The 60948-nt window shown below is 35.0% G+C and overlaps 4 pseudogenes; all 4 read left to right on the forward strand.

The window, feature by feature from the left end:
• Window positions 1–7186: 7186 nt before the first annotated feature.
• Window positions 7187–8533, forward strand: LOC143655035 (ornithine decarboxylase pseudogene; annotated as a pseudogene).
• Window positions 8534–33362: 24829 nt separating this feature from the next.
• LOC143655392 (olfactory receptor 4F15-like) lies at window positions 33363–34322 on the forward strand (annotated as a pseudogene).
• Window positions 34323–48235: 13913 nt separating this feature from the next.
• On the forward strand, window positions 48236–49174 carry LOC143655036 (olfactory receptor 4K3-like; annotated as a pseudogene).
• Window positions 49175–59491: 10317 nt separating this feature from the next.
• LOC143655393 (olfactory receptor 4F15-like) lies at window positions 59492–60731 on the forward strand (annotated as a pseudogene).
• The last annotated feature ends 217 nt before the right edge of the window (window positions 60732–60948 follow it).

Here is a 60948-nt window from a genome sequence, read left to right on the forward strand (position 1 = left end):
GAGAATAATAATTCTGAATACATATTTCTTTGTTAATGCTCAAAGATTACCAAATAAAATGATTATTATGATTACTAGCATTTCTTAAAAACACTATGTCCCTGCATCTTGCTACACATTTTACCTAGATTATATACATTTTTAAAAATAATTTAGAATTATTGATAATTGTTCCCATTTTTGCTTAAGAAAATGCATGATTTTTCCACTCTAACCATAGCTTAGCTTGAGAGAATACTAAGAATATTTGAATGATCTATTTTTAGAAAAATTAAAATGAATGAATCTAACCATAATGCTATCACCTTGGTACTCCACAAACTTATTTCCTTTAATTCACATTTTCAAGACTTGACCACTTATTTAAAGGTACAGTTACCTTTGAAAATATTTCATTCAAGACAGAGGCAGAAGTTTGTAATCCTTTTCTCTCTCTTAGTGATAAAGATTTTTTAATTGTAGTTTTATTTTACATAAAACAATGAGAAAAGGGAGCCATGTGAATGGAGAGGGATGCTTTGCTTCAATGAAAAAAACTGTGCTCATGAGAAGAAAGCCAAAAAGAAACTGTCAAGATAAACAGCATGATAATATTCTCCATATATTTTCTGCAGGGCTCAGATAGGCTGCATGGCTGTGGATTATATACCTAACAAATTTTCTGCTTTTAATGAAGCCATCACCTCATACCAATAAAACAACAACATAAATACATTTATTTTCATATGTATATAATATTTGAGTATTTTCAGAAGGAAATGCATCCATTTGGTATTAGTGGAGTGATTAGCCAAAGCTGTTTATTTCAACATTATAAGATCTTTTAAAATTAAATTGCCTTTGCAATATTGCATACTCTATTCTCTTTGATGATGCATGTCATTTTCTGAATAAAATTTTATTCATGAATTGTATTTGCCAAGATTCTCCAAAGTAAAAGTTGAGGTTATGCATTTATGCACATAAATATTAAGAGATTTATTTTAGGAATTGACTCAGGGAGCCATCGGGGTTGGCAAATCTAAATTCTGAAAGGTTGAGAGTGCTGATAAGGTTGAGAACTCTGATGAGGTTGGAACTCTAGATGAATTCCTTAGGAGAAAATGACTAACAGATGTAGAGATAGAAATTCTTTCTGATTGCTGAGGTGATCAGTTCTCCAGCTAAGGCCTTCAACTAATTGGATGAGCCATCTTTCATTGCAGAAGGCAATCTCCCTTGTCATTATAGATTAATCAGCCATAGATGCAATCAACTGACTAAGAATTTAAATCCTCAAAATACCCTCACAGTAACAAACAGGCCAGAGCTTACTTAGCCAAACACGTGGACACCACAATTTAGCTAAGTTGACATATGAAATTAATAATCATATGAATCTTTTAAGATCCTAATTTCTAGTCCTCATGAATAGAAGAAAATAATTATTTCTTGTGACTTCATCCCTATACTGAATCCTAAACATTTAATTATGACAAATTAATTTTTATCTCTATACCAATAAATTAAAAGGCTCACAGTTACAACATAACTAATGTAACACTATGTTTAAATATTCATAGATTTTATTTTTAATTTTTAAAATACAAAAAACAATAAAAGCAAACTATATCAATATTTTGCAAAATACTATTTCCCCACAGCAGATTAATAGAGAAACATCTTTCCCACCTATCTACAGATGTTCATGTGGGCATATGGCATATGTTCATGTGTCCCATATGCCACATTAGTGATCCGGATATCCATCTCATGAAAATTAACCTAAAGAATGTCAAAGAAAGAGAATAATAAGATGAAAAATTAATCAAATAAAAACTTATTATTGAAAGGCTCAACTAAACCAAAGCTGGTTCTCCCAAAAGTCTAATAAAATTGACATCACATGTGAATGATGTGGTATTCACATTAATATTCCTTGAGGCATATCTGCAATGAATTTAGCCACCATGTATTCATAAATTATTTGAACCTTGCATATTAATTCTTTGCACATTTCTCAAAGAATTTGATATAAAAACACCCCCTCTTGATTGAAAACTTACACAACTGGTTAACTGGCACTAGGAAACTACAAAAAGTACTGCCCATCTAGTTTCTAAGCATTTAACTCATCAGTAATTCAGTATAATTCACTTCAAAATAAACCATGATTCAAAACCAATCACAATGCGAAGTAAGAAATATTTTGAACTGAATGCAAATAAAAATATAATATATAGATTATATGAAAGTTTCAGCTACAACCATGCTATAGGAAGGGCATTATAAATGCATTTTTTATAAAAGAAAAGCTGCCTATTAGTGATCCGGATAACCATCTCATGAAAATTAACCTAAAGAATGTTAAAGAAAGAGAATAATAAGATGAAAAATTAATCAAATAAAAACTTATTATTGAAAGGCTCAACTAAACCAAAGCTGGTTCTCCCAAAAGTCTAATAAAATTGATTATACCTAAGCAAAACTGATCAAAAAAAATAAAGAAAAACATAAATACCTAATGTCAGCAGTGAAAAATGAAGCATCTCTATAGATACTACAGTCTTTAATATGATTATAAAAGTTATTCTATTCAATTTTATACCAAAAATTTTACAAGTTGCATGAAATTGTAAAATTCCTAAAAAAAACTAGTTGCCAAAAAAAGAAAATATTAATGGTACTATATATATTAAAGAAGTTGCACCCAGAATTAAAAGATAATCTGTTCCATTCAGTGTGTTTTAGCTCAAAACCTTTTACTCCACTTTCTGATGTTGGAGCTGGGACTTTGCAAGCCACATTTCGATTTCCCATCTGGTTCCAGTTTACACTCTGATAATAGGGCTCCTATAGGGAAACTGCAAGGTTCAAGAAAGAAGGGACACTCCTTACTGTCTACTTCTTGTGGACTTTCTGTGTGATTTGCTGTGCCTCTGAGCATCACCACAGTCACCCATATGACAACAGATGAATTCAAGGTTGTATTTCTGCCAACAGTTGAAAGACTAGCTTAATTGTGGCCCCTTAAGATAACAGCACCAACAAACTGGTACCTTATCTTCAAAATCCTGGATCCTGGATCTATGATGACCATCTTCTGATTCAGAGAAAAAAGCAGTGGCCAAGACTCACTCCCACCATAGAAGTCTGAGTTTCAGCTTTACAGTGTTCTTCCTCTAAATTACTAAGTTTCATTATTTCCAACCAATTCCCTTATATTCCCAAGCCCTAAATGTGGTACTGCTTCCTACAGTTGTTACCTCTGTGATAATTTAAGAGTTCTTTTTAAAATGTTTAAGTACCTAGTTAGAAACTTTATAGCTTTTAGCTCTTCATTCTGTCAATACATCCTGTCTTTTCATTTAATTAGTGCAGTTTCTCATTGCCTAGAATGCTGACTAACACAATTCAACACAAAGAAGTATAGGCTTAAGTGGCTGCAGTAGTGAATATTCTAAAATATTTAAGAAAGTGAAAAGAAATATTTTAAATAAACTGCTTTTCTGAAAAGATTTTTTCACTAAAATAGCATTTAAAAATCAGATTATCAGAAATATTAGTTAGCATCAAACTTTGTTAATAATTCAAAGGATACAGACACATGTAAGACTCAGGAGAAGCATGGAGAATTCTGGGACTATCAACTCACTTCCCAAGTGTGATCTAAGGGTTCATTGTAGACCAAATATAACAGAAGGAGATTAAAATGATGTTTATATGGCATTTTTTATGGAAATTTATCATGACCATTTCTTTGCTAAGGGCTCACAGTTGCAAAATAACTAATGTAACACTATGTTTAAATAATCACAGTTTTTATTTTTATACTTTTGAAGTTAATACTGCAATTAACATTATAGTACTTACATCTTATAAGAATATTGTGCTGGTTTGAAACTGTTATGTACCCCAGAAAAGCCATGCTTTTTAATTCTAATCTTGTGAATGCAGATTTATTGTGGGAAAGATATTTTGATTAGGTTGTATTGACTGGCAAATCCAAGTTGCTGGACTTCAGCTGTAAGTATAGCTACATATTTTAAAAGCAGCCCATTAAGGAGAACAGCTGACAGCTTCCATTTCAGACCTGTCCCATGCAAGGGCAGAAGTAGGGCGGATGAGAGGCATAGTAACCCCACAGGCAATGGAGACAGTTCACTGAAGTGTACCTATTTCCCAAGAAGCAGGAGTGGGGGCAGGGGTGGGAGGGGAGGTGATGGGATGGGAGGCTTGGCCCCATGCAGCTAATAGCTGTTATTTAGAGAATTCAGATCACAGGGGCTGGGAAAGTAGCAACATTTTCATATAGCGTTCCCTCAGCCTCTTTCTCAACCACACCTTGGCAATAGTAGGGTCAGCTGAGAAGTAAAGGCATAGTACCCCCTTATTACTCTGGGGAGCAGTGTGTTGAAGAGAGTCATCTGCAGGGAAGGACAGGAAAAGCGCAGAATCAAAAGACTTCACAGAAAAGACTGGCATCCTGCTGGGTCTTATCCCCAGGGAGCCTTGGTACTGATCTGTATCCATTTTGTGAATCCTTAATCTGTCTTTTCTGGGAAAAAATGACTGGGGTAGGTCCTCTCTGGGGGGACTCTCCTTCTAGAATCAGCCATCTAGGTAAAAATAGTTTGAGATAATGAAAGAAGTGCAAAAACATATGGAGACAAATAAAAACAAACAGTACACATCAACTCCTCCTGAGGAGGAAGAGGTAAGAGAAAGATTTTTTCCATGAGAGGGGTGAAATAACTACACACATAAGACACTTTCAAAAATAATTCCATATATACATGGCAAGAATCAGATAAATTAGAACTGAAAAAATATCTGATCTGTTAATATCTGATCAGTTAAGCACAAGCTATGCTAGAGCTCTAGAATAAGTTGAAACAAATGCCAAAGAGGAATTATAGCACAAAGCAGTCAGTAAGAAAACACTAGGCAAGAGAGAGAAAATGACCTCTAAAATAAGCTAATCAAGAAAATCAGATGTCAGTCACTAACAAGGAACCACTTGTCAAACTAAGAAACATGTAGATATAGCCCAATCAAAGGAAGAAGCTAAAAATTCAAACAATAAGAATTGAAACCAATTAAAGATGTACAAACAAATCTAAGTCAATTCAAAAGAAGAAGAAAAATGTGGCAGAAGCAATGAATGACACAGCAGCAGATTTGAAGAGGCAGAAGAAAGGATCATTGAACTAGGAGAGAAGACATCTGAAATCTCACACACAAAAGAACAAGAGAAAAGAATGGACATTTTTGAGCAAGTTCACAGGGAATTGAATGACAACACAAAGTGCATAAATTTGTGTGTCATGGGTGTCCCAGAAGGAGTAGAGAGGGGAAATGAGGCAGGAAGAATAACTGAGGAAGTAATAGCTGAAAATTTCCCAACTCTTAGGAAAAACATCAAATTACAGGTTCAAGAAATACAATGTACCCCAGAGTAGATCCAAACAGACCTACTTCAAGTCACTTATTAATCATCTTCTTAAATGTCAAAGACAAAGTGAGAATTCTGAAAACAGCAAGAGTAAGGCAATCCATCACATATAAGGAAAGCTCAATAAGACTAAATGCAGATTTTTCAGCAGAAACCATGGAGGCCAGAAAGTGGTGGTATGATATATTTAAAATGATGAAAGAGAAAAACTTCTAGCAAAGAATTCTATAGGCAGAAGAACAGTCCTTCAAAAATAAGGATGAGTTTAAAATATTCACAGATACACAGAACCTGAAAGAGTTTGTGAGCAAGACCCCTGCTCTATAAGCAATCTTACAGTGAGTGCTTCAGGCTGATAGGTAAAGTGAGGAGTGAAGTCTAAAGAAGTGTAGAAATTAAAATGATCAGTAATGACAGCTTAAAGAATAAAAAGAGAAGGAAAAAATCACTACATATAAAATCCAAACAACAAAATGATTGAAGAAAGTACTGACTTTACCACAATAACTTTAAACACTAATGGATTAAATTCCCTAATCAGAAGACATAGACTGGCAGAATGGATAAAATAAAACAAAACAAACAAACAAAAAAACATGGTGCTGTGGAACTGGAGCCATGCTCACTGCTGCCACCGATTCCCAAGCTGGGATAGTTGCCACCACTGCACTGTATCTGCCACTACCTGACAGGTGGACTTGGTAAGGAACTGGTCACAGCTCTCTTTTTCTCCTGCTGACCTTGGAAATAACCATGGATAAAAGTGAGCTTGTATGGAAAGGTAAACTTGCAAAGTAGTCCAAGCAGTTTTGATTTTGATTAAAGTTGACAGGATTACCAAGTGTTTAATTTTTTTTTTTAAATTCAACACTGTCATTATGGAGTTTTGTAATTTAACTGAACTCTTATTGGATAGAAAATAGACATGAATTATGTGTAACCTTTTGGAAAGTTTAATCTGATAGTAAAATAGTCACTGAAATACAATTCTGTTGTAAAGTTGGGCAAAAGTTACAAAGATTATATGTTGTGAATGTTGGGACTTTAAGTGAGATACCTATTATTTGGCATTTGAGTTAAATAGTAATTCACAGTAGTTCTGCCTGTTGTTCAGGGTTATAAACACTTGACTAATTTAGGCTGTTGTCACTCAAAAGGCCATGACTGCTGATGTCCACAGTGTCTTCCTGAGGAAACTCAAAGCCTTAAATTGACTTTTCTTTTTTGTAGCAGAAACTGGGTTATGACACCACAAATGTCCAGTGCCCATTTACTCACATAAGTAAACACCCTTTCCAACAGCAATGTGTTACCAATTTTCAGCTTGTGTTTCAGTAGTGAATCTGTTTTCTTTGTATATATATACATATATACACGTATATATAAAGAAAGCTATGTACCTTAAGAATGGTCTATGTGCTCACTTATTAATATCTTTAAGAATATTCTGGAGGTCAGGTCTCTCCAGCCACAGCCGCTGGCCGCCCCTCTGCCTGTATTTCCTGCTCCAGCTCCCACAGGTAGTCCCCATCTGGAGACAGTGAGGGGGCAGCAGGGGTAGAACAGGCTGCAGCACCTCCTCAGGATGGTCCACAGTACACATCCACTGGCAAAACGTTTTCACTGCTGCACCAAAGGCACAAGTCTTACAACTCAGAGGGATTTGGAATTCTGGAGAATTCACTTCATGAAAAGCTGGAAATAATTTCTTAACATTCCATCTCTTAATTTTCATAAGAATGTCATAAAACCATGAATAACTTCAGTAATGAAGAGTTTGCCTGCCATATCCCTGATGAAGGTTTTACTGCCAAATACATTCTCAATAAAAAAGAATAATAAAGCATATTCTCCAGATGATAAAGATGCTTTCTATGGTGCAGACCTTGGAGACATTCTCAAGAAACATCTAAGGTGGTTAAAAACTCTTCCTTCATGCAATGCATGAAATCAAATGCTGTGACAGTAGAGCCATAGTGAAAACCTTGGCTGCCATCAGGACAGAATTTGATGGTTCTGGAAAGGTTGAAATGCAGTTGGTTAAGAACTTTGGGAGTTCCTCTGAAGAGGGTAATCTGTGCAAACCCTTGTAAATAAGTGTCCAAAATTAAATATGAGGCCAATAATGAAGTTGAGATTATGACATTGGACAGCAAGATCAAGTTAATGAAAGTGGCCAGGGCACATCCAAAGGTGAGGTTGGTTTTAGGGATTGCCAATGATAACTCCAAAACAGTCTTTTGCCTTAGTTTTAAATTTTGAGCCACATGCAAAAGCAGCAGGTGTCCTTTGGATTGGGTTAAAGAGCTAAATATTGATGTCACTTCCATGTGGGAAGCAGCTGTACTGATCCTGAAACTTTCATGCAGGCAATCTCAAATGACCTCTGTGTCTTTGACATGCGAGTTGAGGTTTGTTTCAGCATGTATCTGCTTGATATTAATAGTGTCTTTCTTGAATCTGACAATGAGAAAATTTATTTGAAGAGATCACCAGTGGAATCAATCCAGCATTAGACAAACATTTTCTGTCAGACTGTGGAGTGAAAATCATAGCTGACCCAGGCACATATTATATTGCATCAGTGTTCATTCTTGCAGTTAAAATCATTGCCAAGAAAACTTGTATTAAAGAGCAAGCTCCAATAATGAAGATGAATGGAGTCAACAAACCTTTATGTATGATGTTAATGATGGAGTATGTGGGTCATTTAGCTGTATCCTTTATGATCATGGACACTTAACTCCATTTCTGCAAAAGAGAGCCAAACCAGATGAGAATTATTCATCCAGTATTTGAGGACCAACATGCAATGGTCTTGATTGAATCATGGAGCACTATGACCTGCTGGAAACGCTGTTTAAAAGTATGCATGCTTACACTGTGGCTACTGCTTCTACTTTCAGCAGGTTCCAGAGATGGACAATCTACTAGGTGATATCTGAGTCGATATGGTAACTCATGCAAAACATCAAGAACCATGATTTTCCATGTGAAGTAGAGGAATAGGATATAAGCACCCTGCCTGTGTCTTGTGTTTGGAAATATCAAATGAAATGTCCCCTGAGGACTTGTGCTTCAGCTACTATTAATGTGTAAATACTATTTCTGTAGCTGTTAACTGTGAGGTTAGCTTGACTTAAAGGATTTGGAGGGACCATTTGACTTAATTGCTACTAGTTTTGGAAAATGTCTTTGAACGAATAGGGTTGGCACAGATGCCACAATCTGGGAGAATAGGAGATGGGATCACACTTACCTGTGTTCCTAAGGCAGCTACTTGATTATTTGTTTTATGTGTATTTTTATTCACCTTCAGACATGCTAATAAAGGGTGCCCTTCAGCTGCTGAGCAAGCATTTGTATCTTGTATAATGGCAGAATGAGCCAAAACCTCTGTATGATGACTTGTTAAAAACTGAGGGTCTTGGGCCAGTCACAGTGACTCAGCAGGCAGAGTTCTGGCCTGCTATGCCAGAGACCTGGGTTTGATTCCCAGTGCCTACCCATGCAGAAAACAAAACAAAACAAAACAAAAAACTAAGGATCATGAAACAGATATATATATTCAGCAGAGAGTAGATTGTCTTTCACTTGAGGTGAGCTCAAATCTTTTATACTCCTCATAGCTTGGGAATTTAACATTTAACTTAACATTCTTTCCCACTATCCCTTAGAATGTTGACTTTGGTTTTCTCTTCCTTCTCTTGAATTCAGTCTTTCTGGCTTCTTTTACTTTTCAAACTCTATCTTTGTGTTTTGTTCACTGTTTAATACTGTTTGAAAGGGATGGGGCCTGAGGGGCATGAGAAGTCAGTGAGCCCCTGCGGGAGCAGGCTTTGCTGCAAAGGGTGGCAAAGAGCTGCCTGTGTTTAACTCTGTTTTTCTCCAGTTCTCAGCAAGATTGTTGCTCTTTAGTCATGCCAAGATCTGAATAAAAAAAGTAATTTTAAATAGCCATGATTTTTCCCTGTAATGCAGCCAGCCCTGATAATGCTTGTAGTTAACTTGTCACCAGATCTACCAAATGTGCTCATCCAGCAAAATTCTCAGACACGTCCATGTTTAAACAAAACCCTATAATGCAGGGACATTCCATGAACATGGCACTGGAGAGAGGCAGGAGTAACCAAGACTATTAGTCTCACAGTATCATCCTTCTACCTTTTAACATCTCCATGTAGTTAAAGAGTCCATCTATTTGTCCAACTGCTGAAATGAGAAAAGAAAAATTCATGCACTGATTTAAAACAAACCAAAAAAAGAAGAAACAATAAAAAAACGTCCTTTCTAGCTGAAGAAATAAGTGCAGTTAATAATTGGTACTTGACAAATGCAGTAGTGAATGTGGAACTGAGCCTGTCTGTATATATAGTAGCTCTTTCTTTCTTTTTCCTTACCAGCATTCTGCCTAGTATTTGCTTTTGTGATGGTTATATTGACTGACAATATACTTGTGTTTGTGAAAATAGTATTGGACAAAAAAGAGAAATCTTGTGTTATTGATGTACCTAGACATATGCATGCCTTTTAAATAGTCATAGTTTTACCTTAAATAGAATAATCAGGAAAATTATAAAAATTCACACATAAAATGGAAAACTTTTATCAGTTAAAAAAAGCCATGATTCAACTATTTGTTTTCTTGAAAAGACTCACTGTAGACTGAAGTCCAAAAAACTTGAAAGTGAAAATTTGGCAAAAGATATTCCATGCAAACAACAATGAAAAGAGCTGGGGTAGCTATACTACTAACACACAAAATAGACTTTAAATGTAAAACAATTATATGATACAAAGAAGGATAATCATAAATATTTATGCATCTAGCCAGCATGCCCCAAATACATGAGGCAAATTTTGGCAACACTGAAGGGAGAAAAAATCATCTCTATAATAATTGTTGTAGAGTTCAATGCATCACATTTAGCAATGGGCAGAATATCTGAGCAGAGAATCAATAAGGAAACAACATCTTGATTAGTAGAACAAATGAACTAGACCTAGAACAATGTTACAGAACATTAAATCCCACAACAGTAGGATATCCATTTAGTCAAATGCTCATGGATCATCCTCCAGGACAAAGCACATATTGGGTCACAAGTCGGGTCTCAAATTTTAAAAGAATGAAAGTATACAAAGCACTTCCTCTGATAAAAATGTAATGAAGCTGGAAATGAATAACAGGCAGACAACTAGAAAATTCACAAATATGTGGAGGGTAAACAACATACTCTCAAATAACCAGTGGTTGAGAGTCAAAATTACAAGAGAACTCAGTACGTATCTCAAGACAAATGAAAATGAGGACAAAACATCTCAAAACCAATGGCAAGCAGCAAAAGCTGTGCTGTAAGAGAAATTTATTTCCATAAACAACTATATTAAAACAGAAGAAATAGGTAAAATAGAAGAATTAGGAGCACACCAGGAGAAGCTAGAATAACAGCAGCAAACTAATGCTGAAGTAAACAGAAAGAATGAAGAAACAAATATTATAGCAGAAATAAATGAAAATAAGAACAAAAGAAGAAGAAGAAGAAAGAGGAGCAGGAGAAAGAGGAGGAGGAGGAGGAAGAGGAGGAGGAGAAGAAGAAGGATAAGAAGAGAGAACCAACAAACCAAAAGTTGGATCTTTCTGAAAATCAGTAAAAGTGAGGGGCTCTTAGCTAGATGGACAAAGGAAAAAAGAGAGAGGATTCAAATAATTAAGTTCAAAAATGAAAGGGGATATATTACTCTGACCTTACAGAAATAAAAGAGAGCATAAGAGGATACTATAAGCAATTGCATACCAACAAACTAGACAATTTAGATGAAATGGACAACTTCCTAGAAGAACATGAAAAACCTACACTGACTCTAGAAGAAATAAATGACCTCAACAGATCAATCACAAGTAAAGGGCTTGACTCAGTAATCAAAAACTTTCCAAGAAAGAAAAGTTCTGGACAGATGGTTTCATAGTTGAATTCTACCAAGCATTACAAGAAGAATTAGTGCAAATCTTGCACAAACTCTCACAAAAAATTGAAGAGGAGGGAAGGCTACCTAACTTATTCTATGACGGCAGAATCACCCTTAAATCAAAGCTGGACAAAGATACTACAAGAAGAAAATATTACAAACCAATATCTCTTCTTAATATAGATGAGTGAAAATCCTCAACAAAATACTCACAAATTGAATGCAATAGCACATTAAAAGAATTATACACCATGGTTAAGTGTGTTTTATCCCAGGTATGCAAGGATGGTTCAACAGAAGAAAATTAATTAATGCAGCACACCATATTAGCAAATAAAGTGGGAAAAACTACATGATCACCTTGATTGAAACAGAAAGGCATTTGAGGAAATCTAACACCCTTTCTTGACGAAAACAGTTTAAAATATAGTAATAGATGGAAACGTCCACAAGATAATAAGGGTAAAAGTAAAAAACTCACAGCCAATATAATGCTCAATGAGGAAAGAATAAAAGTATTCTCTCTAAGATCTGCAACAAGACAAGAATTCCAACTGTCACCATTGTTATTCAACATTGTGCTGGAAATTCTAGTTAGAGAACTGAGGTAAGCAAAAGAAATAAAAGGCATCCAAATTGGAAAGGAAAAAGTAAAAATTTCATTATTTGTGAATAACAAAATCCTATATGCAGAAAGTCCTGAAAAACCTACAACAAAGCTGCTAGAGCTAATAAATGAGTTCAGCAATGTGATGGGATACAATATCTTCATTGAAAAGTCATCAGTGTTTCCATACACTACAGTAAGGAAATATCTGAAGAGGAAATGAAGAAAAAAAATCCATTTGTAATACTAACCAAGAGTATCAAATATCTAAACAATGTAAACAGCATTTGTGCTCAACAGGTTAGATATGTATCCTATAACCTCATGTCTAGGCAAGTCTATATCTTCATAATAGCATTGAACAGCCTATATTGCCTGTTTCATTTCTATTTTCCCCCAAATTGTAAGTTTGTTGAGTGCAGAAATTGTTGGAGAGTAGAGATGAATCCAAAAGTAGTGTTAAAAGCAAATAGGGGAAAGCTTCAGAAAGATGGCAGAATAGGATAAGACAAGTTCACCCCTACTCCAAGGAATAACTAGAGAAGGGTAGGGAAGGCAACTGGGAAGGTGATTCCAGGGTGTAAGTGGACTGGGAGGGACTTCTACAACTCACAGGGAAGCCTTTTGAAAAAGCTAAAGAATTGAGACACAGAAAACCAGAGGCCATCCAGCTAGTGCAAACAGCCTGAAGCACCGTTTTAGAAAGGGAAGCTTGGAGACCTTAGGAGTGCACAGACAGGGAGACAGGGACAACAAAGTAAGCCAAGCCAAGTTCCTTGAACGCACTACCCTCACGCTCCCTGCTCCCACCCCATGACCTACAACTGCTCACACCCTACACATATGAACCCTATCACCCACACCCACCACTGCATTCCAAGTGCCAACGCCCCCACCCCCATCCCACTACCCCACACATCCCAGCCCCACACTGGCATGCACTCCAGCTCCAGCCCAAACCACCATGCAAGTGCAAGTGCACAGTCTTACCCTTCCCCTCCCAAGACCCACCCACCCACACTTAGCTCCTCAAGCACCACCTAGCCCTTCCTGCCCCCTGCAGGTGGTCACCAGCTTATCAAGGCTACAGGTGTTCACTTTCATACCCAGGCTATATCTGCCCCCAGAGCATATAGTCACACAAACCTGCCCTGCTCCCCCTGAGCTCTGTGCATGTGTCTGTCAGATTACAGCCCTCCAAGATCCACACATGTACACACATGCACTCCTGCCACACCCCCCAGCTCTGGGCAACACTGACCTGAGCATCTGGGCCACACCTACCCCAGCCCACACAGGCTCAACCTCAGCATGCTGCAAATCTTCCCAACCACCACACACCACACATCTGTGTGCCAACATCTTGACCCCTGTACTCCAACCCCCTGCCCCACACTTGTGCACACCCTTGTCCCACCCCCTGGCTCAAGAACCCTGCTCTTACAACTCGAAGGTGCTCACATGTGCAGCTGTGTTACATAGCCCCTGTTCTCCACACATATGAACCCATGCCCCAACTTCCTGCACCTGCACACTCGCTCCAGGGTCCCATCCACCCAATGCCATCCACTCTTAACCCAGTCCTGCAACCCCTGCGACCTGTGCCCAGCCCCTCACACTCACACATCTGTATCCTGGGTGTATGCTGTACCCCTTCCACTCACCTGTGCCCTGCCATCCCTGTGTTCGACTTCTGTGTCACCTATGCTACACCCTGATAACCATGACCCTCATGCTCCATGTGCCCACCATCATCTTTCCTGCTCACCAGTCACTGTGCATCTGTACAGCCCCCCATCTGACTCCCACTGTGCCCTACATCTGTCTCCCCCATGCTACACCCTGTTCCTGTACTTCAAGGCCTACTTGAGTTGCACCCTGCCCCCATGGCCCCCCACACCACACATCCACAACCCCACACCATGCACCCCAAGCTCATAAGCACCAGCTTAGCATCTTTGATCCATGCATATATCTGCATTGCAAGCCACCACAGCACTGTTGTGCCCACCCCATGCCCCACAGCCTGCTCAACACCCATCATGTAAATACAAAGCTTTAGACTACTGAAGGAAATCAACTTAAAAATAAGCCTATCAAGCTATTTACATGCCTCAAAGGCAACAGAAGATCACTAAACATATCAAGATGAAGACAGATACAGCCCAGCTTAAAGACCAAACTGAAACATCAGAAGAGACACAGACTTTGGAACAACTAATCAAAGGTGTTCATATAACTCTATTAAATAAAATCAATGGGATGGCTAATGAGATAAAGAAGATCAAGAAGACACTAGAACAGTATAAAGAAAAATTTGAAAGAATGAATAGAAAAATAGCAGATATCAGAGAGATTAAAAATGCTCTAGACAAAACAAAAAATATACCAGAGACACACAGCAGATTTGAAGAGGCAGAAGAAAGAATAAGTGAACTAGATGACAGGACAACTGATAAAACACAAAAGAGCAAATGACAAAAAAGGATGGAAAAATTTGAGTTGGATGTCAGAGAAATATTGAACAAAACAAAGCACACAAATATAATAACCATCAGTGTCCCAAAGGAGAAGAGAAGAGTAAAGGTCTAGGAAGACTATTTGAGGTTATAATAAGGGAAAGCTTCCCAACCCTCCTAAATGAATTAAATATGCAAATCAAAGAAGCCCAAGGAACTCTAATTAGATTAAATCCAAATAGACTTTCTGCAAGACATATACTAAACAGTCTGTCAAATGTTGAAGAGAAACAGAAAATTCTGAAAGTGGTAAGAGAAAAACAACCCACTACATACAGGGTAAACCAAATAAGACTGAGTTTGGACTATTCAACTGGCACTATGGAGGTGAGAAGGTAATGGGGTGATATATTTAAGATCCTGTAAGAGAAAGACTTCCCGCCAAGAATTCTTTCCCCAGTCAAATTGTTCTTCAAAACTGAGGGAGAGATTAAAATTTTCACAAATAAGTTCTGAAAGAATTTGTCAACAAAAGACCAGTCCTACAAGAAATACTAAAGAGAGTGCTGCTGGCTGAAAAAAAAAAAAAACAGGAGAAGGAGTTCTGGAGGAAGGCACAGAGTGGAACAGTACCAGTAAGGGTCACTTGAAGTATAAAAAAAGAAAGAGGGAAAAGAATATATAGACCTGACAAATAAAATCCAAAGCATAAGATGGTAGATTCAATAAATGACCTTACAGTAATACTTTGAATGTTAATAGACTAAATCCACAGATTAAAAGGTACATACTGGCAGAATGGATTAAAAAATATGATCCATCTATATTTTGCTTAAAAGAAACTCATCTTAGTTCTAAGGATACAAATATATGGAAAGTGAAAGGATGGAAAAAGGCGTTCCATGTAAGCTGTAACCAAAAGAAAGCAGGATTAACTATAATAATGTCAGACAAAATGGATTTTAAATGTAAAGATTCAATTTGCTAGTATTCCATTGAGAATTTTTGCATCTATGTTCATTAGGGAGATATGCCTGTAGTTGTCTTTTCTTGTAGTATCCTTACCCAGATTTGGTATTAGAGTGATGTTAGCTTCACAAAATGAGTTAGGTAGTTTTCCTTTTTCCTCAGTTTTTTCACTCTTAAATGCCTTTATTCATTTTAATATTTTGCTCTGAATTCTGCTTTTCTGATATTGAATTTTAAGCTTTTCTATTGTATAATATAACATATATTCAAAACAAAGAAAGAAAAAACAGTAGTTTTGAAAGTACACTTCAACAGGTAGTCAGCAGACAGGTCAGAGAGTTTGTCATGGGCTACCATATCATCATCTTAGATTTTTCCTTATAGCTGCTCCAGAACATAGAAGGCTAGAAGGAATAAATATTTTTTCTTTATCATCACAATCAACTTTTTATTCTTTTGTGTAAAAAACAACATACATACAAAAATTAATAAATTTCAAAGCACAGCACAGCAATTAGTTGTTCAACAGAATTCAGAGTTTGGTTTGGGTTACAATTCCACACTTTTAAGTTTTTCTTCTGGCTGCTCGAAGATACTGGAGACTAAAAGAAATATCAATGTAATGACTCAGCAGTCATATCCATTTCTTAAACCTTACCTTCACTGTAAAAGTCCACCATCACCTTTGATCTTTCTAAATACTTTTTAGGGTATTTGGGGTATGGCCATCCTAACTTTTTCATGTTGGAAGGGGCTGCCAATAATATAGGGTAGGGAGTTGGAACTAGTTGATGTTCTGGAAAGACTGGGGCCTCTGAAATTCAGGGCTTATCTGGTCTAGGGACCTATACGAGGTTGTAGATTTCTGGACAGCTACCCTAGTGCATGAAACATTTGTAAAAACTTATATATTGCCCTAGGTGTTCTTTAGGATTGGCTGGAATGATTTTGGTTGGAGGTTGGCAAGTTATGATAGATGACAATGTTTAACTGAACCTTGCATAAGAGTAACCTCCAGAGTAGCCTCTTAACTCTGTTTGAACTCTCTCTGCCACTGATACTTTATTAGTTACAATACTTTTTCCCCCTTTGATCAGGGTGGAACTGTTGATCCCTCAGTGCCAGGGCTGAACTTATCTCTAGTATTCATCTCCCATGCCATCAGAGAGACTATCATCCCTGGATGTCATGCCCCACATAGCGGGGAGGGCAATTATTTCGCTTGCAGAGTTGGGTGTAGAGAAAGTAAAGCCACATCTGAGCAACAAAAGAGATCCTCCAGAAGTAACTCTTATGCATACCTATAGGTAGACTTAACTTCTTCACTATGTACACAAGCTTCAAAAGAGTAAACCTCAATATCAAGGGCTTGGTCTCTAATGTTTGACATTGTTTCAGGGGTTTCCCCGGTGGTAAAGTTTAATAGTTCCATATTTTTTCTCCCATCCCTCAAGGGACTTTGCCAATATTTATATTCTTGGATGTGTCCAGACATTATATTAAGCCATACAGGTTTTAAGACCCTCATTCTTATTCTGGGCTCCCTGCGTTTTTATTGTTCAAATGAGCTATCCAGACAGGTTGAGTTAGATTGTGTGCTACACAAAATTTCAGTTCTGAAAAAAATAAACCTTTAGTCTGAAAGAGTAGGTGCAGTACTAAAATATAGGTAATGTCTTCCTTACCCCAGTGTTCTGAATTATCTTAATCCTGACCTGATTGGCTTCCTTCTTATCTTTAAATGCCTGGTTATACATATATAAAACAACCTCTCAAAAAATCCAGAAATAATAATGACCACTCCACACTCATTGTATCTACTATATGAGCTTACAATATTGCCCCTGTTTCCTTATAAGCATTTTCTAAAGGAGACCATACAATAATTGTTCTTTTATTTCTGGTAAGTTTTGCCTTAACAAAAATCCCACAGGTTCATTCACATTATTGCATGCCTCATGACTTCATTCCTTTCTGTAGTAACATAATATTCAATCATATGTATACACCATCATTTGCCAAATTAATTCTCAGTCAGTGCATTCTTCAGACAACTGCATTAATTAGGCATCATATATAAAGCTCACAGTCTACAGAAAATCGACACTCTCAATTTTAGGTAATTTCATTATTCCCAAGAGAAGGATAACTAATAACACACCCTTGCCAAATAGGAACTCTAAACTTCCCTTAACTCTTGTCCCTCCCTGCATTATTTATCCCTGGTGGTGTTGTGGTACTGCTGATGTTTTCCTGTTAAACATAACCCATAACATGCAATAGCAGCTTTCCCCCATGCCTTGAACTTAAACACTCTTTGTATTTGAATACCTTTGAAGTAGTACTTGCAAGAACATATTTATATTTCCAGTGTTAATCAGTGGGACACATAAGTATATAAAAACTTTTTTCAATCATGTTCAAGTTCAATATGATAATATTATTCATGGATACACTAGAGAACTTCCTTCACTTCCATCTACTCCCTTACATTTGAGCTCAACCTGATTAACTAATTGTTCACCCATCTGTAGCTTCTATGTATCTCTAAATCCCATATATTCTGTATTATAAGCCTCTGATTTTACCTTTACCATGGTAATAAAAGAGGAGTCATAAAACATCTATCCTTTTGTGTCTGACTTATTTAATTCTATATTATGGACCCTGTTTTCTTATAATCATCTCCTTAAAGAGACCATAAAATAATTGCTCTCAAGGCTCATCACTCTTGTAATGTGTGTTAGGATGTCATTTCATCTTACTGCTGCATAATAGTCCATTGCATGTATATACCAAAAAGTGCTATTCGTAGGTCATAAGGCAATTTGATATTTAATTTCCTAAGGAGCTGCCAAACTGTCTTCCATAGCAGTTCTACCATTATACATTCCCCCCAGTAGCACATAAGTGTCCCAACTTCTTCATTTCGTCTCTAACATTTGTGGTTTCCTCTTTGTTTAATAGAAGATATTCTTACAGGTTTAAGGTGGTATCTCATTGTTGTCTTGGTCTGCATTTCCTTTATAGTTAATGAAAATGAACATTTCTTTATGAGCTTTTATAAAATTATTATTATATAGGCAGGTACCACAAATTGAACCCAGGTCTCCAGCATGGCAGGTGAGAACTCTGCCTGCTGAGCCATGGTGGCCCACCTCCTTCATATGTTTTTGAGCCATCTGTATTTGCTCTTCAGAAAAATGCCTATTCATATCATTATCCCATTTTATAATTGGGTCGTTTGTTCTTTTGTTGTTGAGTTGTATAATTTCTTTATGTATCTGGGATATATTTATGTCCCCAATGTGATTTCCAAATATTTTCTCCCATCTCTTCATCTTTTTAATAAAGTCTTTTGAGGTGCAAAAGCATTTGATTTTGAGGAGCTCTCATTTATCTATTTTTTTCCTTTTGCTGCTTGTGCTTTGAGTAGAAAAATTAGAAGCTGCCTCCTATTACTAGGCCTTGAAGACGTTTCCCTACATTTTTCTTCTAGAAGCTTTATGGTGCTAGTTCTTAAATTTAGGTGTTTGATCCATGTTTAATTAATTTTTTTGTATAGAGTGTAAGATATGGGTCCTCTTTTATTCTTTTGGCTATTGATATCCAGTTCTCCCATGCCCATTTACTGAAAAGACTATTTGGTCCCAGTTCAGTGGATTTGGAGGTCCTGGCAAAAATCAGTTCACCAGAAATTTGGTTGTCTGTTTCTGCTTTCTCAATTCAATTTCATTGGTCAATACTTCTATCTTTGTGCCAGTACTATGCTGTTTTGACCACTGTGACTTTATAGTAACTTTTAAAGTCAGGAAGTGTTAATCCTCCCATTTTGTTCTTTTTTAGAATGTTATTCAGGGTCTCTTTTCTTTCCAAACAAATTTGGTAACTAGCTTTCCCAAGTCTTCAAAGTAGGTTTTTGAACTTTTGATTGGTTCTATGCTGAATCTGTAGATGAATTTGGGTAGAATTGGCATCTTAACTATATTTAACCTTCCTATCCATGAGGAGGGCATGTCTTTTCATCTATTTAGACCTCTTTTGATTTCTTTTAGCAATCTTATGCAGTTTTCTGTGTACAAGTCCTTTACATCCCTATTTAAGTTCATTCCTAGGTACTTGGTTCTTTTAGTTGTTATTTTGAATAGATTTTTTTTCATTAACTGACTCCTCAGTTAGGTTATTACATGTGTATAGAAATGTAACTGATTTTTGTGCATTAATTTTATATCCTTCCACCTTGGTGTCCCATAAGGAGAAGAGAAGTGCAGATAGCTAGGAACATTAGTTGAAGACATATGGGGAAAACTTCCCAACTCTTATAAAGGATATAAATATGCAAATCAAAGAACTCCAAATACAAGAAATCCAAATAGGCCTTCCCTAAGACACATACTAATCTGTCTGTCAAACATTGAAGAGTAGCAGAAAATCCTAAAGTGAAAAGAGAAAAACAATCTACTTCATACAAGGGTTACTACATAAGACTGAGTTTAGACTACTCAACTGGCACTATGGAAGGGAGGAGGCAGTAGTATGATATATTTAAGATCTTGAAAGAGAAAGACTTCCAGCCAAGAACTCTGTTCCCAGCCAAATTGTCCCTCAAAACTGAGGGAGAGATTAAAATTTCCTCAAATTTTTGGAAGAGTTTGAGCAAGATTGGTGTTAGTTCTTTTTGTAATGTTTTATAAAGTTCCCCTGTGAAACCTTCTGACCCTGAGCTTTTATTTGTAGGAAGATTTTTGATGAGTGATTGAATCTCTTTACTTGTTATTGGTTTGTTGAAATCTATTTCTTCTCAAATCAATGTAGCTTGTTCATTTGTTTTAAGGAATTTGTCAATTTCATCTAAGTTGTCTAGTATGTTGGCATGTAGCTGTTCACAGTAACCTCTTGTGATTTGTTTTTCTTTCTTCAGGATCTGTGGTAACAACCACTTTTTCCTTTATAATTTTGTTTATTTACATCCTCACACTTTCTCTTTGTCAGTTTAGGTACCAATCCATCAATTTTATTGATTTTCTTGAAGAACCAATTTTTCATTTCATTGATTCTATTTATTTTTGTTCTCCAATTCATTGATTTCTGCTTTAATCTTTGTTATTTCTTGTCTTTTATTTGTATAGGTGTTAGTTAGTTGTTTTTTTGCAAGTTCTTCTAGGTGAACAGTTAACTCCTCGATTTTTCCTCTTTCCTTTTTTTAAATATAGGCATTTAGGGCATAAACTTCCATCTCAGCACAGCTTTTGCCACATCCCATAAGTTCTGGTGCTTTGAATTATCATTTTCATTCACCTTCAGAAATTCAATTATTTTCTAGTAATTTCTTCTTTGATCCAATGATTGTTTAAAAGTGCATTATTTAATTTCCATACATTTCTGGTTCTATGACTTTGTTGACTTCCAGTTTCATTCCATTATCATGAGAGAATAATGATTTGAGTGATTTCATTTTTTTAATTTATAAAGACCTGTTTTGTTCCCTAGAATATAATCTATCATAAAGAATGTTCCATGAGCCCTAGAGAAAAATGTATATCCTAATATTTTAGGGCATAACAATCTACATATGTCTGTTAAGCCTAATTAAATTATCAAATTGTTAAGTTCTCTATTTCCTTATTGATCCTCTGTCTGGTTGTTCTATCTATAGAGGAGAATGGTGTATTGAAGTCTCCCACTATTATATCATATTATCTATTGATAGACTACATGCATCTTTATACATTTAAAAACATTGAAATTACTCAAAGAGCTTTCTCTGATCACAATGTAATGGAGCTATAGTATTATACATTAAAAAAATGCCTTTACAGTAAAAACTTTGAATGTTAATGGCCCAAACTTACCAATTAAAAGATACAGATTGGCAGAAAAGATTAATAAATATAAGCCTGGCTATATGCTGCTTACAAGAGAACCATCTTAGATGTAAGGATGCAAATAGCTTGAAAGTGAAAAGATGGAATAAGATGTAATCAAAAGAAAGCAGGAGTAGCAATAATAATATCAGACAAAATAGAGATTAAATGCAAAGATGATGATGGGAGACAAAGAAACACATTATATATTAACGAAAGGGAAAATTCACCAAGAAGAAATAACAATCATAACTGATTATGTTCCCAACCAGGAAGCTCCAAAGTACATGAGATAAACATTAGGAAAAACAGAATGGAGAAATAGATGTATCATCAATAATAGTTGGAGACTTTAATACACCACTCTTCTCTAGAGATAGACTAACTGGACAATGGATTAATAAGGAAATAGGAAAGTTAAAGAATTTGATAACTGAATTAGACCTAACAGACATATATGGATTTTTACAGCTCAAAACACAAGGATATACATTCTCCTCTAGTGCTTATGGAACATTCTCTGGGATAGATTATATGCTGGAGCACAAGTGGGTCTTTATAAATTTAAAAACATTGAAATTATTAAAAGCCCTTTCTCTGATTCTAATGTAATGGAGCTAGAAATCAATAACACCAAAGAATAAGAGCTTACACAAATATAGGTCAATTAAATAACTTACTCTTAAACAACCAGTGGGTCAAAGAAGAAATTGTTAGGGAAATTGGTAGCTATCTTGAGATGAATGAAAATGATAATACAACATATCAGACCTTCTGGGTTGCAGCAAAGGCTATGCTGAGAGAGAAATTTACTGCCCTAAATATCTGTATTGAAGAAGAAGAAAATGCAAAAATTGAGGACTTAACTGCTCACCTGGAGAAACCTGAGAAAGAACAGAAAAGTAACTCCAAAGCAAATAGAAGAAGATAAATAACAATGATTAAAGCAGAGTTAAATGAATGGGAGAGCAAAAGAACAAGAGAAAGAATTGATGAAATCAAAATCTGGTTCTTTGAGAAAACCAATAAAATAGATGGTTTTCCACTAGGCTACCAATTGATGGTAGCCGCTAGCAAGGTTGCAAAGGAAAAAGAGAGAAGATCCAAATTTTAGAAATCAGAAATGAGAGGGGGTCATTATCAGAGACATTGAAGAAATAAAAAAATCATAAAAGGATACTATGAACAATTATATGCCAAAAATCTAGACAACTTACATGAAATGGACAAATTCCTGGAAACATGCGAAACTACACAGAATCAAGAAGAAATAGAAGATTTCAACAAACAAATCACAAGTAAAGAGGCTCAATCAGTCACCAAAAATCTTCCTACAAAGAAAATCCCAGAGCCAGATGGTTTCACAGGGGAATTTAACAAACATTCCAAAAAAGAACTAACAGCAATCTTGTTCAAAGTTTTCAAAAAAATTGAGGGAAATGGAACACTACCTAACTCATTTTATGGAGCTGACATCATTTTAATGCCAAAATCGGATAATGATGTTATAAGAAAGGAAAACTACAGGCCAATCTCCCTAATGAACATAGATGCAAAAATCCTCAACAAAAGACTAGCAAATTGAATCCAAGGACACACCCATAACTAAAGTTAGTTCAACACAAGAAAATCAATTAATGTAATATAACACATTGACAAATTGAAAGGAAAAAAAATCACATGATCAATTTGATTAATACTGAAAAAAGCATTCAACAAAATTCAACATCTTTTTCTGATAAAAGCACGTCAAAGGTAAGAATCAAAGGTAACCTCATCAATATGATAAAGGGCATATATATAGCAAACTGATATCCAGCATCATATTCAGTAGAAAGAAACTGAAAGCTTTCCCCCTAAAATCAAGAACTAGTCAAGGATATCCTCTGTCACCACTATTATTTAACATTGTACTATAAGTTTTAGTACAATAGAGATGGCTAAAAAGCACATGAAGATATGTCATTTTCATTAGCTTTAAGGGAAATGCAAACAAGGAAATAATGAGGTGCTACCTCACACCTATAAGAATGGCTGCTCTAAAACAAGCAATAAATTACAAATATGGGAGAATATGTGGGGAAATTGGACACTTATGCACTGCTGGTGGGAATGTATAATGGTACAGCCACTATGGAAAACAGTCTTGCATTTCCTCAGAAAACTAAACATCGAGTTGCCTTATGACATGGCAATACCACTCTTTGGCATACCCTCTGAAGAGTGGAAAACAGTGAGACAAATAGACATTTGCACATCAATGTTTATAACAGCATTATTCACAATCACCAAAAGAGGGAAACAATCCAAATGTCCATCAACAGACGAGTGGATTAACAACATGTGGTATATACATATGATGGAATATTATGCAGCAGTAAGATGAAATAACATCCTGAAGCACATGTTAAGATAGATGAGCCTTGAGAACATAATGATGAGGGAGATAAGCCAGACACAAAAGGATAGATACTGTATGATTCCATTTTATGACCATAGTAAAGGTAAAATCAGAGGCTTATAATATAGAAGATGGGGGCCCTAGAAATAAAAGGAATCTAGTGATGAACAGTTAGCTGATGGGAAATTCAAATGTAAGGGAGTAGACAGAAGAGAAGGCAGGCCACTAATGGGTCTATAAGTAACATTGCCATACTGAAGGTGAACCATGATTGAAAGGCATCATATGGACCCATGTGTCCCACTGATTTACTCTACAAATATAAATAAGTTCTTGCAAGAACTACTTCAAAGGTATGAATCTTGTGCAAAGAGTGTATAAGTTTGAGATGTAGGAGGAAAACTACTATTGCATGCTATGGGCTATGTGTAACAGGAAAACATCAACAGAACCACAGCAACACCAGGGGTAAATATTGGGGGGAGGGACAAGAGTTAAGGGAAGGTTTAGATTTTCTATTTGGTGAGGGTGTGTTTATCGGTTATTTTTCTCTTGGGAACAATGAAATTATCTAAAATTGAGACTGTTGATGAACTGTTGACTTTTGACATTATACATGATGCTAATTAATGGAGGTGGCTGAAGGATGTGAGAAGTAGATTGGTGAATGATAGTATATACATCTATTGAATATGGTGCTGGTACAAAAAGGTACGAAATTTTGAGGCATGCAGCATTGCGAATGAACTTGTGGGACATTTGATGAGGTAAAATAAGTCAGAAACAAATGAGAAATTTTTGTATGGTCTCATTTAGAAAATACTTATAAGAAAATAGAGGCCTAGATTGTAGACTGTTATAGCAGTTACTTAGTCCAGAGTGATAATTATCATTTCTGGATTTTGAGAGGCTGTTTTATTTTTGTATAACCTGGTTTTTAAAGATAAGAGGGAATCCAATCAGGTTGGGATTAAAGTAATTCAGAACACAGGGGTAAGGAAGACCTGTCTACATTTTAGAAGCTCATGTACTCTCTAAGACCAAATAAAGAAAGGTTTATTTTGTCCAGATCCTAAATTTTCTGTAGCACATAATCAAATTCAAACTGTCTAGATTAATCATTTAAACAATCCAAACACAGGGAAACTAGAATAAGAATGAGGGCCTTATTCATGTATAGCTTAATGTGATGCCTGGATATGTCCCAGAGTATGTTAAGCAGATAATCAAAAAGTATTGGCAAAGCCCCTTGAGAGATGGGAAAAAAATATGGAACTTTTAAATTTTACCCCTAGGGAAACCCCTGATACTGTGTCAAACTTTAGTGACACCCAAATCAATAGGCCAAGCTCTTGATCCTGAGGCTTGCTCTTGTAAAGTTTATGTATATAATGGAGAAGCTTGGCTTACCTATAAGCATGCTTAAGAGTCACTTCTGGAGGAGCTCTTCTATTGCTCAGATGTGAACTCTCTCTCTCTCTCTAAGTCCAACTCTGCAAGTGAAATCTTTGTCCTCCCCCCTACACGGGACATGGCATCCAGGGGTGAAAGTCTCCCAGGTAGTGTGGGAGATGATTCCCCGGGATGAGTCTGACCCTGGCATGCTGGGATTAACAATGCCATCCTGACCAATAGGGGGGAAAGAAATGTAACAAATAAGGTATCAGGGGTTGAGAGAGATTAAATAGAGTTGAGAGGCTACTCTGGTCATCACCCATATGCAAGCTTCAGTTAGACATTGCTATATACCATAACTTGCAAACCCCCAACTAAACCCATTCCAGCCAATCCTAAAGAACACATAGGGCATTATAAAACATTCTACAGAGGTTCCATGCATTAGGGTAGCTTTCCAGAAACCTACAACCACCAGATGGATTCTTGGACAAGTTCTGAAATGCAGAGAAATCAGCCTCTCCTGGACATCAACCAGCTCTGTCTCCCTATCCAATATTATTCACAGCCCCTTCCAACATGAAAAAGTTACAATGGGCATATCCCAAATACTTCTAAAGAGTGGGAGAAAAATTAAAAGTGACGGTGGAGCTCTACAGAAAAGGTTGGATTTAAGGAATGAGTATGATTGCCGAAACATTATATTGATATTTCTATTAGTCTTTGGTATCTTAGAGAAGCTAGACGTAAAAACCGAACATTGTGGAATTGTAGCCCATACTAATCTCTGAAATCTAATCTACAGCAAATTGCTGTGATATGCTTTGAAATTTATTGTTTTTTGTATATATGTTATTTTTCACACATGAAAAACATTTATTCTAGCCTCCTGTGTTTTGGAGTAGCTAGAAGGAGAAATCTGAAAGAGTGGACTGGTAACCCAAAATAAACTCTGAAATCTGTTCTGTACCTACTTGTTGAAGCATTTGAAAATCATTGCTTTTTCTTTCTTTCCTTCGTATATATGTTATATTTAACAAAAAAAGACATTTAAAAGTGGGGGGAAAATAAACAGGTATTAACAAGGAAAAATGGTCTCTGTCCTGTGAAAATCCAAATATGCCAGATCAATGAATCATCATATGAAAGCTTCAAATGAAATGAAGTCTGCTCTATCAGAGAAAGGGAATATTTAGCCAGACCGAACTACTCAGACATCCCTTTTAAGAGAGATCTTGCATTAAAAATTGTCGTTAGTTGACAGTTTCCTGATGTTTTAACTTCAGTTTCCAGTTCAGTATCCACACCAAAGTTTCACTTCCCAGGGTGCTCCCAGCTTATTATTGACATGTGTAAGGGTACCAGAACCAGGCCATTCCTGCCCAATGTGGGATTCCTCCAGTGGGTAATCTTTGTTCTGGGATTCCCTATTAACCTAGTTGAGTCTTCCTTAGAGCTGCAGTGCGCTCTGGGGCCACTCTGGCCAAGTCTCCTTTTCCTTCGTTCTTTCTCTCCTTTGACTGGGGCATATTGGCACCTCATTCTGAAGGTTTTCGCTTTCTACTTCTGCTCCATTTCCCTTTTCCCTTCACCAAAGAAATATCATATAATTTACACATGACTGCTGCATTGCAGAGCATTTAAATTTCACTAATACATGTTTTTGCATCACAAATATATTTTAAAAGGATTTGTGATTAAAATATGAGAGGTACAAGATTTTTAAAGATTCTCACCCAAAATTGAGTGACCATGCATCAATCAAGTTTGCCTCCAGCATCAAATCACTTCCCTCCCTCCTTTACAATGATATGGTAAAGAAATTTGTATAAGTACGGGCTATTATTTTTTGTAGAAGTCAACTATAAATATACTAGTAATATATGAATCCATGCTTTAATATTTCTAAACTGCTAGCCAAAGGAAAGCTATAATGTCTCCTTCTGACTTTAGGTAACAAATTATGTAAATACATGTTCACAACAAAGGTCCTGTGAATGGAGTTTGTTTTACCAAGACAGGAAGAAGAAAAAGTAATCAATAGGAATGAGAACTATTTGCATCTTTAGCGCTGAACACAATATTTGGCATGCATACATGTTTACATAAACATGCACACAAGCACAGTAAGTATAAAATAATTATTTTGAATGACTGAATGACACATCTATATTCCCTCTCCACTCTATGAATTAAACCTGACTGGGAACAATAAATACTTATGGATTTATTTTTACAAATAAGACATCATCTTTCTTTCATACACTGCTTAAACATTATTTTCTTCACTTTTCTTTTCTAAACATGGCATACTTTGTACATTGCATACATTTTCATTATTCTTGCACCCATTATATGCTCATTATTACATAATCCACTTTTTCTTACTCTTCATACAAGGAGTTTGCCAATATATCTGTTATTAAAATGCCTTGTCATTCTGGTCATAATGTACTGAAATCCCAGAAGCTAACACCCCCAGGAAACACATCCATCTTAATTAAGTAACTTCTGTTTCCTTTAAACCAGAACTGAATCATTCTTCACACTGAAGGAACTCCAAGCTAGAGTTGTACACATGGAATTCAAAGCAATCCTGCAATAATACTCAGGATAAGTCATTCTGCTTATTCAGTAGTTTCTGGAAGCTGAAAATACCACATTAGTATATTTAACTCATGAACATAATCGATCTTTTTACAAAAAAAAAAAACTATTGTCTCTCATGTTCCATATGTAATTATCGGTATTAAAACCCAAAGTGAAATTTCTGAATCCACATTTACACTTCTTGGAGGTATTATAATTTGTTAAACTATCAGCTCATTTTAAATATTCTAAGTGAATTAGCAGTTATTTGCTTCCTACTTGTAGTCAGTTTTGAACACAATATTGATGATAAATGGATATCATCAGTGGTTCCTTTATCTATAAATAATTCAATGAATACTTAAAATTCTTAAATTGGATAAAATATTGTCACAGCTACAAAATTAGCTATCATCATACTGAATTGCTCAAGTCCCCTATTACCCTTTTCTGCAAGACACATGGCCCTTGGGGAATCTAACATGCTTCAAAGAGCTAGTGTCTATAGAAAGTCAATAATAGAGTTGATATTGGTCAATAATACCCAGTCCTGCTAATTGGTTTCATTCATTATGTGGGAACTATTTATAGCTCTTAGTTTTGAACACTGATGGAGAATCTAAAAAGAAATCTGTCTTCCTGTGTGTACTGGTTTCAAAGGAAGTATACCCCTTAATAAAAGCCATGTTTTAATATAAATCCCAGTTCATAAAGGTAGAATAATCTCTATTCAATACTGTATGTTTGAAACTGTAATGAGATCATCTCCCTGGATGATGTGATTTAGTTAAGAATGGTTGTTAAACTGGATTAGGGGATGACATGTCTCCACCCATTTGAGTGGGTCTTGATTAGTTTCTGAAGTCCTATAAAAGAGGAAATATTTTGGAGAATGGGAGATTCAGAGAGATTCAGAGAGAGCAGAGAATGCTGAAGCACCACAAAGCAGAGAGTCCACCAGCCAGTGACCTTTGGAGATGAAGAAGGAAAATGCCTCCCAGGGAGCTTCATGAAACTGGAAGCCAGGAGAGAAAGCTAGCAGATGACACTGTATTTGCCATATGTACTTCCAGCTGAGAGAGAAGCCCTGCCTGTGTTTGCCATGTTCCTTCTCACTTGAGAGAGAAACCCTGAACTTCATCGGCCTTCTTGAACCAAGGTATCTTTCCCTGGATGCCTTTGATTGGACATTTCTATAGACTTGTTGTAATTGTGACGTTATCTTGGCCTTAGAACTGTGAACTAGCAACTCATTAAATTCCCCTTTTTAAAAGCCATTCCGTTTCTGGTATATTGCATTTCAGCAGCTAGCAAACTAGAACACTGTGTATCTCAGTCCTTGAAATAGCTGCAGATGAATTTGAGCCTGAGTAGATAAGTAGGAAACCCATTTTTTTAGTTCTGTATTGTTGCATAATTATCTATTGCTTTTTTTTGCTCCTCCTATTCTATTTCTCTTTCTGCATTCCTCTCACTTTAGTTAACTTTCTTTATTTGAATGATTTTCATGTATGTTTTTTATATATTTGTGATCTTATTTACCTAGATTTTTTATACTTTACCAAGCATAAATATTGATGCTTCATGAAATAATATTATTTCCTTTGGTCTATTCTTTGTGTGTGTGTTTGTGTGTGTGTGTGTGTGCATGCATGCATATGTGTATGCCTGGAATTAGCTACAAAAAGAGTTTGATACTGAAAATATTCACCATTGCCTAAAAATAATTAATCTGTGTGCATACCTCAATATCTGACAATGGAATAAATATTAAGACATTTGTAGAATTCTAATGCCATATTTAGAAATCCCCTTTAAAACTTACCAAAGACAGTTCATCTAATGCTTGCCTTTTGCCTTTAGTTAAAATCATCTTATTTTCAAGCAAACATAATATGACAGGAAGCACAGAATAGTGAGAAAAACACAATCTCCAGAGTTATCTACATTTGCCTTTAGATCCCAGTTTTACCACTTGCTAGCTAGCTCAGAAAATTTACAAGACCTCTTTCTGCTTCTGCTTTTTCACATGTAGAATGGGGATCCTAGTGATAACTACTTCCTAGGTATGATCCTGATGTGAGAATCAGATGAAATAGTGTCTGTTAGGAGCCCATGAGATAAACAGGTACATGGAATTCCACAGCAAATGCTAGTTCTTTTTATTCTCTTCCCAAAGATAGTAAACAGATCTTTCTGAAATTTGCAAGACTTGAAATCTTGAATTTGGCTACATGTTTGGATCACAGAGTGTAAAAACTTTTAGAGAAAAGTGGGGATATGGTACCTCCTCCATTTGTTTTGGCCTGGCCTCAAGGGTGCTGAAGAGAATGCCATTGTCTGCAAGCAAGCATCTAGCCTCCTACCTCTGTATCTTGTTTCTCTCTTCCCCATTTTGGTCAAGCAGTTTTTCTCAGTGCCCTGATGCTGAGTTTTGGCTCATGCCAGGAGTAGGGAGATGTACACCTCTGGGAGTCAAGCTCCATGTGAGGAGGGAGGGCAGTGAGTTCACCAAAAGTTTTTTTTTCCTTGGGTGCAGGGTCCAGGAATCAAACCCAGGTCTCCTGCATGGCAGGTGAGAATTCTACCACTGAGCTACCCTTACACTGACCCTACCTCTGTATCTTAACTTCTGCATAATTCAATATTATTTCACCACTTAGCACCAATTATTTTTTCTATAAATTAAACTATTTTTGAGGTCCAGCAACATAACTTGTTAATTAGTGCTTTAATCATCTTTTATACTGGATTTTTACTAAATAAAAGATATTATTAGTAATGGCTTGGCCACTACTTTTAATATAAGAAATTGACTTTGATAAAAAAGACTTGGCTGAACAAATAGGATAAAAATCTTGAACATCAGGTGGTCCAGCCCTACTGTCAAGAAATATATGTTTGATAAACTTTTGCTTTGGTCCTTATGAAAGACAAAAAGTAAGTAATTAGCCACTTTTCTTTTCCCCAAGGGCTCTCCCTGTACTTGGGAGCCATTATTAAATCATTTTCCTTTGCATTCTCTTGGTTAAACCACAGTGACATATTTTTCTTTCTTTTTTTCCTTGAAATTTTATCTTCGATATTTAAAAATCTGTAAATGTGATCAGGAGATGATCATATGTCTTTAACATTTTTTTCCTCTTTGTCTAGACAAGCATATTGAAAAATAACATGATTGGAATGACTCTTTCTAAAGTACATATTATTTAATGACATTTATCACTTAATGACATGGTATAACATGATGAGTTCTATTTACAGTAACAATGGAAAATGCAGCAGTAAATGTGAATGCAACTCTAACTCACATAGCCTTATCTATTCGAGAAAAAAAATGTCTTCAAATTAATACATTGTGTTACCACCCTTCATCACAGGAATTTAAGTCAAACAAAAGCACAATAAAGGTTTAGATTTTAATCAGTTCCACTTTGAGGCACAAAAATGTAGATCAGGTGCATTTTTCTTAAAGTAAGAAGGAAGCCTCTAAAAAAGACTTATTTTTTTTCCATTACCATGCTTTAATTTTCCATTTTATTCAGGGTTTACAATATATCAGGAAAATTCATATCTTTTCCAATAGATTACACATCTTTCACATTTATTTATAAATGAGATCACTTTTAATCATATTTTAAGATGTAACTACTGACTGTATTTATTAAATGATTTTATCAATTTTAATGCTTTCCATTTAATTATCTTAAAGTTTTAGGTAGACGTTTGTGTAAATGGCAAATGATGGTAGCTTTGCTACCACCTTTTCAATGTAATTGCTTTATTTAATCCTTTGTCATCTTCATAAGGTATTGTTGAGTTACAGTTTGTACTGGCTTTTTTTGTGGTTTTTGTTTGTTTGTTGTGTTCTTGATCATGGCCAAGGAAAATGGAATTGTATTAAGGTTTGAAAAAAATCAGGTATAACTCCCTTAGGATGAGATAGGAATACTTACTCATAAAATGGAGAGATCTTTTACCCATTGTCTAAATAAATAGAATTTCTTGTCAAGAAAAGAGAAGGAAATGACTTTATGAAAGTCATGTCCCAATGGAGTTCAGAAGCAAAGTCATGATAAACTGTGTTAAATCCTGAAGAGAGATCAAGAAAACTAATGATTAAGAAGCAATCATTACATCAGGTATGAGAGTTAAGTTCATTTTGCCAAAAAAAAATCTGTAGAAATGAGATCATTTGGTTTATTAAATAAATTTTTTAATGAGTATGAGAGTACCAATGAAGGTTTACAGATGAAGTGAGCAATTATTAAGATTCTGATATTTGTTTGTTTTAAAAGAGATGTCAGTGTGTTAATAGGTCAAGGGTGGTAAGAGCTGAAGAAGATTTAACTGATAGATACTTGGGTAAGATGCAGGGCATGCTTGAAGTATTCATTCTTGAAGAGCATGGTGCCAGGGTTTACAGCATAGGTTATGGTGTGCTACAGATCTGGAGTCAAGCTGTGGTTCTGTTACTTGGTATCTACACAACAGAGTTTTTCATTTATAAAGTGATTCTAATAAAATTGTACCTATCTTAGAGAATTTTTATGAGATTTAAATAAGATAATGTGGTTAGTAAATGCTTTTCCAGGAGGAAGCACTTGATAAATGTGATCTATTATTAACATATTTGTTCATCATTTGTTTCACCTATTAACAGAAGTTCAAGTTCTCATGTACAATATTTTATTGGATATAATTGTCCAATAATAAAATGAGTGAAGAGCCAAACACTATGAATAATCTGGGTTTGTATACTTGACTTATATTGTAAATTGTGAAAAACAACAAGGCAGAAAATATTCACTATTTTCAATCTAGTGACATCTATTTGCCCAATAAAATAAATAATTCAGCTAAGAGAATTTGGAGGTTATTGTGAGAGTGTCAATTTCCAGGTGACAAAAAGTGCATAAGGTAATTCATTTGTGAAAATACCAGGGAAAAAAATCTGATAATCTAAGAAGGAAGTGTTTCAGTTTCTTGGCTACTAATGTCACAGAATGAAAATTTATTGGCTCACAGCTTTGACACTAGAAGTCTAAATTCAAGGTTTCAAAAGGTGATACTTTCTCCCAGAAGACTGTGGTATTCTGGGCCTGAATACCAGTGAATCTTGGTCCTCAGCTTCCCTGAGAGATGACAGGGTTCATGGTGGCCTCCGCTGGCCTCCTTTTTTTCTTGCATATTTCTTTGACTTCAGCTTCTGCCCATTCCCGTGTCTCCCTCTTTTGAGGCCTTTTTTGTAAAGATTCCAGTAATAGAATTAAGGCTATTCTTGATTCATTGGGCCATGCTTTAAATGAAGTAACCTCAATCAAAAAGTCCTTTTTAGAAAAGTTCATATCCACAGGAATGAAGTAGCATTACAAACATGTTTCGGAGTTGGGGTGGGGTGTCATAGCTTCAAGCCCCCACAATAAGTTTATGTATATAAGAATTTAAATTTCCTTTCTCATTTATGTATTCACTGTTCTGATAGCTTTCATACTTCTATTTGCTTGATGTCATAGTATAGGACATGAGTAGAATTACTTATAGTTCTAATACAAGTAATCCATAGAAAAAATAGTATTGCAAATATGTAATAGATTTTACTATCCCTGATATTAAATATACCTTCATTTTCTACCCTCAGATAATTTGAAAATCAATTCTTCTACCCAGATCAATGGATACCACAAATGACTCTGCGGTTTCTGAGTTTGTTTTGTTGGGACTTTCCAGTTCTTCAGAAATGAGAGTTTTTCTCACGTTGATATTCTCCTTGCTCTATGTATGCATCATCCTGGGAAACCTTTTTATCTTGTTTTTAGTGATTTTTGATGCTCACTTGCATTCCCCCATGTATTTCCTGCTGGCCAACATGTCCCTCATTGATGTGGGCTTTTCCTCAACCACAGTTCCCAAGATGATCATAGACCTTTTACATGAATGCAAAGTAATTTCTTTTCAAGACTGTATGGCACAGATATTCTTAATTCACATCATAGGAGGAGTGGAGATGGTGCTGCTGATAGCCATGGCATTTGATAGATACACAGCCATCTGCAAGCCTCTTCACTACTTGAAAATCATGAGCCCTAAAATATGTGTTTAATTGGTGGTCATTGCCTGAGTGACTGGGGTGATCAATGCTTTGTCTCAATTTATTTTTATTATTCACTTCCCCTTTAGTGGCCCGAATGAAATAGGCAGCTTTTACTGTGACTTCCCCAGGATCATAAAACTTACATGCACAGACGGAGCCAAATATGAGTTTGTTGTTGCTGCCAACAATGGGTACATGACCATGGGCACCTTTCTCCTGCTGATCCTTTCCTATGTCCTCATTTTGGTCACCGTCTGGAAACGTTCTTCAGGAGACTTATCCAAGGCATTTGTCACTTTGTCAGCTCACATCAATGTGGTTGTACTTTATTTTACTCCATGTATGTTTCTGTATGTGTGGCATTTCTCCACATCGTCACATGACAAATACCTGTTTATTGTTGACTTTGCTATTACCCCTGTATTTAATCCTGCCATCTATACATTGAAGAACAAAGACATGAAGACAGCAATGAAAAAATTGATCAAACAGGCATATTATGCCCAATTTTGTTTATCAAAGCTGTCTTTGGAATTCTAAAACTATATATCCAATTGCCTGTTTGACATCTACAATTTTACATTCTATATTTAACATGTGCAGAACTAAGGAAATCCTCCACTTGTGCATAACTGTTTCTACTAATTCTATACAGAATTTACTCAATATTGTATTACCATGGGAAATGTGAATCATGCTCAGAGATGATGTTAGCAGCCAACAGAAATAGCTGCCAAATATTAACTTATAGTTGAACTAGTGATTACTTTGCCAATAATAAATAATGACATCTTTCTGATTCCAATAAGGACTTAAAATAAACTAGAATCTTGCTTTGGTCAATGTTAGGAATCATTGCATTTCATAGTTATCTATGTAGGGCCAAATGTTTTACTTAATTCCTTAAGTGATTGCCTCAAAGAAATCACAAAGATAAAAATTGATTGAAGAAAGATTATGTAGAAACTAGTTCTTGGAATTACCAGTTAGGAGGTGTGGTAATGAGACAGAAAAGGGAAAGATGGTTATACTGGTAAGCATAATTGGGAAGAAAGCATACTGAGACCTGTGAGACACATTGCAGATTTTGTTGCATAAGTATTTCAATTAAAGGGCAGGAAGCTGGGCAATTCTTCAGTTTTAGAGGGCTTATCTGGAACATTAAGCTTCTAGTACTTTGATCCAACCAAAGACATAGCATGTTAGGGAGCTGGAGACGAACAATCAGAAAATTACTTAGGTGCTGACAGTGAATAATCATGTTCCTGCCTGGAAACAATAAAGGCAGAAAAATATGGGTGTGGCAATGTCAGGGATAACTGAGAGCTCTTTCATTTCTTTAACACTTAGGCCCAGTTAATTTCTCTTGATAATAGCCCATATCTTTCAAGTGATGACTGTTTATGATTTCAGAAAAGATGGCTTAGAAAAAGAGGGGTACTAGGACATCTAAGCCACCAATATTTTTGCTCCTAGTCCCAATATTTTAATTGATACTCATCATCTCCCACTTTTTCAACTCATTCTAGATTTCCTTCACTCCCTAATACCACTTTTGTTGGTCTACACTGCTTACTCAGTGAGGTGACTCAGATTATCATTCATGAGCAATTATAAGTCCTTGGTAAAAATATTCTTGTGCTGCAAAAGGAACTATTGAAAGAATAAAATATGAGCCATTAACTGGGAGAAAATAATTGCAAAACATGTAGTTGACAAAAGAATTGCATCCAAAATGCATAAAGACATCTTAAAACTCAGCAACAAGAAAACAAACTCAAAAATGGTATAAGATCTGAATAGACTCCTCAAAAGAATAAGATTACAGATGATAGAAAAATATATGAAAATGTGTTCACCATAACATGTTGCAAATAAATTTTTAGACCAAAACAATGTAACACTACACATCTATTAAAATGTCTAAAATCCAAAACACTAAGAACATAGAATGCTGGTGAGGATGTGGAAAAACCAGACTGTCATTCATTTTGTGTGAGAATGTGAAATAGTAGAGTCACTTTTGAAAATATTTTTTCACTTTCTTATAAAACTAAGGATAGTCTTACCATTCGAACCTAGGTATCTACCTGAATGAGTTGAAAATACACATCCATGCCAAATCCTGCATACAAATATTTATAGCAGCTTTATTCATAATTACCAAAACTGGCAGCAACCAATATTTCTTTCAATAGGCAAATGAGTAGACAAACTGTGGTATAGCCACACAATGGAAAATTATTAAGCAGTGAACAGAAATGAGCAGTTCAACCATAGCAACACAGGGAGGAACGTTAAAAGCATATTGTCAACTGAAAGAGGCTGGTCTGAAATGGCTATGCACAGTGTGATTCCAATGATATGCCATTTTACAAAAGGAAAAACCACAGAGATAATACTAATATCACTTGTTCCCAAGGTTCAGTAATATGGAGGAAGTTGAACAGGGGGAGCACAGGGCATTTTTCTAGGTGTTAAACTATTCTGCATAATGCTGGTAGAGTGGATCAATGGTATTATAAATTTGTCAAAACACATAGAATTCTAAAACACAAAGACTGAGAACCTTAATCTTAACTGTGAGTTTTAATCAATAATATATCAATATTGGTTCACCAATTTTAACAAATATCTTACACTAGTGTTCATCTATGGATTTTTTTCTATCAAAAATAATGGGAAGCCAACATTTCATGAAAAAGAAAAATATCGATAAATTTAAAACTGTATGGTAGAAGACTGTAGCTAAAAGTAGAATGGTTTTTAGAAGTGACTTGAAAACTTGATTACAAGGAAAGAAAGGAACAAAGAAAAGCCAATCTACAAATACACTTCCTTTTGTTGAAAATTTTGGGTGAACTTTGACAAAATTGTGCTTTGTGACTCTGCCCCCTTTCAGTATGACAATGATATTTTACATGGTTTCATCCTAAAATTAGCTGGCATATGCAGACAGTAGCACCTGAATAAAATAGTTTGTTAGTGGTCTATCCATGATTATTTCTCTTAAACACAATAAGTTAAATTTTTATTTGGATTTGTGATGGGACAATTTCTTAAACACTAGCCACTCTCCCAGATACCTTCTCTTCATCTTGACTGTCAAGTGGACCCTCACTCATTGACGCAAAGAGTTAAGTCCCAAATTTCACCCCGTCCATATTGTGATCTCATATTTGCTTTCCATATTCTAATAATCAATTTCAAAGGTATAAAAGAGCAGTGCAAAAATTATCTATACTTTCCAACAATCTCACAGTTCTGTTTTATAGCCCCTGTTTTTTTTTTTTTATGATCAGGCACTGGGAATTGAACCCAGGTCTCCAGCATGTCAGGTGAGAATTCTGCCACTGAGCCACATTGCACCATCCTGTATCCCCCAATTTTTAACATTTTTTAAAATTTATCTAACTATAGGAAACCTAAGAAACACTAATAAGCAACTACCAAATATGAGTAAATATAAAACTTATATACTAAAAGAATTAGAATTAAAATGCAGCCTTTTACAGCTTATCTACACAGACAAACAGGATGCCCCCAAATTATATTGGGTGGAATTTATACATAATGTTATACTATTGTTTAGAAAGAAGACGGAATCAATACATTGAAAACTGTGAACACCTGTTCTTTTTAAAAGAGCAAGAAGAAGAGAAAGATTTAAGAAGAGTTTTATATGTGTCTTGTATACATCAATTTTTAAAAATTTGTACAATTGGCATGAAGTTCAAAAAATTTTTTAAAAAAAAACTAAGTGGAGGCTTGATAAAATACTTATCAAACAGTTTCACTCTTAAAGAATCAACTATCATTAATATATTAAGTGATTTTTTTTACTCTCCACAATCACCACAAAATCACCAGATCAAGATATGTCATTCTGTGATGGCCATGTTCTGAGTCAGTGACCAGCCTATGAGATCATTTCTCCCCCAGCTTCCCATGACCTTCCACTCACACAAGGCATCTGCCTTTTGCTGGGACTGGCAGTGACTGGTTAGTTCCAATACACAAACCATAGCAATAGGCCAAAGCAAGAAAGATGGTACACACACATGCACAGACATACACACATACACAAAGCCATATTCAATCAAATGTAACGAAAGACATTTCATGACTTTACTTCCATCTCTTGAATCTTTATAATTGATTTCATGCTATATCTTTTGACACAGAATTAGGGAAAAGGCATACTATCAACTGACCCTCTCAATTTAAGGAAACCCAAAAACTAAGAGTTTCTCAATAATCCCCCTCTATTGATAAGTCTTCTTTCACCTATGACATAGAACTCTAAAGTTTTCCACCTCAGAATCTATTCACTGCAAGAAATTTATCCCACACAAATAATAAAACTTTCCCACAAACTCTTGTTAATATATATATATATATATATATATATATATATATATATATATATATTATGTGTTTCATTGCATTTCTACTCTACTTGAGGCTTTGTAAGAATTTGGAGTAGGGTTTATTATAACACAGAACCTAATCACAGATAAAGGTATTATATATATCTTATATTCCATAAAATTTCTTAACTTCTTTAATTCTCTTCATCTCACACATTTAAAACAACTTTCATGATGTTAAAATTCAACTTTCCATAAATACTGGGAGTTCTGGGAAGTTTTGCATAGTTTCAAAAATATTGAAAGTTTATTTTCCTGACTGAATTCTGTGGCTTCTAGAGTCCCTAAAGCAAAGACTATTGAGCATCAAATGTAATGCCTTCTATACAGTCTCAGAGCTCACAGGTATTCAGTTTAAGGAAATCCTTCTCTTCCCAGCCCACAGTTCTCAGGGTCCCCAGTTCTCCTGAATTAAGGGACAGCCTCAGGAATAGATATGTGTCTACACTTCACAGGAATTTTCTCACAAGATTTAGTTATTAAAAATATTAATCACTAAAAACTTAAGTCAGTAAGAACCTGAATGACTGAGTACAAGTTGTGGGGTTGGCTGTGGATGTCTCTAGAACCTATTCATTTGTTACGGTGAGAGAATTAAGTGGGTAGAATTTAACAGAGGCAAAGAGACACCAGAAACAGACACACTAGTCAGAGAACTTTGAATGTGAGCCTCAGTCACTCTGATTCCTTACTCTTTGGTTTCCAACAAGTTACAATGTTATATAACTTTTCAACCATATGACATTAGGTTATAATGAAGATTAAGTCAGACAATGTGAGTGGAGGCTCTTGAAATGTGAGATGTGCCATGATCCATTTGTTGATAAAAATATAAACTTTTTGAACTTGGGAATTTTCTCATCCCAACTTGAACAATATGTACTTTGAAAATTATCACAGTGTTATTACTGTGGTTATTAACATGAATTAATCATCATGTTATTTGTTTAAAAAGTCAAACTCAAAAGTTAATATATTGTATAATTCCCTTTCATGATTTTCTGGAAAAGGAAAACCATAAAACAGATTATCGGTGTCCAGAGATTGGGGTATGGGACAACTATCAGTGGCAAACAATGATATTGGGAAATGGAACTATTCTATATTCTTATGGTGTGGTGGTTACCCAGATGTATAACTGCAGAACTGTATACCTAAAAGCATAAATTCTGCTATATAAAAATTATGCTTAAATAAAAATAACAGAAGAATTTATATTATAAAATATTTGCAAAATGACAATTTTAATTTATTGCAATACTAGTCCAGGCTAGTGCAGAGTTAAAGTAACAGATCAAGTGAAGGAGATAATTCCCTAAAAGGTGTATTTTCCCCCAGACAAGGGAAGGCATGTTCCAGCTCAAGTTGCAGCCCTCCTTCAAAGATGTCAGTCACAAGGCACTGAGAATCAGAAACAGAAAGCCCTTAAGCTTGCCTTCCACCTCAACCTATGTCTCAACCATGTTCATGGTGGGCTGAGAATTAAGTAAACTGCACCACTTTATGCTGTTTGGAAGCTGCAGGCTGATGAGCACTATCTGCTGGGAAGGTTAGGAAGATCACAGCATCTAGTGGCTTCACAGGAATGTCGCCCAACCTCCTGGGTCTCATCTTCAGAGAAAGTTGATATCTACTGCACCTTCCTCTTGAGACTTGTCTGTGAAAATCTGATCAAATCTTGGGAGACCCCATATGTGATCCATATAGGTTCCATATAGGTAAAACTTCCAAAAGGTTCCATATAGGTGGGGCACAAACTAGAAAAATGAGAGCTGAAAAATTCAGAACAGTTAAATATAAGCTATGCTAGGTGTCTAAAATAAGTTGAAATGAATACCAAAAATAAATAAAATGAAAAACAGAAAGAGAAAAAAGTCAAAAATGAGAAAACCCTACATAAAAGAGTAAAAGAAACCTCCAGAATAAACTAATGAAAGAAATCACCTAAAAATTATGAGTCATATTAGGAAAAACAAAAATATGGCCAAGGCAAAGGACCAAACAAACACTTCAAATGAGATATAGGATTTGAAACAACTAATTAATGTTCAATCAAATAGGCTAAATCAAGTCAAAAATCAAATCAGCAAGTTAAGGGAAGATATGGCAAAAGAGATGAAAGGATGTAAAGAAAGCATTGGGTAAATATGAAGAAAAACTCAAAAGCTTGAGAAAACAAATGGCAGAATATATGGGAATGAAAGATACAATAGAAAAGACAAGAAAACATAACACAGACTTAAAACAGCATATTTGAAAGGGCAGAAGAAAGAATTGGTAAACTAGAGGACAGGATGTCTGAAATACTGTACACAAAAGAATAGATAGGGAAAAGAACAGAAAACTATGAGCAGGGTCGCAGGTAAATAAATAACCACATGAAGCCTGCAAATATATGTATTTATTTTATATAATATATGTATACTTATTATATATATATTATGAGAGTTCCAGAAGAAGAGAAGAGAAATGGCACAGAAATATTATGGAAGAACTTATCACTGAAAATTTCCAATTTTTAATGAAAGAAATAAAATTACAGATCCAAGAAGTGCAACATACCCCAAACAGAATAGATCTCCATAAATCTACTCCTAGACACCTACTAGTCAGATTGTCAAATGTCAAAGACAATGAGAATTCTGAAAGCAGCAAAAGAAAAGTGATCCATTACACACAAGGGAAGCTCTGTAACACAATATGTGTATATTTCAGCAGAAAACATGGAGGTGAGAAGTGGTATGATATATTTCAGATAGTGAAAGTGAAAAGTTGGAATTCAAAAGTTCTATATCTAGTAAAACTTTCCTTCAAAAGTGAGGGAGAGATTAAAATATTTTTAACAATCACTGAAAAAGTTTGTGAAAAAGTGACCAGCTCTATGAGAAAACTACAGGTAACATTACAGGCTGATAAGAAAAGACAGGAAAGAGAGGTTTGGAAAACAATGCAGAAATGAAAATTACCATTAAGTGTTAAAAAAAGAAAAAATCAAGATATGACATACAAATTAAAAGAAAAAATAGCAGAAGAAAGTTCTGCTTTTTTAGTAATAACATTAAATGTTAATGGATTAAACAATCCAGTCAAAAGATATAGACTAGCAAAATGGATTAAAAGACAGTAACCATCTACATGCTGTCTGCAAGAGGCTCAGTTTAGACACAAGGACAAAAGTAGATTGAAAGTGAAAGGTTGGTAAAATATATTTCATGTAACCAGCAATAGGAATACAGTGGCATTAGCTATAGCAATAATAGACAAATTAGACATCAAATGTAAAAGAATTAACAGAGAAAAAGAAGGACAAAAGGCATTAATAAAAGGATCAATTCAATAAAAAGATAAAACAATCATAAATATTTATGCACTAAGCCAGAGTGTCCAAAAGTACAGGTGGCACACACACTGATGCATTTATTGTGAATAATTCAATAAATGAATAAGACTTGATAAATATTTATAGAACATTGAAGCCCACAATAGCAGGATACACGTTTTTCTCAAGTGCTCATGGATTATTCCCCAAAATGGACCACATGTTGGGTCACAAAGCAAGTCTCAATAAATTTTAAAAGATTGAAATTATGCAAAACACTTTCTCAGCTCACAATGGAATGAAGGTGGAAATCAATAACAGTGGAAGACTAGGAAATTCACAAATATATGGAGGCTAAAGAATATACCCTTAAACAAGCATTGGGTCAAGGAAGAAATTACAAGAGAAATCAGAACAAATCTGAAGGCAAATTAAAATTAAACAGAGCATGTAAAAATTTATGGGATGCAGTAAAGGCAGTGCTGAGACAGAAATTTATTGCCCTAAATGCTGATAATATAAAAGAAGAGTAAGCAAAAATTAAAGAATTAACTGTATACATGGAGGAACTAGAGGAAGAAAAGCAAACTAACTCCAAAGCAAAGCAAAGGAAAGTAATAAAGAAGATAAGATATAAATAAATGAAATTGAGAATATGAAAACAATACAGTGAATCAACAAAGACAGAAGTTAGTTTTTTTTAGTAAATCAATAAAATTGATGGGCCCTTATCTAGGCTGACAAAAAAAGAAGAGAGAGAATGCAAATATTACATCAGAAATGGGAGGGGGTCATAATTAGTGATCCTACAGAAATAAAGGAGATAATGAGAGGATACTATGAGAGCTTTATGCTAATAAACTAGACAACATGGATGAAATGGACAACTTCCTAGAAAAAATATAAACAACCAACATTGACTCAAAAAGAAATAAATGACCTCAACAAACCAATTACAAGTAGAGGTTGAAAAGCTTCACCAAGAAGCTACCAAAAGAGAAATGTACAGGACCAGATGGTTTCACATGTGAATTCTACCAAGCAATCAAGTAAGAATTAGGACCAATCATGCTCAGACTCTTCAAAAAAATGAAGAGGAGGGAAAGCTATCTAACTCATTCTATGAAATCAACATCACCCTGACACCAAAGCCAGACAAAGATACTACAGGGAAAGAAAATTACTGACCAATCTTCTTAATGAATATGGATGCAAAAATCTTCAACAAAGTACTCACAAATTGAGTCCAGCAGCATATTAAAGAATTATACACCATGAACAAGGGGATTCATTCCAGGTAAATAAGGCTGAATCAACACAAGAAAACCAATTAATGTAAAACATCGCATCAATAAATCAAGGTGGAAAAACCACACAATCATATCAATTCATGCAAAAAAGGCATTTGACAAAATTTAACATCGTTTCTTGATGTGAACACTTAAAACATGGGAATAGAAGGGATCTTCTTCAACATGATAATGTGAATGTATGGATAATAACACAGGTATCTATCAGCCTCTTTCAGGGTATAGGCAGTGGGCGAATTGGTGCATTTCCACCTCTTGCCAAGGCTGTTGCTGTAGTCTCACTATGTCCCCAGACCCTGATCTATCTATCACCTTGTTCTTGGGTGATTAGGAATTCTTAGACTCACAGCTTAATGTATTCCTGCAGCTCCACGTGACCACAAAAGAATGACACCCAAATGCTTCCTGAGGCAATCCCTTCTGCTCCCTTCCTTGCCCCACCTTTCACTGCTACAATTAACACACATGCTCTACCTCAGCCACTTATGTTCAGATCCCACATACCAGTGCCTTCATGCCATTGCACATTCTTCAACATCTTCCTGGAGTGTTATTCCTTCACTCCCACACCTGCTTTTACCTAAACATCTTCTTAACTCTTATGAGGCTTATCTTGGGCCTCCTTATAGAGGAAATCTTCCAAGTGGCACCATCCCTACTTCTTCCACCTTTTTATCTGGTATTTCAGTCAGGGTTCTCCAGGGAACAGAAGTGACAAAATGAAGATAGATATAGATATAGATATAGATATAGATGGAGATATAGATATGGATGCAGATATACAGATATACTGTAATATATATGAACAATATAAGTATTATGAGATTTGCTATAGGAATTGATTCTCATGACTATGGCAAGTCCAAATTCCATAGGGCAGGCTACAAGCTGGGAGCTCCAGTGAAATTTTCAATGAATCGCCTGGGAGAAGCTAGACGGCTGAAATATAGATGAAAATTTTCCCTTCTGATTACTGACACCATCACCTCTTTTAAGGCCCTTGACTGGTTGGATGAGATACCTCTCATTGTTGAAGCAAGATAACTTCTCCCAGTAGGCTTAAAAGCCGATCAACAGCTGTCTTGGACTCTGTCTCTTTTCCTAGACATGGAGAAGAACATGCGTATACTCCACATATGTGCACAGCACGCATACCCTACAAATACACACCCACATGCACATACATACCATACACATGCATGCAAACGTGTACATACCCCACAATCACATACCCATACACACCCCAACTCATACAGCCACCACACACACATAACCCACTCACACCCCACAAACATACACCCAAAAGTACAGATGCACACACACACACACAAATGTATGCATGGCTGCTTTCCCCTTTGCTTTCAACCTCTAGCTCTGCACTGCCAAATATGGCAGCCTGTAACTACATACAGCTGTTGAGCAGTTGAAATGTGGTTGGTCTGCATTGCACTGTATTTAAATGTAAAATAATACACCAGTTCTGTTCCAGTTTTATAGCCGCTGGAATGCAACACACCAGAGATGGATTGGCTTTTAATAAAAGATGATTTATTTAGTTAAAAACTTACAGTTCTTCAGAAGAATGGCAGGTAACTTTCAACTGAGGTTCTTTCTCACACAGGAAGGCATAGGGCAATCTCTGCTGTCCTTCTCTCCAATCCTCTGGGTTCCAACAACTTTCCCCAGGGAGATTCCTTTCTGCATCTCCAAATGCCTGGGCTGAGCTGCGAGTGCTGAGTTGAAGTATGCTGAGTTGCTTGGGCTGTGCTACCTTGAGCTCTCTCATTTAAGCTTCCAGCCAATTAAATCAAACATCATTCATTCCAACAGGAACACCTCCTAGCTGACTGCAGGTACAATCCACAACAGATGAGGTTCACATGCCATGGGCTCATGTCCATAGCAATAGAACTAGGCACTTTCACCTGGCCAAGTTGACACCTAAACCTAACTACTACAAGTTAAAGAAAGGAATATAAAATAATTCAAATTTTATATTAATGACTTCTTGAAATGACAATGGTTTATATATATATATTGATTTAAATAAAATATATTATTGAAATAAAAATAATTTAAAAAAGGGAATATATGAAAAACAAACAGTTAATATCATACTCAATGAGGAAAGACTTAAAACTTTCCCTCTAAGACCAGTCAAGTATGCCCACAGTCAGCACTGTTATTCAACATTGTGCTGGAAGTTCTATCTAGAGCAATGAGAAAAGAAAAAGAGATAGAAGTCATCCAAATTGGATATCATAGGATATCACTCAACCAAAACAAACACTCATCTAAAGCAACATCTTTTCTCAGTTGCTACTCCCTATAGTTCGTTCATTTATCAGTTATGCAACTTGAACAAAACCCTTAGCCTGTTCTCATTTGTAAGTAGATAAAACTATTATGATTTATATGAGATACTCTGAAAAGGGTTTTGAGGCAGGCAAACAAGAAAATAGGCTTTAAGTCTTTATATTTACAAACTAAGATGGTTATAGACCCTTGCTCCCAAGTCACTATAATGGCTGGTAGAGTGAAGAAATTTAAATGCTTTGAAATCTAGAAACAAAATGGATAGACAATGACTGAGAGGAAAACAGGGAGACAAAGAGGGAGGGGAAGGTGAAAAACTTAAAAGGACGTGAGAAAACAAAGAAATGAGAATTTCCAGTAGTGTTTTATATTTAATTTATTCAACATTAAAACAGAAAAAGAAACAAAAAGTGAAACTCTCCAACCATATGTTGATGTCTGTACACATCATTATCAACAGGAATGGTAGGAAGATGCACTTAAAGCTGTTGATAGTTCTTAATTCCAAGAAGTAGATAAGAATGACAGAGGACAGATGAAGGGGGCCCTCAATATTTGCTCCAATATGCTTAAGTTATTTCAATATTATTAAATTTATTATTTTAAAATAAAGTAGCAAATTAAAATGTATCTTCCCATTATTTTTTCATTGCTCCAAGAAGAGCCCATAATATTACTACAATCAAATGGTTAACTTTTGGGATTATGCTCAAGAGATCAAAGTGAGTGCTGAGACTTAAATGTTCCTCTGAAGTCCCAGGAAAAATAAGTACAAGGTTGACCATAAGTCCTGGGCATAGTTGCAATGAGCCAGTGATCAGATGTCTGTCACCTGCCCATCTATAAAATTCATCTAACTCTTGCTGGGATGAGAATTGACATCTTAGTCTTACTGTATTATATGGTTAATGCAGACCAAAAGGAATAAAGTTATATCCTTTAGCTTTGAAAAGGCTGTATGACCAGAGGATGCTTTCGGTTCAGGGAACTTTGGAAGCTAAAGGATCGCCAAGGAGTATGAGATGAAAAATCTCCAAATACTTGTTTCTATTTAAAATGCAGAATTGGAAAGTTTCCCAGTCAAGAGTCTACTATTTAGAGTTTTTATACACCATGCTGAGGAGGGCTCACTCACACCAGCATTGTTCATAGTAGTACATATGTTGAACTTCATTTCAGACTTAACATAGAATTCAGAGAATTTTATCAGAGAAGTCTGGTTTCACAGATGATCTCCAAAGGGTAAGTGTATCCCAAACTGAATTTTGAATTTTCATTTCTTATCCATGCACCTCCTCCACTAATTTAGGACTGAAATTTCGTTTTGTTTTGTAGCATTTTTTTCCACAAACTCATTGAGTTTCATGTTCTGAATGTATTATTTAGTTGATATGCTTATGGAAAAATTAACAATTTTCTCTCCCATCTAATCCCTGAAATTTCAAGACTCCTTACAAGTAGAGTTTCACCCATTAACAAAAAATACTGTCTTTCTGCTATCTTAAAAGTTCTCAGTTGTTCAGTTTGGATATTTGTGTTCACAGGACCTCTATCTTATCCTGACATTTTCTATCCATTTTAGATTTTGCTCATTTTTATCATTTGATCAAAATGTTAAATGGAGAAAAACCATAGTCAATAATTTCAATAGGACTAGGTCTAGTTCAGTTTGAAGATAATAAAGTCGAAATGGTTTTCATATAAATCTGAACATCTTTTTCCATCATCATTGGCCATTCACATTTGCCTATGGATAACTTCTTAATAGAACAAAATGTCTTCTTTCGGAAATCTAATGCTCTTGCCTTCTCAAAATCAGCACTCTTACCGGAAACAATCTCAGCCAGAGAGGCTATATTGGAGATTTTGTTGTAAAATAGACCTCTGATTATATTCCAACTCTGCCACTTTACAGATGTATTACTTGGGAAAGTAAAGCTTTCTCATATATACAATGACAATGTGTTGTAATTTTAAAATTAGATAATGTTTTTAAAGTGTTTATCATAGCATTTGGTACAAAGTATGTACTACTTAGTCAACTTTTAATCTCTAAATTTCTAGTCTGAAAAGGGTTATATTAAAAATATAGAGATGGAGAGCTGCAGCAAGAAACAGAAGAAGAGAAGGGAGGAGGGAAAGAGAAAAGGAAGAAAAGTATTGCTTTCTGAATTAGGGAAAATATATGTATTTCCAGATATCTCAATTTAATTAATAGAGATGAATACTTTGAGGATAAAGGATCACAAACTTTATATTTTCTCCCATTACAGTAAGCAATAACAGAAACATTTAATATATTCCTGAAAAAAAAGAAATCATTATTTTCAGTGAAATCCAAGGGCCACCCAATTTATATTAACAACCGGTAGTTTTCAAGCAGTAGGTGGTTTTCTGGAAATATCTTCCATGAGGAGATTCAAAATGCAGGAAAATATCTAATACTAGAAATGTGCAGGAGCATTGAAAATCTTCTTTGGAACATATTATTTTGTGGAAACTTTTCCTATAATTTGCAGTAGACTTTGGTTCAATTCAGTCTACCCTTGTAATGCAGATTAGCAGTAGCTAATCTTAGAAAAAAATACACTTTGTTTCTTAGAAGTGTATTTTGAATAAAAATGTAGCTGCAGATTTTGGACCAGGATCATCTCTGGTAAAATAAAGGAACACCATATATGTTTTAGAGCTCTATATTCAAGACATTTCCTTCTATTCCTTGCAGGAGGGATGGATTCAAGACTTAGAGAGGTTGTGTATGGATTGTATTTCCTTACATTTTAAATGAGTAATTATCTTTGAGATGCATAAGAATTGAACTTATTTGGGGTAATGTTTTGGTCTTCCTTTCCTTCACCTAGGTTAGCTTCCATTCTTGAACATACAATTGTGCATTTTTATAAATTCATGAAACATTTATTTTCAATTTTGAGCTTAGTACAACACTAAGAATTTAATTTTGCATGTGAGAAGTATTGATCTGCTCTCTAATACTTGATTATTAAATTCTGCTTTCCATTCTAGAAGTGCTTAGATCTTCTCTTTCTCTTTCTGACACATTGAAACCAACTGTACTAAATGGAAGAAGCAAACTTATCTGTGGTGACTGAGTTTATTTTTCGTGGACTTTGTAACTCAAAGGAACTATAGCACTTCCTCTTATTGCCATTTTCTACACTCTACCTGATGACCACTGTGGGCAACTTTCTTCTTGTGTTTTTAATCGTAACTAACCCCCATCTCCATTCCCCCATGTATTTCCTCTTAGCCAACCTCTCCTTTATTGATCTTTGCTTTTCCTCAGTCACCACCCCTAAATTTACCACAGACTTCCTAAAGGATAATAAAACCATCTCCTTTGGAGGCTGCATGAGTCATATTTTCAGTGTACATTTCCTAGGAGGAATTGAGATGGTGCTGCTCGTGTTGATGGACTATGAACTTTAGGTGGCTATATGCAAACCACTCCACTACTCCATCATCATGGACAAGAAAAAGTGCATCTGGCTATTTTTAATATCATGGATTATTGGCTTTGGGCATTCCATGAGTCAACTGGCTATGATTTTGGATATACCTTTCTGTGGACCCAGAGTAGTGGACAGCTTTTTCTGTGATGTCCCTTTGGTGATCAAACTAGCCTGCATGGATACACACACTCTAGGAATATGGATAAATGCTGACAGTGGGTTCTTGGCCACAACTTGTTTCATCGTCTTGCTAATCTCCTACACCTACTTCCTATTAACTGTGTGCCTTAAGTCTAAGGACAGGGCCTCCAAGGCTCTCTCCACCTGCACTTCCCACATCACTGTGGTGGTGGTGTTCTTTGGCCCCTGAATCTTCATATATCTGTGGCCACTGAGCATCACCTGGATGAACAAGTTTCATGCTGTGTTTTATACAGTAATCACACCTCTCCTGAACCCAGCCATTTACACACTGATAAATAAAGAGATTAAGAATGCTATAAAGTGATTGATAAACCATCATATAAATTCAAGGAATGCTTTTTAGATGGCCCATTAACAGAAAATCTTTGTGAAATTTGGTCACACTTTGACTTTTAAACTGAAATGGAGCCATGCCTTGTTAAACTTTGAGTGTTCAAAAATGCAGTTTCTCTTTTCTGTTATAAAATTACATGAAAAAAAGGCAACCCTTGCTTTATTACACCTTAGAGATAATAATAATTCAGAACACATACTCCTTTGCACAAGTTCAAAGATTACCAGATAAAATTATTATTATAATTTTAATTACTACCAGTTCTTACACATTACCTATGTTTGTGCATCCTGGTAAGTCTTTTACCTAGATTATATCTTTCTTAAAAAATAATTTAGAGTTATTGATTATTATTACCATTTTTTATAAAAATGCCTGAATTTTTAACCCTTACCATAGCTTAGCTAGAGTGAATACTAATTATTTGAATGATCTTTCATTAGAAAAAAAGATATATGAATCTAACTGTTACACTGTTGCCCCACTACTCCACAAGCTTATTCCTTTTAATTCACACTTTCAAGATTTGATCGCTTATTTAAAGGTACAGTTACCACTGAATATCTTTCTTTAAAGACAGAGGTAGAAAATTGCAATTCTTTGAAATTCATCTCTTCTTTCTTGGTAATAAAGACTTTTTATTATTGTAGCTTTATTTTACATAAAATCATAAGACAAGGGAGCAATGAGAATTGGGAAGAATGTTTTGCTTCAAAACAAAAGAAATTATGCTTATGAGACAAAAGCCAAAGAGAAACTATCAATAACCACAGTATGATAGTACTGCTTATTCAATTTCTGCAAGGCTCAGATAAGCTGCATGCCTTTGGATTATATACCTAACCAACTTTCTGCTTTTTAGAGAAGCCATCACCTCATATCAAAAATCAACTATACACACACACACACACACACACACAACACACACACATACATATGTAATATTTGAGGATTTTCAGAAAGAAATGAATGCAGTTTGTGTTACTGTTAATGAAGTGATTAAAGAAAGCTAGTTATATCAGCATTATGACATCTTTTAAAATAAAAGTGTCTTTGCAATATTGCATATTCTATATTCTTTGATGATGTATGGCATTTTCTGAATAAAATTTTACATATAAACTGTATTTGTCAGGACTCCGCAGAGAAAAAGGAGAGGATATTACGAGATGTTTTATAATAATTGCTCATGGAGCCATGGGGATTGGCAAGCCAAAACAGTGAAGGTTGAGAACTCTGATGAAGGTTTCAGTAAATTCTCAGGAAAAGCTGGTTGGCAGTTGTAGATATGAAAATTCTTTATTCTGATTGCTGAAATGATTAGTTCTCCAGTTAAGACCTTCAACAAATTGGATGTGACATCTTTCATTGCAGAAGGCAATCTTCTTTGTTGATTGTAGATATATTCAGTCATAGATACAATAATTCAAATCCACCAAATACCATCACAGTACAATCAAGCCAGTGCATGAACAACTGGATACCATAATCTGGCCAAGTGGACATATGGAATTAATAATCATATGAACCTTTTAAAATCTTAAGTTCTAGTTTGTTCTCATGAACAGAAGAAAATCATGATTTCTTGTGGTTTAGTCGCTATACTAACTGCTAAAAATTTAATAATAACAAATTAACATTTATTTCTATGACATTAAATTCAAAAGGCTCATAGTGACAAAATAACTAAAGTAACAAATATGTTTAAATAGTAATAGTTATTTTTAATTTCCTAAAATACAAAAAAAAGAAATTCAGACTTAATCAACATGCTTTCAGAAAGCTATGTTTCCTGTACCAGATTAACACAGAAGCATCTTTAAGATCCATTTACAGACATACAATGGCCATATGGTGACTTCTCAGAATATTTTCTGATGAAGTTTTCTTAATAGTATTCCTTGAGGTATACCTTTACTTATACTAGCCACTATTTGTTCATAAGTGATTTGAAGCCTGCATATTAGTTTCTGTCACATTTCTCAATTAATTTGAAATAACAACATCACTCCTTTATTGAGAACTTGCAAGACTGGATAATTGGTACTCATAAACTACAAAAGGTATTGTCCATCTAGTTTCTAAGTATATGGATTTGATTTAACTCATCAGCAAGTCAGTATAATTCACATCAAAGTAAACCGTGATTAAAAGCCAATCACAATGCAAAGCAAGAAAATATTTTGAACTGAATGCTAATAAAAATACAATTTAAAGAGAATATGGAAGGTTTAGCTAAAGCCTATTTACAGGAACTGTATTATAAATGTATTTTTTTTAAAAAGAAAAGCCACCGACTTTCGGGAAGATGGCCAACTCGAATAGTTCCAGATTAGCCCTGCTCCACAGAAAAGTTAAAGAAGAGACATGAGGGCGACTGAGATGGCAATTCGGGAGTACGGCTGACCTGGGAGAGCAAACAAAATACTTATTTTTTTATGAAAAACCAAAAGAACCATCAAAGGAGATAGAAAATGAAGGCTTCAAAAGAAATAAAATGTGCTCTCTAAGAGGAAGGGAATATCTAGCACTGTAATAACCACCAGGCAGCACAGGTTATTGGTCCATGATGGTTGTTAGACTTGAGCCTCAGATTGATGATAAACGTATTTTCAGTGGTTTCTACAAGTATAAATAATTTAATGAACATTTAAAATAAACAGCTTATATATTGAAATTGGAGGAAATATTGTCACAGCAACAAAATCAATCACCATACAGTAAATTGCTCAGTTTCACTATTACTCTATTCTGCATGACACATGTCCCCTTGGAAAAACTGGTGTGCATCAAAGACATAAAGTCTGTAGAAAGCAAATAATGGAGTAAGGCAGTGGTCATTAATACCGATTCTCACTAATTGGTTTCATTCCCAATTGTGGGAATTATTTAAAACTTAGTCTTGAGCAATGATAGTGAACATATAAAGGGATCAGCATCTCTGTCTCTCAATCCTCATCGTGTTGCAGTGGTGCTTTAGCCTGAGCAGACAGGTGAGAAACCCACTCTTCAATTCTCCAGCACTGACTTCTATAATTACCCACCTTTTTTTATTGCTCCCCACAAGCATGCTATTTCTCTTTAGTTTTCCTCTTCCTCTCATTAGTTCTCTTTATTTGAATGATTTTTATGCATGTTATTTTATATCCTTGGTCCGTCTCTCCTCATTTTCATTGAATATAAAATATTCTTCAAAACGTTCATCTCTTTGTTAAAGTGGGATGTGAGATATCATGAATAGTCTATCCTTTTTCTCTCTGAAAATGAGGACCATAAAAGTGTAATGCTTATTGTCATTTCATTCCAACTGAATATAACATGAAGAAGTATGCTAGCTTTATGTTTTCAGGGAGAATATAAAATATATTCCCAATCTGAAGAATTCTAGATCTGTTTCCTAAAAATCATCAAAATAATCTTAACAGATTACACTTTGAGCACTTATGCTACATGCCGGAGCATTTTCTGATGATGTTTTTTATTTAAAATCATTTAGAACTGAACACAAACATGTGGGGCATATGCTCTTAGTTTTTTTCTTTTATCAGTGAAGAAATTGATGTACCAGGCAGTTAAGTAACTCACACTAGAAGGATGTGGGGTTTAAACACTTTGGCCACAGTGTCTATGCAAGAAACCATTATACTACAAATTGAAAATAGCTTACGTATGAATTTTCCTATTCCTTTCATTAATTTTGATATTATCTTGTTTTTGAATTAGAAAAACAATTAATAACACCTCTTAAAATACAGTTGAAGTTGAAGATAAAATTATTGAAAATCCCTCCACCTATAGCAATTTTGGCTAAATCCTAAATATTTATTCCTACAAAATGCCATGTGATACTACTAAAAATTAAGAAATGAAATGATTTAATTATATTTCCATGACTTATTAATATCTTTCCATGCTTGCTAATATAGACTTGCATAATAGCTTTATAGTCTACAGTATATTACTGTATGTACTTTTAGTTATTTAATAATTCCCTTATTCTTGATGAGATAATTTTTTTTCTAAAAAGTTAGTAATATAAAAATTAGTGACAAGTAAAAATACTTTGCAAACATACTTTGTCCATTATTTAAATACCTCCCTATAATTACTTCTTGAAACAGGATTCCAGTGTCACAGTTAAAAGATATTTCACTTCTTTTACCAAATCGTACTCTGGATAATTGGACTACCTCCCATTCTCGACAGCTGAGAATTAGAGGAGCTGCTTCCCAGTTGCTCAGCATTCACTGGGAAGAAAAACATATAAAAGAAATAGAGTTCTGAACTTTGGGTAAATTTAGAAAGGCCATTAAATCTCAAGTTAATTCATATATATTTTATTAAGTTTTTAAATATTACTTTTACATTTAAATCTTTGAATCACCCTTCTGATATTATATATATGTAGGATACTTTCAATTTTATATTTCTAATACAACTTTTGAGTGTTATGAGCTTATTTTATAATCTTTCATTTACCTACATAACTTTAGTGTCCTCTTTAATGTATGCTAAATTTTTAAAAATGCATCTAATTCTTAACTCCGTGTTCTTTCCATTTATTTGTTCAATTTTAGTGAAATTAAATCAGTTATTAATTAACTGTGCATTTTTTATATATTCTAATACCTTCTATGGAAAACTATAAATCATCAGCCCTAAAACCAATTATATCTCCTTTTCAAAAACATCCCTGGTTATTGAAATACTCTCTTGAATCTGTTATATGGGTGGAAAAATATTCACTGGACTTTGATGAGTGCTAGAGTTATTGTTTAGATTAGTTCAGTCAGAATTGATATTTTTTATGTAATTTTGAGGGTTCTTTTACATTAGTTTAGTTTGATCTCTTTTATTTAGGCCTTCAAATATAATAAAAACAATTTATATAATTTTCAATAGATTCTACTCATATTTCTATATAGTGCTAATATATGAGATCTCTATCATATTTTAAGAGGTTAAAACTGTGTATTAAAAATGCTTTCAGCAAATTTAATATTTTCCATGAAGGTATCTTACGTTTTTCAAGTAGATAATTGTGTGATTGATATATTTTGGTAGCTTTGCTATCACATTTTTTATTTTTATTTTTTTTTTATTTGGGCAGGCACCGGGAATCGAACATGGGTCCTCTGGCATTGCAGGCAAGCATTCCTGCCTGCTGAGCCACCATGGCCCGCCCAATCACATTTTAATAATATTACTTTATTTAATCTTGTAGTCTACTTTATAGTACATTTTTAAGCCATAGTACTCCAGACATTGTCGTGCCCTTAATTTTTGTTGTTGTTGTTATTTTAAATTTTATATAGGTCCTTTACTTTTACTATGTTATATATACATTCAGAAATAAAATATAAATGAAACATAAAATTTGCCATTTTAACCATTCTTAAGAGTACAGTTCTATGGAATTAATTACATTCACATTATTGTGCAACCATCACTACCATCCGCTGCCAAATTTTTCATCACCTTAAACAGAAACTCTATCCCTTAACCAATAATTCCCCATTTCGTCCTTCTCCCCCAATACCAAGTAACCTATAATCCACTTTCTGCCTCTCCAAATTTGTTTATTTTCCATTTTCCTTAGCATTTTAAATAATTTTATTGATGAAACAACATACAAACACAAACATTTTTAACATGCAAACATTCCATACATGGTGTGCAGTTGGTGGCTCACAATATCATCACATAGTTGTGTATTCATCACCAAGATCACTTTTTGGAACATTTGCATCTCTCCAGAAAGAATAAAAACAGAGGTTCACTGGGGGTTATTTTCAGGCCTAATTTTATGTAAGCTTATCTTATCTTTGCGGGAATAAGTTTTATAGGGATGAACCCCAAAATTGAGGGCTTAACCTTTGGATTTGGTTGTCCCCACTGCTTGTGAGAGTATCAAAAAGTCTCCAAATGGGGAGTTAATTTTTTCCCTTTCTCCTCATTCCCCTAAGGGGTCTTTGTAAATGCTTCTTTATTTACTGTCCAGATCACTTTTGGATTTCTCAGGGCATCACGCTGACCTGGACAAATCAACAAAATCTCATGCTCTATTTCAGATTCCCTGTATTTACATTGTTCGACTGAACTGACCATACAAGTTAGTTTAGGAAATGTGTTACCCAAAATACAAATTTTGCACCAAATAAACATATCTCCTTTTAGTTGAAGTTTTAAAACATGGACAATATCATCCTTTACCCTGTGTTCTGATATTCCTTAGTCCTACCCAGATCAGCTTCATTCATTTCTCTACTTGAAGTTTGATCACTTTTTCAACTTTTTAAACAGTTCCTCTATGGGGTACTGCTGACTTTTATAGCTTCAGGGCACTGACCCTGAGCCTCAGATATCACTTAAATACTCGAAGTTTCTGGGAAAGACCTTGTCATATACAAATAGCTCAGTATCTCAGAATTTAGAATTAACAGTTCCTTCTTCCATTCCTCTGCCCTTGCATCCTTAGATCACCTCCTTCATTATGGATCATGAACACTTCACCAGAAATAGCAGTTAACAAATATCCATTCATGTCTCCACATTCACCAGCTCCAGGTATACACTGAGCAAAGGGGTTTCATGATCATATGGGAAACCTACCCCTTGCCTCCTGTGGAACCACCACACTGATTTCCAAGGGGCTGCACCTCTCATTTTCCTACCAACAATGAATAGGTACATCTCCTTTTCAGCATTTTCTCTAGCACTTGTTTCTCTCTGATCATCTTAAAATAGTTTGATTCACACATCATACAATCCAGCTTAAGTGTGCAGATATGACCTCACCACCATACTCTGTGTGAATACATTTCCTTCTCTTTCATAAAGAATCCATACCCCTTTCCCAATCTCTTGCCTGCTCACATTTAATTTTGGCATAATGTTTTTGTTACATTCAGTGGTAGCATATTACAATCTTACTGTTGACTACAGATGCTAGCTTACATTTATTGTACTTTTTCCCATATACCATCTATTTTCAACACCCTGCAATATTGACATTCCTTTGTTTTTCCTTCTGCAAAAACATTTTTTTAATTTGTACATTTAATCACCATTATTGTACACGTCAGGCATTCCTAAATTATACTATCTCAGTTTTTATCTTTATCTTACCTTCTGATTTCATACGGATGCCCAGCCCTTCTCTCTCATACTCACATTCAGATTTATTCAGTGTATTTAAATTATTGTGCTACAATCAGGTAGTATTGTGCTATCCATTCCTGAATTTTTACAATCAGTCTTACTGTACAATCTGTATTCCTTCAGCACCAATTGTCCAATCTCTATCCTATTTCTATCTCCTGGTAACCTATGTTATAAACTTAAATTCTCCAAGTTAGTCATTATTGTTATTGTTAGCTTGTATCAGTGTTTTTACTGTATACAAATACAGTATTTGTATTTTTGTTTCTGGCTAATTTCACTCACTGTAGTGTTCTCAAGGTCCATCCATGTGTCTACATGCTATATGACTTTATTCTGTCTTTCAGTTGTATAATAGTCCATCGTATGTACATAACACAGTTTGTTTAGGCACTTATCCATTGATGGAAATTTGGGCTGTTTCTATCTCTTGTGTGCTCTTGATTTTAATTTCTCATTTATATCAGATGCTACTGTTGGTTTAAAATTCTGTTAAAAAAAGGAGTATGTTCAAAAATGTCTGATCCTTCCTAACAGTTTCCTTAATTTATCCAATGAATATACAGTACATCTTTTCCCTAATTTTTAAGGAAATTCCTTCTGAAATAAAATATTATTGATTTCCTCCAGTGTCTTATATGACATGCCATGAAATTTCATCAGTTTTCGTTTGACAGATCCAATAAAGGTGTAAAGTTGGGACATCAAAAAGTTATATTTCATCATTAGTTAGACAATTCTGGAAGCAAAATATGTTGGGCTGCATTTGGCTAAGGTTGGAAGCAGCGAGATGTTATAGAAATCTTAGGAAGTGCCAATGTGAAAAGTTTGTAGCAGGTGAGCAAGAAAAAAACAAACAGAAAAAAAAGGAAGGAATTTTAATGTTTGAGAGTGAGTATTGTGCAACTAGACATGGAACATAAAGGAGGAACAAGATTGCACCATAAGTGTCTATACTTAGAATCTGGGAGTTTGGTAATATATTCATGAAGGAATTGGAATAGATTATGAGTTCAGTTTTGAAATATTAACCTGAAGTGGAGGTAGATTTTTATTTGGGTGTACCACATTCAGCACTGGATATATTCCTCTGAATTTCAAAGATAAGCTACATAGTTAGAAGTCATGCCATGTAGGTACAAGTTAAAATGAGTAAATGGGTCCTGAATAAAAGCAAATATATGTTCAAATATTAAAAAACATGAGTTGCATGACAATAAAGGGTGAAATGAGAAACAATGATCATTATGTCAGTGAAATATATAAAGAAAAAGAAAGAAAATTGCAGCATAATTCAGAAAGTGCTGTTATATAAATGCTAGGAATGCATTCACTTTCAACTACAGGTTACATTAAACCTGATGTACAATGGCTTAAACAAATAGGAGTTAATATTTCTTGCATTACAAGAAATGAGAAGGGAAACAATTGCTGGTTTTTGTTAGGTGGCTCAACATGCCCTTTGGGCCCTAACCTTTTCTAGCTTTTCACTCTATCATTTCAGGTTTGTAGGCTATAGAATATCATGATTTCTGCAACATTACTATTAAATGCCAGAGAAAGGGGTGCAGGAAAATTATTTTCTCCATCTGAAGATTATTTTTTTATTCAGAGAGGAAACTCCCCAATAGCTGACACTGCTTTATGACTCATTAAACAGTTCTGGGTCACATGTCCCATCTTAGACCAACTCATAGCCAAGTGAAAGGGCATTAAACTAACTGGTTCAGAAAAAATAATGTTTCACCCCCTTGGACTGTAATACAGATACTTACTGCTAAATAGAGAGCTTTTTAACTTACAACCTAAAAATTATAATTTATTGGAAGCCCTTGGAAGGGGAATGCTTTTAGAAAAGTCAAGAAACCAAGAATACAGGGAGTTATAGAAACAAATCAATGATAAACAGTGTCAAATCATGAAACACGATCAAGGGAAATAATTATGGAAAGGCAAGTTTTGAATGGAATTGTCAAAATCCAGAGTTGCTTTTCAAAAAAATAAAAAGGATGTGGAAATGAAATTGTTTTAGCTTAGTGAATGAATAAAAAGTGAGAAAAGCTTTCCAGTCAAGGGTTGGGCAGAGAAATAAGTAAGTAGAAATGAACACAAAATTCAGAGATTTTGTTTGCTTGGAAAGAAATTTGAGTCATAAAAAATGAAGAAAGTTTCATTGATGAATACTTATGGAAGGTGAAGGGATAATTGAAGGAATTGTTCTTGAAGTGCATACTTTGGGGGATAAAAGCTAAGAAAATGATGTCTTATTAATCTGAATACAACTTCTAGCTCTGATACCAGATCACTCTTCGACTCAGTCTTAATTTCTAAAATGAGTCTAATAAAACTGCATCTGTTATGGAAATTTGTGAGTTATAAAAGAGAATGTGCTTAGTAAAATCTCTTGCAAGAAGGAAGCGTTTAATAAATGTTATCTATTACTATGATAATTAAAGGTACTAATAATATCTTTATTATTAGTATTTTACTGTTTGGCATGTAGGCCATCATTTTTTGGCTAGGTACCCATCCTTACAAGATCTTTATTGTTATTATATATTTATTATAAATGATATAATTATAATATTATAAATAATTTATTAATAAATTACTAATAATATCTTTATTAGTAGTATCTTTAAATGTCATCTCTAATTACTAACTTGTATTAAATCATGAAGCAAAATTTTTTGGAGAAAATGGTACAATATTAAAATGTATCATAAGCAATACATTATGAAAAATCTAAATTAGGGAAAAGGAAAGTAATCGACACTTTTGGCCTTATAATCTTTATTTACCCAGTGAAATAAGAAATTCAGCCAACGAGAAATTAGTTACAGTGACAGAGTCAGTGTGAAGGCAATGGAAAAATCCTAGTCTTACAGTGGTGGGAAACGCCTAAGTAAATGGTCACAAAAAAGTTCTTAGAAATTTTGGAAGGACTTTTTAAAAAAAGATCGGCTAATGGTATAAGAGAAAAAGCAAATTTATTTGACTCTATTTATGATGTCCATTATATACACAAACATAAAACTATCATATATCTATCCCTTGAAAAAAATAACAGAATAAACAAGAAATCTATTTTAGTGCTATTGATACTGACTCTAGCACATGTTCTGTCCTCAGATCATTTGAAATTCAGCTCTTTGGTACCAGACAATGGGTGGATTAAATGGCACTGTGGTTTCTGAATTTATGTTGCTGGGACTCTCTACATCTTGGGAAACTAAATTTTTTTCTCATGTTGATATTCTCCTTACTCTATTTTGACATCATCCTGGGAAAACTTTTCATTTTGTCTTTGGTGATTCTTGATTCTCACTTGCATTCCCCCATGTACTTCCTGTTGGCCAACCAAAAAATTTCTAAGAACTTTTTTGTGACCATTTACTTAGGCGTTTCCCGCCACTGTAAGACTAGGATTTTTCCATTGCCTTCACACTGACTCTGTCACTGTAACTAATTTCTCGTTGGCTGAATTTCTTATTTCACTGGGTAAATAAAGATTATAAGGCCAAAAGTGTCGATTACTTTCCTTTTCCCTAATTTAGATTTTTCATAATGTATTGCTTATGATACATTTTAATATTGTACCATTTTCTCCAAAAAATTTTGCTTCATGATTTAATACAAGTTAGTAATTAGAGATGACATTTAAAGATACTACTAATAATTGACGTGGGCCTTTCCTCTACCACAATCTCCAACATGATCAAAGACCTTTTATGTGAATACAAGCTGATTTCTTTTCAAGATTGCATAACACAGATATGCTACATTCACATCATAGGAGGAGTGGAGATGGTGCTCCTCATAGCCATGGCGTTTGACAGGTACATGGCAATCTGCAAGCCTCTTCACTACATGAAAATCATGAGTCCCAAAACATGTGTTTCGTTTGTAGTCACTGCCTGGGTAACTGGGATGAGCCACGCCATGTCTCAGTTTGTTTTTGTTATAAACTTGCCATTTTGTGGCCCTAATGAAATAGTTTTACTGTGACTTAGCCAGGAACATAAAACTTGCATGCACAGATGGAGCCACATATGAGCTTATTGTTGCTGCCAACAGTGGGTTCATGACCATGGGTACCTTTTTCCTGCTGATTCTTTCCTATGTCTTCATTCTGGTCACCATCTGGAAACGTTCTTCAGGAGACTTATCCAAGGCATTTGTTTCTTTGTCAGCTCACATCACTGTGTTTTTTCTTTCCTTTACTCCATGTATATTTCTTTATGTGTGGCCTTTCCCAACATCATCACTTGACAAATACCTGTTTATTGTTGACGTTGCTATCACACCTGCCTTGAATCCTGCCATCTATACATTAAGGAACAAAGACATGATGATAGCAATGAAAAGATTAAGGAAAAGGGGATGGTTTGCACAGTTTCGCTGATCAGAACACTTTCTGGAGTTCTAAAACTATTTTCCTCCACTGCCTGTTTGATACCTTCACTTAGGCATCCTAAATTTGATATGTCCAGAACCTGAACATTTCATCTACCTCCATAAAACTGTTTATACTACTTCTATGCAACCTTTTCTTAATACCTTTATTAACCTTGGAAATTGTATCTATTATGTAAGAATTATATGATGGCAGCTGACAAAAA

This window comes from Tamandua tetradactyla, chromosome 14, assembly GCF_023851605.1.
Source record: "Tamandua tetradactyla isolate mTamTet1 chromosome 14, mTamTet1.pri, whole genome shotgun sequence".
NCBI classification, from domain to species: domain Eukaryota; kingdom Metazoa; phylum Chordata; class Mammalia; order Pilosa; family Myrmecophagidae; genus Tamandua; species Tamandua tetradactyla.